General features: G+C 39.9%; 1 protein-coding gene across 4 annotated transcripts; it reads left to right on the forward strand.

Annotated features, from left to right (window-relative positions):
• Positions 1-20,559: 20,559 nt before the first annotated feature.
• On the forward strand, positions 20,560-58,367 carry LOC131236488 (oxysterol-binding protein-related protein 1C-like). Of its 4 annotated transcripts, XM_058233702.1 has the most exons (10): positions 20,572-21,654; positions 21,753-22,109; positions 26,036-26,135; positions 33,688-34,136; positions 37,049-37,204; positions 52,745-52,912; positions 53,003-53,143; positions 55,229-55,459; positions 57,205-57,318; positions 57,973-58,367. In XM_058233702.1, the coding sequence occupies exons 1-10, from the start codon at positions 21,115-21,117 to the stop codon at positions 58,138-58,140; spliced, it is 2,424 nt and encodes an 807-aa protein (XP_058089685.1). In that variant the 5' UTR covers positions 20,572-21,114; the 3' UTR covers positions 58,141-58,367. The 4 variants fall into 4 exon arrangements, with proteins under 4 accessions (XP_058089687.1, XP_058089686.1, XP_058089685.1 ...); XM_058233703.1 differs by lacking the exon at positions 57,205-57,318 and having other exon boundaries at positions 20,563-21,654; XM_058233704.1 differs by lacking the exons at positions 55,229-55,459; positions 57,205-57,318 and having other exon boundaries at positions 20,560-21,654.
• The last annotated feature ends 13,722 nt before the right edge of the window (positions 58,368-72,089 follow it).

Raw genomic sequence — 72,089 nt, forward strand, 5'->3', positions numbered from 1 at the left:
TGGATGCAAATAAATATTACAGTGGGCCCTAGGCCCATGTGACCCTATGACCAGTTTGAATGGAAAAATAAACATCATGTTGGCCCCAGTTTGGATGGACAGTATGTTGGGCCCTAGGATGGGTGGAAAGTAAACATTTTGGTGGGTCTTACTTAAGACCCATTTATGTATGTGTTGTGTCCACAATTGTGGACCTCCATCACGAAATATGTGACTTATCTATACCTTCCATCCCTATGGGACCTACCATGACACATGTGTTTCATCCAACCGTCCAACCATTTTTGAAAAATGATTTTTAGGTTTGGGATGAAAATAAGATAGATTTATTTATCAGGTGGACCATAGTGCACGGTGAGGATCGAACGGCTACCTTCGAAATCCTTGAGATCTTATGATTTGATTGGATGGGAAATAAATGTTATGGCGGGCCTTGGAAATTTTAGTAGTGGAAATCATTATCACCACTTATATTTGAGTGTGGCTCATTTGATACACATGTTGTCACGCCCCGAACTCGGAAACCGGGCTCACAAAATTCCCGATCGCCGAATCCGGCGCCGACAGCCTCCGTAGAACCCCATTTTCGGATCCCGGCACCCATTCACCAGGTTCCGATCCTGGAATACTACAAGGAGGATTTCAAGTCATCAGTCTAATTCATAATGAGCATAACAAAAGCATAACCCACAAACAATAACCACAAGAACACCACCACAAAATCCACTATGATCAAAAACTTTTGAGTACAATGCGGCAGAAAGGGGAAATACAATGCAACAAAAGAAACAAAACTCCAGAAGCTCGGCTGCACGCTCCAACTATGGCCAGACTATGGCTGCGACTGCGTCCTGGCGTCACCTGCACGCATCAATCGTGCATAAGCTTATAGAAAGCTTAGAGGGTGGTGTAAGTGTGTGCGCAATATAAACATACTCAAAATGCAAGGTCAGAGTAATGCGGAAATCATGGTAATGAGCACATGAATGCAATCAGCCGTGCCAAGGCTATGCGGTACAAGGTATGAATGCTATCGGCCATAATATGGCCATGCGATGCGAGATGCAACTCAAGCATGCCAATCCTCATCATGTATCGTACAGTTCTCATTCTGAATAATCACCGGGGTTCAATATACTCCAAATGGCATTGTCGCTCTCCTAGCCGCACAGTCCAAGTGAGCGTAAGAAACCTCACTATCCGCCCGATCAATAGTCTGCCACTACCTATCCGGCACGTCGATAGCGGACCCATTCACGAGCTGGTCAAACTCAGCCTAGTATTGCCCCTACCATCGGGCGAGTAAGGCCACACTCCTTTCCAACCGACCACGACACAGTGGGAGACACGGCCTCCGGTATTCAGCCCTCGTGCGCTCATATATCCACTCGGTCCTCGACATTGGAGTCATCCTCCGGTACCATCGGGTTTAGGGATTTTCACCCGGGGACATCTATGGTGCCCGTATGCTAGAATCAAATATTTCCTGTCTCCAATCCTGTCATCCACGATGTATCTGTGGAGGCCACGGCCCGATGTCGCTAGGGCATATAGTAACTATAATCACACAAATGCAAGTGCATGAGTCACATTATCAGTCATGCAACAGTCTGTATGTACCATGCACTTATATGGGGCAACTCCGCCTATCAGGGAGCCCATAAACAGTCTGCCCAAAGGCATATGCTATGATCGGTTACTCCTCACGTCAGGCATACATATGATGCGAATGATCATGAACCATGGATCTATACTAAACATGCATATAGGGATGGGCTCTGCGTATCACAGAAATGGGCCTAGACGGCCTGCAGAGTATAAGTATGAACCTATCAGTGGCCTTAAGGAATGTGACAATGCGGACATTTAACCAACATTGTCCTTACAATGTGGACGTCAAACCAACATTGTTCTCAAGGCTTAGCCCGCCATAAAGCACCATTACACAAACCATAGGAAATCACACATTGCAATGGACTAATATACATCTCATTGGGCCTCGACCCATAGTGCTCAGATACATCAAATGGGCCATCTCATATGGGCCTTATATAAGTCAAGTGGGCCGCATTAGTGGGCCTTATGTACATTGCAATGGGCCATAACCCATGAGCCTTTGAAAACTTCACAATGGGTCTCGTAACATGGCCCTTATATATATCAGAGTGGGCCTCGACATCGGGCCACCAATACGTCGAATGGGCCTAACCTCATGGGCCTTATATATATATCAAGGTGGGGCCTGCATGAGTGGCCCACCACTCCTTTCCTCTTTTTTTTTTTTTTAAAAAAAAAGCCCATTGTTGCAACGTCCAGCGTCCAGGGACGCTGGACGGTTTGTATATATTCCAAAAAAAATGTGGTGGGTCCCACGTGAATGTGGCCCACCAATATATATATATATACATATACATTTAATGTTTACCTTATATTGTATATATATATAAGTACATATTATATTATATATTATATACATATATTATATAAAATATAACATACATATATATATATATACATATAAAAAGATGCATTGGACCCATCCCAACAGTAGAGGGTGCGGATCATCACCTATAATAGAGTGGGCCACACCGTCTGATGTAGATGGACGGAGGAGATGTAACACCTATCGGTGGGATCCACACCATTACAAAGAAAGAATGAGAGAGAGATAAAGAGAGAGATACACGGTGAGATAGAGGAACCCCGCCACTATGGGCCCTCTTGATTAAATCACATACATCCAAATGGGTCCCACCAACAAGTGGGCCCTAAAATTTAAATTAATGGAAAAACACCCACCTTATCTTCCTTCTCCTAGCTCCCTTGGACTCCTTAGCTCCTTACCTTCACTTTTAATGGAGATTGATGAAGGATGAATGGTTGAGATTGGAGATGAGAGGGTGGGCCACACTTGAAGTTGAGAGGGAGTGTTGGATGAGTGAAATTTCTCATGGGATTTGGAAAAATTGCTAGAGAATGAGAGGGAGAGATAGAAATAATGGATGGAGGGATGGGTGGAGTGATGGTTGTAAGAAAGGAGTGATGAGAGGTATGGTTTAGTTTGAAATTGGTGGAGAAGAGGGATGGTTGAGGTTGAAAATGAGAAAAGAGGAATGGTGAGGTGGAAAGATGGTGGACTTTTGGAAAAAGAGGGAATGGGTGAAGTACTTTGAGGCATGGTTGCATTTATGGTTAATTAGAGGGACTAATTGTGTAGAGATTCCCTCGAAATCCGCAACGCGCGGTGTTTCTTCGGAATAAACGCTGATCGGCATCTTCTTGCCTGGGTATCGGTTCGGTGCGCAAGTCACGGCGTTGGAACCGCGGCGACGACGCGATCGCCAAGACATAAGTTTCGGATCGAGCCGACGTCGGTGCGCGGGACCTGGCTTAGGATCGTGCGCAAATACCGAATACGGTGCGAAGGTTGCCGAAATTTGACCGGAAGGACCGCGGAAGCTAACAGAATGGTACGGATTAGGACACGGGTCTTACACATGTGGCCCATGTGGTGTGGCCCACTCACCATATTTATGGCCCATTGTTAAGGCCCACCTTGTTATGTATTTGAGGCCCGTGTGATGCGGCCCATTAGATGTATTTAGGGCCCACGGGTTGAGGCCCAATATGATGTATATAAGGACCATTTCAATGTGTGATTTCGTCATGATAAATGTATTGTATATCCACACCATTTATCTCGTTGGATTGTGGGACTTTCCCCCGATGTATGTATTTTATATCCGCATTGTCTGCCCATCTTGATGGCGCAGGGCCCGCTTGCTGCATGTGCTGGGCCTGCCTACACTGTACAGGCCCACCATGCTGTGTGTCCTTCACCCATACCGTCCGCTTGTGCGGCCCGCCTAGGTGTACGTATTTTGTATCCACACCGTCCATAATGTTGGGATAGTGCTGGACAATGTTTGATTGGCGCCGATTTATATGGATATGTTTGGACAGTGCTAATCATCATACGTGGGCCATGAGTGGAGTAATACACATGTTATACCTACAACTATTGAAATAATTTTTGGTGCGGCCCATATAATGAGGCCCACCTTGATAAGTATATACGAGACCCACGTATGAGGCCCATTTGATGTACTGGAGGCCCATGGGTCAAGGCCCAATAGGACGTACATAAGGCCCATTGTAGTGTAATTCCACCATGGTATTTATGTTGATTTTATAGTGGACTATACCTTGGGAGCAATGATGGTTTGATGTCCACATTGTAAGGATGATGTTGGTTTAATGTCCGCATGTCACTCTATCCCTAGGGCCCATTAATAGGCCCATACCTGTAGCATATAGTCCGTCTAGGCCCATATTCGTTTTGATCAGAGCCCACCTCATATGTTCCACCCTAACCGTCCAGGTCATAGAGGACTAGCCTCGATGTATGTTTTATTCACACCGTCCGTGGGATGTGTGACCCACTAGATGTATGCATTTTATGTCCTCACTAACCATCTAGTGGGGCCTATCTGCTGCATGTGCAGCGCCTACCTATTGTGCATTTGTGCGACTCATTGATGCGGCCCACTTGTTGGATATGAGGCCCATTAGTGCGGCTCATTGATGCGGCCTACTTGTTGTATATGAGGCCCATTGGTACGGCCCAATGTATCGACCACCATGATGTGTAGGCCCATGTGCTTCATGTGTAAGGCTCACCTGTGATGACTAATTAAGGCCACTTATTAGATATTTGGGCCCCACCTTATGTTTAACTCTATGCGGACCACTGCTTAGGAGCAGTGATGGTTGAATGTCCACATTTTTGGGTAATGATGGTTAAACGCCCACATGGTGACCTTTCCTTAAGCCTAGTTAGACCCATTCTCATCGATACTTATTGTATAGGCCGATTTATTGAGGCCGATTCTGATTGCCAAGGCCGAGTATCGAGGCCGGTTCTGAGTGTCGAATCCGATTATTAAGGCCGATTTCGTTTGTCGAGACCTATATGATGTATATGCGACCCGTAGTTGAGGCCCAATGAGATGTGTATCCGGCCTGCGTAATGTATATGCAGCCCGTGTTTAAGGCCTAATATGAATAGGAGGTCTATGTAATAAGGCCCATTGTGATGTGTATTAGGCCCATGATGCATGACCTATTTGATGTATTCGAGACTCATATGCAGGGCCCATATGTCATGTATTTGAGGCCCATGAGCAAGGCCCACTTATTGGGTATATGTGACCCTTGAGTAATGCTCATTGTGTTGTATATTAGGCCTTTATGTAAGGCTGTGGGCTCATTATATGTTTGGCTTTATGTGGGCCATACCTTGGGGGATAATGTTGGTTAAATGTCCACATTGTTGTGATTGATGGTCGATGCCGGTTATTGATATCGATTATGAGTATGTGACAGCATAGCATCATGATACATGCCCATACGCATCATCTGCATGTTTGTTATGAGATGTGGTTGATCATTGCATATGTCATTGAGCATGTTGTTATGAGACTCCCAGATAGGCGGAGGTTATCTCACATGAGCACGCGGTGTACGCAGGATTGATGCATGACTGGATTGTATGACTCATGCATCTCGCATTATGATTACTGTACGCCCTAGCGACATCAGGGTCGTAGCCTCCACAGGCATATCGTTGATGGCCAAATGGGACACCGAAAATATTTGGTTCTAGTATACAGGTGCCATAGATGTCCCTGGGTGAAAATCCCTAAACCTTCGTGGCCAGGAGATGCCCCAACGTCGAGACCGAGTGGATGCATGAGCGCCCGAGTACCGAATACCAGGAGGCCGCGTCTCCTACTGTGTCGTGGTCGGTTGGGAGGGGGTGTGGCCTTATCCACCCGAGGGTAGGGGGCAATATTAAGCTGAGTTTGACCAGCTCGTGAATGGGTTCGCTATCGACGTGCCGGATAGGTATTGGCAAACTATTAGCTAGGCAGATAGTGAGGTTTCTTACGTTCACTTGGACTGTGCGGCTAGGAGAGCGGCAGTGCCATTTGGAGTGTACTAAACCCCGGTGATGATCCCAGAGAGAGAAACTGTACTGATATGTGGACTTATTGAGTAGGAGTTGCATACTCATACATTCATTTCATTCACTATCTACTCGGGTTGGTGGTGCGCAACTAGTTGTTACGCGTGCCTTCGCAATGGCCAGGATTTCGGTTGGGGCGCGTGACTAACCTGAGATCAGGAGATTACCACATTGAGTCTGACTATCCAAATTTAGGTATGGGACTGGTTTGGATAGAAGTCCCTTGTGATGGACCCCATAGCCTGTGATACTACGTACTATCATCCCGACTTCACACTCCAGTATGGTCATTCCATTCGCACCGCATGTTGCATAACATTCGTGGCATACGACATTTTGGGTTATTGTGTCTCTGCATTTATATGGCCTAGGTACGGCTAACGCTATTTGTGTTACTCATCAGGAATATATATTGCATTGCATCCTCTGCATCTGATATTTGGCTATCTATGACTCCTCATTTGTATAGTTGTTCTATATTGCGTATTCTGACATTGATTGACTTATGGACTTGTCCGTATTTTCGCTTACCCTGTTATCATATGATCTTGTCAATATTTTTGCTTACTCTGATAATTCATGATCTTATCGATGTTTCTGCTTACTCTGATAATTCATGATCTTATCGATATTTCTGCTTACTCTAATAATTCATGATCTTATCAATATTTCTGCTTATTCCGATATTATATGATTTATGGATTACCGGTATTTTCGGTTTTGTATAACCATGGCATTGTATTGAATACTTAGCACTTACCTTGTGCACACACTTACACCACTCTCTAAGCTTTCTATAAGCTTATGCACGATGGATGCTTGCAGATGATGATAGGTTGCAGCAGTGTTGAGCTTGGAGCGTGTAGCAGTCCTCTGGAGCTTGATTTTTATTTTTTTTAATGTATTTTCCTTTCAGTATTGTATTCAAATGTTTATATTAGTGGATATATGATGATGATATTGTCTTTGTAATTTGGGTATACTTGTGATTATGCTTAATACGAGTTAAATGTACATTGGAAAAAAAAAATCCTCCTTATAGGATCCCAGGATCGGAATCTGGCGTATGAACGCTAGGAGCCGAGAATGGGGTACTACGGAGGCTGTCGGCACCAGATTCGGCTATCGGGATTCCTATAAATCTGATTTTCGGGTTTGGGGCGTGACATTAACTCTGTAATAAAATTGCAGTAATCAAATAGACCATAAATGATAATAAAGTTTAGCTATTAATCAAGAGCTTATTTGTCTCTCAATCTCTCGAATGAGTAATCTTTTTAAGGAGGGTGTTGTAACGTAGATATTAACAAAAATGCGCTATATGTACAACTGAGAAAGTGAGAGAGAGGATTTTGGAGAGCTTAGATTCGGTAAGTTTATTGTCATTCTTTCATTATTTTTTGTGCATTTAATATAATTTGACACGATCTATACAATGAACGGTGTGGATCGGCCACACGTTCATTGCATTGATCTGTGGGTAGATAGGATGTAAAGTTGATGAATGTCTAAAATTCAATGCGAAGTTTTTAATTACATAAATTGATTTGTATGTATATTATCAAATCAGATTAGATTTGTACGGATCATACGATCCCTAAGGCTAAAATATATAAGAGCCCTAACTTTCAGATCAATTTGACATCGGATGGGTCACACTAGTCAGATTTGAAAGTGTTTAATAAGGATAGCTCAGATTTTTACGCATGTATTGGTATCATATGGCATAGAAGGTTGACATGGGGAATCACTGTATGTGTTATTAGATCCACACTATTTATCTAATGTGTAGAGGCAAAATATGTCAATACTTCAAGAATCTGGATGATCCAATCATTCGATAGGCCATCCCAATTAATCTTTTATCATTCAATTTCAAAATTTATATGTAAATAAGCATATGAATGGTTCATATTAGCAAAGTCCTTGGTCTTCTCTGGTGTTTGACCGAGTAGGCAATGATGGGTGTAAATATATCTATATTGGCTAAATTCCGTCCAATGATCTGTGTACCTTAAAATGTATTTCTCGATTCAATGACATTAATTAATAGTTGTTTGAATAGAATTAAAAAAAATCTGAATTTTGATAATTAAATTTAATGAACATATTATATATAAAAATTTTAATCATTTGGTCAGATAGGGTTTGGCCACGTAGGATGTTAATTAAAGGTGGACCTGACCGTGTAATATAATTACATAAATAATAATGTCATGGATATAATTGATAAGATTTTATCAATTATCAAAACAGCTTGATTACCTTGTGGATTCAAAACAACCTAATTACCTTGTGGATTCTACACTACTCGACATAGATAAGTAATCCTATCATGTCTCGTGATTCATTGAAATTAAAATATATTATTCATGATTGTTTAATTGATTGATATACTGATTGGAGTGTTTAATTACGATATTGTTGATTTAACTATTGTAAATGTTGCTATAGTAAATCATATGCTAATATCTATCAAATCGCATGAATTATGATAATTGTACGTTAAATTCACGTATGAATATTTTGATTAATACAAGGATAATAGTTATGAAAATGATGTATTCATACATCATCCATTATCCATCATACAAACACATTGCATTGTCGATCTTGGGAGCCCTCTTTGAAAGAAATGTCAATTCTGATAAATTGTTACTAGATGCGAGCTATACCGTAATCTACCAGAAGATAGAAGCCTACCCAATAGGTAAATGTGAATTAACTATCTCCATATATATATATATATATATATATATATATATATATATATATATATATATATATATATATATATATATATGCATGAGTGAGTAATATAAGAGGTTGATGAAGTTTCGTACCCTAAAAATCTTCTTTGACAAATAAAATAGAAATTACAATGAAGTTAGATTACAAAGACAGTAAAAAGAAGAAGCACAAACCTTGCGTTAATTGTCTTTTAACTACCTTTAAAGTAAATTTTTACATTTTTGTTAAATCATGCCTATTTATAAGTAGATTTCAAATTTATTTTATTTTGCTTTTATTACAATCAATCTTGGTCGAAATAGTGTTGCCCAAAAGTCACGTCAGACTATTGATTTAAATCATATTTCTTCTCTGAGACTACTATTTGAAGCCTTGGATGGCTTACTTAGCTGTTAGTTTGTCCAAGTGGGCCAATGATTCGGTGATCTAGGCCATTCTTTTGTCTAAGTGCAGTTTTGAAGTAAATTTTTACATTTTTGTTAAATCATGCCTATTTATAAGTAGATTTCAAATTTATTTTATTTTGCTTTTATTACAATCAATCTTGGTCCAAATAGCGTTGCCCAAAAGTCACGTCAGACCATTGATGTAAATCATATTTATTCTCTGAGACTACTATTTGAAGCCTTGGATGGCATACTTAGCTGTTAGTTTGTCCAAGTAGGCCAATGATTCGGTGATCTAGGCCATTCTTTTGTCTAAGTGCAGTGTGGATGGACCATACATTGAAAATATGCCAAATTCAAAGATCTTCAATGTCGGTATCACTTGGTGGATGTCTTGGGCGTTGTACCTTTCTGCTATCGCGAGGCGTAGAAGGCATGCTTTGTACATGCGTGTGGGCCAAGCTCACCGCTCAAGTCGAGTCAAGGTACGTCGTCCTGACTCACCCAAATAGTGTCCGAGTCAACTCGGTCGAGTCGCACTCAGAGCTTTATTTATCACGAGGGGGGCCCATGGTTCGGTAACCCAGGAAGCAGAATATTGATTAGTTAAATCCCATCATGGATGGTCCATGCCCATAATAATCTCTCCTCAACCTTTTTGAGTTGTGGCATGTCATGAGTCCATGGGAAGATCCGACCGACAGACAAACGGTCCTGATTACTGACCCATTGGCCCACTCCTCAAATCTGAAAACACGCATGGTCCACCAATGGGCACATGAAATCAGTAAACCATGGTCCTTAAAATTTGAAAACCCACTGTTGTTTTTTGTTCTTAACAGTCCATTTGCGGGCCATGGATTTAAGGGGTGGGATCTTCTAGCGAATCCCCCACCAATGATGGGGCTAAGTGACCGACGGACGTTGATTGGGTACTACCCTGCCGGTCCCTGGCTAAGAACGGACAGGGCTTCTAACCGACCACCGTGATGTATAGGTTTTATCCACACTGTCCATCTATTTTACCATATCATTTTAGGCTAAAAGCCCAAAATTGGGGCATTTCCAAAATTGAAGTGGACCACACATCTGGAATTAAACACTTACGTTTGAAAACGTGTTGTGGGTGACATAAGTTTTGGATTAAACTGATATTTATGTTTTCCCTTCATCGAAGTCTATGTGACCTTATGAACAGTTTAGATGGAAATTAACCATCACGATGGGCCCTGGGAAGCTTTCAACTGTGGGTGTCATTATCACTACTGCTTCCTATGGTGTGGTCCACTTGATCATTGGATCTCTGTCATTTTTGGGCTTGTATGATAACACAATGTGGAAAAATGGATGGACGGTGTGGATAAAACCCATCACGATGGGCCCTAGTAAGCTTTCAACGGTGGGTGTCATTATCACTACTGCTTCCTGTGGTGTGGTCCACTTGAGCATTGGATCTGTGTTATTTTTGGGCTTGTATGATAAAACGATATGGAAAAATGGATGGACGGTGTGGATAAAACCCATACATCAAGGTGGCCCCTTAGAGGCCCTGTTTGTTCCTAGCCAGGGACTGTGGAGTAGTACCCAATCCGCGTCCCAGATCAACCGTACCATTGAATATTTCATTTTCAACCGTCCAATAAATATCCACCATCCCATAGTCAGGTCACATCTAAATTGGGATTCATATCGGACCGTTTAATTTGAGTCACTTGCATGCCACGTGCATAATTTCTTAGTGCCTGCGTTTCATCCATCACACTGCCAGAGTACTTAAAAATCAAAATGAGCTAGGATGAATCCACGTGTTCACATATCCCACCCTTTATGTTTGAAAGGAATCTTAACACGCATTTCAAAATGGATTTTGAAAATTCACATTTTAAAATGCCTGCTCTGCATCCATCATCACTTTCACTGAATCGCATGTAGCCGGACAAATTTTATATTGGGAAAGAGTGTGATGGCTGATAAGCCGGTGAAAAGAACTTGGACGTTGCTTGTATCAACTCCAAATAAACGGTCCAAATCATATGATGAACATAGATAGTGTTGTCAGACTTTTAAAAGTCTTCAATTCTTGGGGTTGCTCGACCGGTTAAGAGGTTAGCTTAATTGGTCAAGGGTCCATTCGATCGGTCGAGCACCACTCGACTCAAAGTCTAGCGTGCTACTTATTTGGATATTCGGGGCACTCGACCGGTCGAGGGGATGGCTCGACCGATCGAGGGGGTTCCTCGACCAGTCGAGGTTACTAAATCCAAATCCAAGGGCAAGGGCAAAGGAAAGGTAAAGTGCAGGAATTGTGGGAAGGAAGGATATATAAAAAGGATTATGAAGATCTTAAATCAAAGAGAGAAGATTCTGAGGCTTCGTACGGGGAGGCTAATATTGTCACGTCAGATGGATTGAGTGGATGTGATGGTAATGTTTTGTCTATGTCTACTATCAGGCGGTCATACGATGATTGTAAGGATGAGTGGATGCTAGACATAGGAGCGTCTTTTCACATGACTCCTCATCGGAGTTGGTTCTACAGGGAGTGCGAGGGTGAACAGGTAATTATGAGTAATGACATTGCCTGTAATGTTGTGGCTTTTGGTAGGGTGCTATTAAGATGTTTGATGGGGTGGAGCGTTCCTTGACTGATGTCAGGCACATTTCTGATTTGAAGCAGAATCTAATTTCTCTTGGTGTACTTGAGACAAAATGATGTAAGTACACGGGTATTGATGGTGCTCTTAAGGTATCTAAGGGGGCACGGGTAATCATGAAAGCGTAACGACTCGGTAACTTGTACAGGTTGATCGGGAGCACTTTAAAAGATGAAGTTGCAGTGGATGTAGTGGATTCCACCTCCGCACGTGTGGCATGTTGGGCATGGCCACATGAGCGGGCAGGGTAGGAAGGCTGAGACGTGCAAACAGGGATACAGAGCAGGTGGAGCAACCACTTGTGAGAAGAATCACACGGCATGATCGCAAGATATCGGCGAAGTACATGGATGACTCCAATATCGCAGGGGATTCATCTTCTATTCAGATGGCTCTAGGTGAGCCTGGTGGTGAGAAGTGAATGCTGATCATGGGCGATGTGATGGATTCGTTGTACTAGACCGACATATGGGAGCGGGTGGAGCTTTCAGTGGGCCGGAGAGCGGTTGGATGCAGGTGGATCTTCAGGAGGATACAACGTAGATATAAGGCGAGGTTGGTGGTGAAGAGTTATGCTCAGAGAGAAGAGATCGACTTCTCAGAAATATTCTCGCCGACGATATAGCAGGTGTCTATTAGATCCGTGATTGGCACTGGTTACCCAATGTGATCTTGAGCTGGAATGATGGATGTGAAGTCTGCACTTCTGTAAGGAAACTTGGAAGAGCAAATTTACATGAAGCAACCAGAGTGGTTCGAAATTAAAGGGGCTAAGAAAAAAATTTGCAGGAGGTCATGGTTCGACCTGTCGCCTAGGTAGTAGTTTGATTTATTCATGTGGAGTCAGGAATTGATGACATGAAGATCGCCAATTATGACGTGTCTGAAATCAATGTACTGAAGACTCGGTTAAGTAAGACATTTAGGATGAAGGATCAGGGGACTGCAAAGATGGTTCTCGGCATTGAGACTAGAAGAGGAGTTGGTTTTGGTAATCATGGGCAGAATACCTTGGGTAGGTATTGATCAAGCATGTGATAGCCAGGCAAAATCGGAGAGCATTTTCTATGCATCTCTCCTCAAGTTTTCCTCGAGACATGTCTCAAAACAGATGAAGAAAAGTAAGATATCTCATGAGCCTTATTCAAATGCGATTGACAGTGTATGCCATGGTCTGGATTAGACCGGTTATTTCACAGGCTATTAGTGTTGTGAGCAAGTACCCCGGCAAGTAATATTTGATAGTAGTGAGATGGTGAGAAGACTACGTCTTTCCTTTTGAGGAGACAGGAGCAAAGGTGGTTGGGCACGTGGATTCTGATCCGGCAGACATGCTCACCTAGAACGTTTCTGAAGAGAAGTTCAAGTTCTACACAACTTCTTTGGGTTTGGCGATGGCGGAAAAGAAGGATGGAGTGTACACGAGAAACTATGATGTGATGAAGAGATAAGAGAAGAGGGCAACAAGATACACAATTGAAGATTAAAGACTTGGTGGAGATTGTTGTCAGACTTTTAAAAGTCTTCAATACTTGGGGCTGCTCGACCGGTCGAGAGGCTGACTCGACTGGTCGAGGGTCCACTCGATTGGTCGAGCACCACTCGACTTAATGTCCAGCGTGCTACTTATTTGGGTGTCCGGGGCACTCGACCGATCGAGGGGATGGCTCGACTGGTTGAGGGGGTTCCTCAACTAGTCGAGGTTACGCAGATTCGAGTCCGGATCTTGTGCGGACTGTGGAAATCTGAGGCTGTTTCGCAAGGGTGCGAAAGAGAAGTTTTCTAAACTATAAATAGGGGTCTCTAGGGCTATTCTAAGGCTTCCTAAAGGTATTCTAAAGGGTTCTAGGGTTATCAAAGGGTGTAATAAGGGTAAGATTCGAGGTTGTCCAAATCGGGTAAGTCCTCTCTCTTTGTAATTGATGCTTTCATAGTAGAATTATGTCGCTTTGTGCCGTGATTTTTTCTCAAAAGGGTTTTTACGTTAAATCTATGTGTTCTCTTGTGTTTGCCTGGTACCATTGTATTGCTATCCTAGATCTAGATTTATGTGAGTACACAGGCCAAAATCCCAACAAGTGGTATCAGAGTAATCGTTGGGGCACAGATCTGAATTTGAGGGATTAGTAATAATGGCAAGCACTAGGTATGATATTGAAAAGTACTCAGGAAAAAATAATTTTGAGTTATGAAAGATCAAGATGATGAGTTCCTTAATCAAGTAAGGCGAAGATGGTGCTCTCGAGGAGCGAAAGTCTACTATGACCGATGATGAATGGAATACTCTTGATAAAAAGGTTTTATCATCGATCCGTTTATGTCTTACGGATGAGGTTCTCTACAACGTCATGAGGGAGAAAACTGCGGCTAAGTTATGAGCGAGGTTAGAGGATGTTTATGCGAACAAATCCTCTGAAAATCGCCTACACTTGAAGCGGCAGTGGTATAACTTTAAGATGATAGATGATGGAGATCTGGAGGCTCACATTAGCAATTTTAATAAATTGGTTTGTAAATTGCTGGATATAGAGGAAGTGATGAAAGATGAAGAACAAGCATGCATGTTGCTAAATTCTCTTCTAGCGTCGTATGAGTCATTCAAGGACACTATGTGCAGCACAAATAAAACCCTTAGTGTCGACACCGTTATCTCAGCTCTTCAAGGGAAGGCTAAGAGATAGCTAAATGGCGACATGAGAACATATTGTAATGCACTATTTACAAGGGGTAGGAATTCTGAACAAGGTACGGGTTTTTCAGGTTCTAAATCCAAATCCAAGGGCAAGGGTAAAGAAAAGGTAAAGTGCTGAAACTGTGGGAATGAAGGACATATGAAGAAGGATTGTGAAAATCCTAAATCGAAGAAAGAAGATTCTGAGGCTTCGTACAGGGAGGCCAATGTTGCCACGTCATATGGATCAAGTGGATGTGATGGTAATGTTTTGTTTGTGTCTAATATCAGGCGGCCATATGATGATCGTAAGGATGAGTGGATGCTAGACACAGGAGCGTCTTTTCACATGACTCCTCATCAGAGTTGGTTCACTAGCTACAGGGAGTGCAATGGTGGACAGGTAATTATGGGCAATGACATTGCCTATAATGTTGTGGCTATTGGTACGGTGAGTATTAAAATATTTGATGGGGTGGAGCGTACCTTGACTGATGTCAGGCACGTTCTTGATTTGAAGCAGAATCTGATTTCTCTTGGTATACTTGAGGCAAAAGGATGCAAGTACACAGGTATTGATGGTACTCTTAAGGTATCTAAGGGGGCATGAGTCATATGAAAGCACAACGACTTGGTAACTTGTACAGGTTGATCGGGAGCACTTCAAAAGGTAGAGTTGCAGTGGATGTAGCGGATTTCACCTTTGCACGTGTGTGGCATGTTGGGCATAGCCACATGACGGGCAGGGCAGGAAGGCTGAGACACGCAGACAGGGATACAAAGTAGGTGGAGTGGCCACTTGTGAAAAGAATCACACGGCATGATCACAGGATATTGACGAGGTACATTGATGACTCCAATATCGTAGAGGATTCATCTTCTATTCAGATAACTCTAGGTGAGCGTGATGCTGAGAAGTGAAAGGTGACTATGGGCGATGTGATGGATTCGTTGTACTACACCAACATATGGGAGCGGGTGGAGCTTCCAGTGGGCCGGAGAGCGGTTGGATGCAAGTGGATCTTCAGGAGGATACAACATAGATACAAGGCGAGGTTGGTGGTGAAGAGTTATGCTCAGAGAGAAGGGATCAGCTTCTTAGAGATATTCATGCCGACGGTATATCGGGTGTCTATTAGATCCGTGATTGACACTGGTTGACCAGTGTGATCTTGAGCTGGAAGGATGGATGTGGAGTCTACACTTCTTTAAGAGAAATTGGAAGAGCAGATTTACATAAAGCAACTAGAGCGGTTCGAAATTAAAGGGGCTGAGAAAAAAATTTACAGGAGGTCGTGGTTCGACCTGTCACCTAGGCAGTTGTTTGATTCCTTCATGGTAAGTTAGGAATTGATGACATGAAGATCATCAATTATGACATGTATGAAATCAATGTACTGAAGACTCAGTTAAGTGGGACATTCATGATGAAGGATCGGAGGGCTGCAAAGATGGTTCTTGGCATTGGGACTGGAAGAGGAGTAGGTTTTGATAATCACGGGCAGAATACCTTGGGTAGGTATTGATTAAGCATGTGATGGACCAGGCAAAACCAAAGAGCATTCCCTACGCGTCTCTCCTCAAGTTTTTCTCAGGACATGTCCCAAAATAGATGAGGAAAAGTAGGATATCTTATGAGCCTTATTCGAATGCGGTTGGCAGTGTATGCCATGGTCTGGATTAGACCGTTATTTCACAGGTTATCAGTGTTGTGAGCAAATACCTTGACAAATAATATTGGATAATAGTGAGATGGTGAAAAGACTATGTCTTTCCTTTTGATAAAACAAGAGCAAAGGTGGTTGAGCACGTGGATTCTGATCCGACAGACATGCTCACCTAGAACATTCCTGAAGAGAAGTTCAAATTCTGCGCAACTTCTCTGGGCTTGGCGATGGCGGAAAAGAAGGATGGAGTGTGTACAAGAAGCTATGATGTGATACAGAGATAAGAGAAGAGGGCAGCAAGATACACAATTGAAGATTAAAGACTTAGTGGAGATTGTTGTCAGACTTTTAAAAGTCTTCAATACTTGGGGCTGCTCGACCGGTCGAGAGGCTAACTCGACTGGTCGAGGGAGGCCTCAACTGGTCGAGGAACCCCCTCGACCGGTCGATCCATCCCCTCGACCTGTCGAGTGCCCCAGACACCCAAATAAATAGCACGCTGGACTTTGAGTCGAGTGGTACTCGACCGGTCGAGAGGCTGACTCGACTGTTCGAGGGTCCACTCGACCGATCGAGCACTACTCGACTCAAAGTCCAGCGTGCTATTTATTTGGGTGTTCGGGGCACTCGACCGGTCGAGGGGATGGATCGACCGGTCGAGGGGGTTCCTTGACTAGTTGAGGCCTCGGCTCGACCAGTCGAGGTTATGTAGATTCGAGTCCGGATCTTATGCGGACTGCGGAAATTTGAGGCGGTTTCACAAGGGTGAGAAAGGAAAGTTTTCTAAATTATAAATAGGGGTCCCTATGACTATTCTAAGGTATTCTAAGGCTTCCTAAAGGTATTCTAAAGTGTTCTAAGGTTATCAAAGGGTGTAACAAGGGTGAGATTTGAGGTTGTTCGAATCGGGTAAGTCCCCTCTCTTTGTAATTGATGCTTTCATAGTGGAATTCTGTCGCTTTGTGCCGTGATTTTTTTTCCAAAAGGATTTTTCACGTTAAATCTGTGTGTTCTCTTGTGTTTGCTTGGTGCCATTGTATTTCTATCTTAAATCTAGATCTGTGTGATTCCGCAAGCCAAAATCCCAACAGGTAGGTCATCACCTTCCAAATCAACTAATCAACCCTAAATTTTAGTTCACCGACGTTAATTTGCTGAATTTAGACTATTACGTATTTTTCATTTAAACCACCCATTAATTTTTTTTGGTGATTAGTTGGTTCATAAATAAAATGTAAAATTTGGTTTATGGTTCATTTAAATTAGATCCATGATTTGGATGGCTTAACTTGAGTTACTTCTACGCAGCCTTGGCAATGCCTGTATCAACTGTCACACTCTATCAGAGCATCAAAGCATTTCTCTATCCATGGAGTAATGCTAAATCCACTCATCTCTTGTGGGAAAGCCAAAGACTTTTGTGTAACAACAAAGCCATCAATCATACTATCTCATTATATAGATGTTAAGAGGTTATTTGAATTGCACCTAGGTCCTCCATTGACAGCATGTACTTAGTTTACTAAGCGCCCTCCTATGAAAAAAAAATAAAATAAATAAAAAGAAGAAGAGAAAATGAGTACAACCGAATGTAAATACTCATGAGATGTCTAATATTTTTGAAAAGTATTCAAAAGGTTAGATAAACTATTCATGTAATTTATATATGAATTTAATATTTATGTAAATGGATTGCATGTGCTAAATGTTTTACATCTATGATTTTTGTGTTTACATCCCTATAAATGTTGTTATCAATTTTCCAACATTTAAAATATGCCACGTGTTAATTATGCTGTGTTCAATTATAGGAAGTGAATTAGATGTTACCTGTACATACATTTCTTGGTCGTAGGGGCCTACTTTGATGTATATGTTGTATATTAATGCTATCTGTTGATGACTAAATCCGGATGACTCTCCGCTCAGATCGATGAACTCCGTTCCGCTTCAACATCTTGAACCTGCACAACCACGGGGAGCAAAGGAGACCCTTGTATAGACAAGGGATCCTCCGATGCTTAAGTCAGGTCAATGGAATTTGGGTCTAAGTTCAATTGTACAGGGAGAGTGCCAAATATTGCGTACCTGTTTCCTCATTATGAGGTACTATTTATACCCCCTCACCCGGAAAGGGCATGTCCGCATAACTCGGCGCATTTCGGGGCACTTACCGCCTCTCGCTGGAGACTTGGTTGCCCAACCATCGTGTGGTCATGCGGACGTGGGTGGTTGTGTAACCGTCTGTGGACATGGGACAACTTGAGATCCCACAAGTAGATCCTAGTCTAAGCGGTCTGAGCTTCACACCGACTGCCTCGACCTCGTATTACTCCGAACCAATAACCTCGGAGTAATATCGTAACTATGGCCAAGTCGGGCTCTAGACTTGCTCTTGCGTCTCCGGTCGGATATGAATGGTGTCGGACTTCGGAGTTGAGTAGGCTCGAATCTTCCCATAACACTATCCAATAGTTTTTTCATATTATTTTACAATGTGTTCTATGTATATCCGAATTTCAAGTAGACCATGTCATAGGAAACTGTGGTGATTGAACGCCCACCATTAGAAACTTTATAGGCTCATTGTAATGTTTATTTGACATTCAACTTGTTGATTACGTCACGTAGACATGGATGAAGGAAAAAAACAAATACAATCTTGATCCAAATCTTTTATGGTTCATGAGAAGTTTTTAATAGTCAATCGCTACCTTTTCTTGTGGCGTGGTCCACCTGAGAGTTGGAGGATCATGCACTAAAATGATATGGAAAAACTGCGTGGATATACACGACACATAATCAAGATAGGCTCCGCGCATCAGGGAACACCAACTACAGTGTTGCCAGGGTAACACCTACTCCGCTCTCCCAAATATGATCTGCCTAGATTGTATCATCTATTTTTATTTTCCCTCAATTAGATTAGATGGAATTGCATTGGGTCCAGTGCCAATTTCACTCAATTTTATCAAGTTGTGTAGGTCTCACCATGATGTGTGGGCTATATCCACACCGTCCGCCCATTTCTCGAGATTATTTTAGAGCATGGGCCAAAAAATCAGGTAAATCTAAAGCTCAAGTGGACCCCATTATAGAAAGCAATAGGGATTGAACACTTACCTTTTGAAAACTTCTTTGGGGCCACATAAGTTTTGGATTTACCTCATTTTTAGGCCCATGCCATGAAATGAGGTTACAAAACAAATGAACGGTTTAGATATAACACGTGTGTTATTCTCAGTAATTTCAAATGATAGTAGGTATATCCATTCAATGTACCACTGTATTACCAACAAATCATGAAATTAATCTTATCCCATGGCAACGGGGGACAATTCCTGCCATGGGTAATAATTATGTTTTTTGAATCCCATCCCACCTAATCTCTTCTAATCCCACCGCCCAAACACGCCCTTAATATTGAATCCATCCCAGTGGAGTAATCTGATGATGGATTAGATCTCTCACACACGTCCCCGTATACACGTGGAACAGGGTAAAGTGACATACAAGAGGTCATTTTTAGTCACTATCTTTAAGCTCATCTTGCAACAGTTTCTTCCTAAGCGTACAACTCCCCATATTCGAGAAACGAGTGCCATAAGGGGCGCAGTCCGCATACCCAATTCGGGTCATGTACGTGAAGCATTGAAAAAATATGAAATCTCAGACTTAGAAAATAGTATTTGAGCGTACAACGCACCAGGCGTACTGTGGGATTCCAACTGTAGGATTCCCGTTACCAAGATGTAAAATCAAGACTAGTTACCAACGAACGAGCCACTCGCGCACATGACTTCCATCTGACTCACCCCTCCCTCCACTTGTTTTCTCTGGCCCCACCATATCATCCTAACCTGACTAGGCACGTGCCCCGCACAGGCTCCTCTTGCAGCTATCACGCGAGCCGGATCGCCGGCAGCATCTCCATGTAATCAAGAAAGCGGGCTTTGAGGTTTAAAGAATGGGAAAATGCATTGTAGTCCAACTCTCTACCATTTCAAGCGATACGCCCGATTTGGCTTGGGAAATGAGGTTTTTCTACACGCGCTGGGCGAACTCCAGTTTCTCTGATCGCACGCTCCGGCCTGTTATCTATCCGTTCAGACCGTGACAAGTAGAGCCAGTTTGGTCAGTAGGTGTATGTATTCCACGCGTTCAAAACAGATGCGTTGAAAATTGGGCAACTGTCCCAAACAGTCAAAGCAAATGCACGTGTACGGATGTTCGAGAGGTGGGCCCCACACGGAGGGCGTCACAGTGTAGCTTATCTGTTAGGGGTTGAACCATCCGATTGTTCAGTTCGATGGCTGTGATCATTGGCAAATGGGCTATGAGGCCATCCGACACGTACGTTATATATCAGCCAATCCAATCCATGAAGGGCTCGCATTCGCCTGACCAGCTCCCATCACGCGAGGTACTCGACAGTCCAGCCGTCTCTTTCCACCCGAATGCCACCACCAGAAGAAAGCGACCATCTGAATTGATAGTCCCGTGCACCACCAAAAGATGAGACGTGAACTTTAAAAACGAGAAAAGTCTCTCTTCCGCAACCACGGAGAAGGGAAACTCCGGAAACTCCAACCGCCTTTTAAATCGCTTCCCTTCCCCTTCCCCTTCCCCTTCCCCACTCGTCAGATCTTAGCCATCCATTCCCCGCCGGCGCATTCGTCGCTTCCGTGTCGCAGCGTTCGTCTCGGTATTCCCATCTCCTCCGCACATCTGTATCTGATAAAAATACGTAATACACACGCTGATACGTACACGCAGACCCGTATACATACGCCACTCTCCTCGTCCACCCTTCACTCTCAAAATCCCCGCCGATTTCCCCTCCATCTCTCTAAATGCCACCGTCCTCATTTCTTTCAGTGCTTGTCACCCCTACCGAAATTCCGTGATCCGATCCATCCCCACGGCCATGATCTGATCCGTCCATCACTCCAATTTCATGCATCCCTTCTGCTGTGGATCAACGGTCCCCGTCGGACGGAACCCTGCCTCGTCGTCCCCGCTAAAGGAATTCCTCGAAATGCCCCCGCCACCTCACCCTTCCTCCACCGTCCGATCCAATTCCCTGCGCGCGCCGACAACCCGTCGTGACTCGATCGATCTCACCAACGGTCACTCCCGTTCCCGCCCGCCTAACCTCCTCAGGTCCCGGTCGCTCACCGCGCCTCGTGATCCGTCCCCGGTCCTGCTCGGGGACCACCGCGAAGTCGTGAAGTTGAATGATGTCGTTGGGAACGGGATCTCAGGAATTCTCTATAAGTGGGTGAATTATGGGAAAGGGTGGCGGCCGCGGTGGTTCGTGCTGCAGGACGGCGTCCTCTCGTACTACAAGATTCATGGCCCGGACAAGATCGAGGTTAATCAAGAAACAGAGAAGGGATCGAAGGTGATTGGGGAGGAGTCCCTCAAGCGAATCTGCCGTCGCAAGAACAGGCAATCCCAGTTGCACCGCAAACCCTTTGGCGAGGTCCATCTCAAGGTTGGAGATTGAAAGAAATGTTCCTTTGATTCGTAATGTATTGCATCTTAGTCATGAGATTGGATCCGGATCCAATTCTCTGTTTCCCTTTTATTCAGGTGTCGTCAATCAGGGAGAGCAGATCGGATGACAAGCGGTTCTCAATTTTCACTGGGACCAAGCGGCTCCACCTCCGGGCTGACACGCGGGAAGACCGGGCCGCATGGATGGATGCGCTCCAGGCAGTGAAGGACATGTTCCCACGGATGTCGAACAGTGAACTGATGGCTCCCGTCGATAGCTTTGTGGTATCGACGGAGAAGCTGAGGCAGCGGTTGCTGGAGGAGGGGGTGAGCGAGGCAGCAATCCAGGACAGTGAACAGATCATGAGGAATGAGTTTGCAGCACTGCAGAACCAACTGGTGCTCCTCAAGCAGAAGCAGTCTCTGCTTATTGACACCCTGAGGCAGCTCGAGGTATAATAACCTAATTATGGAAATCAAATTCTTGCAGAAATCGGTGCTTCACGAACTTAATTACGAGTTTTTTGGTGTTGGGTTCGTTGTTCTCTCTCTTTTCTACGTTAGTAGATCTGTTTATGGATTTGTAATCGATTCTTTCTTTCTTCTCCTTTGGTGTTAACACTCATTTTTGAAGGGGGAGCTGGTGCGGACTCTTCTGTGTATGTTTTCGTTTGTAAACATTAATGGAATATAAGATAATTTTTCCAACTATACGTGTTAGGACTTTAATTGATGGAAGCCAGTTTCCATTTGATTTTTTGTTTTGTCTACTACAATATCCTGTTTTATACTGAAATCTTCTGAAATTGTATCTGTTTCAAAAGACAATTTTTCTGACCATAGCATATGGACACTTTAGTTGATGGAAGCTAGTGTCCATTTGAATTTTCTTGTCTATGATATATATCCTTTTTTATGCCAAAATCTTTTGAAATTAATCTGTTTCAAAAGGTTTCCAATGAAGCGGAAGTGGCGTGATGGGGTTGTATTTCTTTGTTTTATACACATCCTGCCGTATTAGGCATCTCTTTTGTCGCTCGCATGCACTTCCTCTCTCAGATTACCCCTGACATCATATTACCTGACTTGAACAAAAGTTTTAATTTGCAACTCATCCTAATTTCAGTTCTCCTCTTTCAAAGTTTTTCAAATGGGAGGATCCTTAGTGGAATTGTCATACACGTCAAGCATATAAGATATCTAACAGGGAATTTGGGCCAGTTTTGATTGGTTGGATCCAAAAGGTAGATTTGGAAAGGAAATCCTCATGCGTGAGGAAATTTGTGGAAATAGAACCTGTTTGTTTTGGGACACGTAATTTCCATGGATAAGTGGAAACGGTCAATGGTCAAAATGTTTGAACTATCTCCCAAAAAACGTGGAAATAACTATTTTATGGGTTTTTTTTTTTTTCCCTAGGAGTAAATGGAAATCACCCTTTTTTGAGGAAAATCATGGAAATGGAAATCGATATCCACAGCTGATTTCATTTTTGCAAATTGTGGAAAATGTCACATATAAGAAAACGATTTCATTTCCTTGCTAGAAAAGAAGATTCCACCAATCGAAATAGGAAAACAACAAAGAAAAAGAAGAAAAAGAAGAAGAAGAAGTCTGTCAAATGCATTGGACACTCGTTCCAACATGCATATGGGTAGATTAAGATTTGAATATACCCTAGAGTGTCATTTAACTGATAAATTATAATGGTTGTTATTTCCATCTAATTTGTATATGATGGTCACATATGGTGTAACTCATATATGTACTGTATCTATGGTGGATGTTCATGCTTCCAAAAATGTACAATAGAGTTGAATTAGTTGGCAAGGCCCAAGTGGACGTGGGTAGAGGTAGTAAGAAAACACTCGATGACCTATAGTCTAATTGAAGCTATGGCCCTTGATAGAGTGGAATGGCAGAATAAGATTCATGTAGCCGATCTCAGTTAATTGGGATAAGCCATATAAGGCTTAGATGATTATGATGATGATAGTTGAATTAGTTATTTTGGTAATAGGAGCCAGGCCTCGTGTGTTGTGGTTTATTGATAGATCACACTAGCCAATGGTGGCACAAGCAATGTTCTAATATATTATGGTTGCTGAAGTCAATTTGTCTGTGGTATTGAATCTGCAGGTAATTGTCTTTAGTTTTTTGTGCATCTGTGCTTGTAGTTTGTGATATGCACCTAGGTTTTAGGGTACATTTTCATATCAAGTAATGTCATCTTGTAGTGTTGGCTAGTCGCTTAAATCAATTGGAAAGTTTCTTGGGAAGTGTTCGCAAGTAGCTTATCAAATCTTTGACAGTTTCTAGGGAAGCTCATGCATCAAAGGATGAAGTGCCAAGCATGTTTTGGAGACATGTAAGATGTAAGGTCTAGTCACTGCAGCGCTTATAGAGTTGTGTTCGTTGCATCAGTGCTTTTCAGGACAAATTAACAAGGCAAGAAATGGCAGTGATGCCCCACTTTGTTGTTTTGCATTAAGGGTTTAAAATGACCTTTTTCTCCCTCTCCTTTTTGGGTTTATCATTGATCATCAGTTCAATGAAGTAAAATGATTATACCAAGCATGATGAAAACACAACTGCAGAATATCCTTAAACTTACTAAGGGTGAGCTGCCCCTGTGATAACCTATAATGTCCAAAGCTAGTTTGCTCTAGAAACCATGGCAGATTCGGCTCTTCTTATGAATTGGGGATCTTAAAAACTATAAATTTTAAGTGCATCGTGAGTTTGAATGGAATTGAGTCTACAAGGACTGCAGTTAGTGTTGGTCCTGTTAATAACATTAAGATTGTATGGTTAGTAATGTCTAAGTGCAAGGTTTTTGTTAAGATTACTGCTGCTGCTGCTGCTCATACCACCACCATGGCCACCACCATCACTACTTGCTTTTGCAAGAATATGATCCTTTACCTAGTGGAGATGGCAGCTGATCGTTCTTCTATTCTCCCTCTATTATCAAGCAATAAACACTAACAATCCTGTTGGAAGATATTTTGCACAATTACCTCTGGATGTTTGGTTAAAACACCTTTATGCATGTAGGCTGTGCTTGTCATGGACCTTTTAGGGTTATGACACTTGGGTCCTTGAAAAAAATGGAGCATCCAAGTTGGATACTTGGATGAGGGTACCGATAAGGGACCTCCTTCTCTGATGCTTGAATTCTAGATATATTTGGGTTTTGGACCATAGACCTTTATTACTTACAATGCCTAGCGAATCATGTCAATTTGGATACAAACCCAATTTTTGATATTGTTAAGGAGATGTTTTGACATGATTATGCTTACAAAATGTAACCAATCCTTGCCGAAGTCATATCCAGGGAGTTTGGGTTCAGAGGATCCATTGTACCTGTACCCATATTCTTGTAACACAGCTTTGAGGTCCTCTGTAACCATTAAGAACTCCCATCCAGTCCAAAGTTGACTACATAGCAGCGAGCATTTTAGAGTTGTGTAATCTACCATATATTTGCAAGAAAATGGAATTGGCCGTTTAGTGTAAGCTTTAAATACAAATATTTTGGTTTGAAACATCCATCAGGATGACAGAGGTACAAATGTGTGATATCATATGCGATATTGATCTTTTTATTATTTTTATTCATTTCCCCTTTCACAGTGATGTAGAAAATGGATTTTGAGCATTAGGGTCATAATATTCTAAATTTGACCCTTCTTTCAACTGCTTATGGTACATATGATCACTTCGTTAAAAATCCTATCACTTTGTTCCTTTGGGATCCCTCAGATAAAATAGAAAGAAAGCCTTTTCCAAGGACATGATAGCCTGTTAAACTTCGTGACTTTCAAGCTCTATACAAAATTAAAAGATGATAGATGTTTCTACTCATATTAAGATGATTGGAGAAGAAGCAAAGGATATATTCCTACCTTATTGATTGGATAAGCTGTAAAATGGAGCAAAAGGAAATACTTTGTGAGTATAAGTGATATTCATAAGCCTTGATATTATGTTTCATTAAATTCAACCTGCACGGGTAACAAGTTCTTTCTTCATGTGAAACATGAGGCCAGTAGTACTTGTATGCATCTGTGTTGTAATGTAGCCAATATTTATGAATCTTATCAGTTGATTGTACGGTGGTGTGTCCCAATGCTATGATGAGAGTCGCAACAAACAAAAATTAGTTTTCTTCTTGAAGAGTTCCAGTTATAGGGATGACTATTGTGTTTAAAGAATTGACAAATTATCTTTGCTGCTGGAATCCTTTGCTTTGGTGGACATATCCATTCACCATGTATATTAATATGACAAGAATTACAGTGTGAGGCATTCTTAGCTCCGATTTTCTTATTTGTCTACTGAAAAACTACTGTTTTCGATACTGTGTTATGTAGACAGAAAAAGTTGATTTGGAGAATACACTTGTTGATGAGAGCCAAAGGCAGACAAAGGAGTATGGAACTGCTTATATTCCAAGAAATGACAAATACAGTGGTACGATGTCCTGTGAAATTCATAGTCCATTTCTGTTGTGCATCACCAGTCTGCTTATCTTTACAAATGCTTGCATTTGATGCAAGAACAAATCCTTTAGAGCTATGGTTTATTTTATCTTCGTTTTTATAGAGTTTGTGAATGTCTTCTGCCTTTCTTCGTTTAGCACTGGGAAAATCTTGAAATATTAATTACTTCGATTTTATTTTACATGAAAACTAAACAAAGAAATGGACTTGGAGAATAATCTGTATGGCAAGTCTAATAGTTTTTGTCAAAGCGTAATGACTAGAAAAGGTGATTTATTCTTTCTTGTAGATTTATGGATTCAACTAGGTGATTACTGACATTCATCCTTTCCTTCAAAATAAAGGTTACAAATTTACATCATGAGCATGCGATGCAGGATTCTATGTTCATATGTTGTTAAGGATGGCATCTTGTGGCGTTTGCCTTGTGTTGCACAAGACTAAATCTAGTGAGAAGTATAATATTAGTGTTAATTGGAAATATAGTTTGTACCAGTTTCTATGAGTATCGGACTCAGATATGTATGGGTGGAATGTGGTTCCAAAATTTATGAATAAAACATGTGAATATAAAGATAAGGGCAAGCAAAACGAATTAAAATAAAAAGATAGTATAGCATCTGTGAGTGATCCAGGGTTCAATCCCTGGTAGTGTTACCTTAAAAAAAAATAAAGATATGGGCAAACAAAATGAAATTAAAAACGAGTAATTTATGCATTCTTTTAATTTACTTTAGTGAATATCGAATTGAATCTAAAGTAATCAATATTTAAAGAAATACTCGTGATTCACTGCCGTCTATGACATTTTCTTTGATAAATTTGGTAGCTGTATATGTGAAGGAACAAGGATTACTTTTTGGATCCAGTGAAGAAGCAGATAGTGGACCCATGCAAGCAGCATCTTTGAAGGCATATTTATGAACTTGTTGCTCACACAATTTTGGTTCTGCACGAAGACATATGGTGACTTATTTGATAATGAAATGTTAATTTGTATAGGTCAATTTGTGCTTCTAGGCGAGCATGTTCTGGTAGCAAAATCTCAAAGATTTGGGGCCTTACCTCAAGAACCATCATCATTTAACCCTTATTCCAACCAATTGGGGTTGGCCTCAAGAATAAGTGCAAATGTTGTCCAAAACATTTTTCTTCCCCTCATGTAGAAAACCACGGTTTAAGGATACCAAGATCCCACATGTGGCTGGTCCATCGACTTGCACAAAAAATCATATTTCATTCCCAAAATGGTCTTACTGCTTCCTTTTGAGTGGTTTAGCAGAAGGACAAATATCTCTAAATATGCAGTTGCATTTTATTTCATAATTCTTCATTAACTGAATTGATCAGTCTGAAGAGAAGACTTTGACAACATCCATCTAAAGCAACCCGAAATTGCTGGGAGAGAGGCTTAAGATGATTATGATGATTTGTTTGGTTTATGTATCTTATGTTTGTTCTTGTCTTCAGTTTTTGGATTTTACTTGTAGGTGTACTTGATTTTTGCTCCTGGATCTTTAGCACATACGCAATACTCAAGAAATAAAACATGCATATTCTTATGTTTTCTCTTTCTCAGATTGATCTTGTTTTCTTTGTAATATAAGGTTCTATATTTACATAGTATTTTATATGAAGGTAGTTTAGACATTTAGTGTATATAATGGTATTGCAGTCATTGTTTTTGTAGTTTGTATTTGTATACAACTTATTGCTCCTTTAATGAAGTTAGGAATGTATTTATTCTCTCAACCTTTCTTTGTAAGTTTTATGGTACTAGAGCCCCATGTTTTAAATATCGTTATAGCGTAATGTATCGCACCCGTGGGATACGGATACATATTGGTTTTTGTATGGGATATTTCGGTTGTATCACGTAATGTATCGCCGTTGTTGGGAAACATGGGAACATCGGGAAACATGGGAACTTATTGCTCCTTTAATGAAGTTAGGAATGAATTTATTCTCTCAACCTTTCTTTGTAAGTTTTATGGTACTAGAGCCCAATGTTTTAAATATCGTTATAGCGTAATGTATCGCACCCGTGGGATACGGATACATATTGGTTATTGTATGGGATATATCGGTTGTATCATGTAATGTATCGCTGTTGTTGGGAAACATGAGAACATTGGGAAATTGGTCGATTTTTTCAATGAAACTCAGGGATTGTTGAAAAAGACATCAATACACACTTAGAAATCAAAACATTACAAAAAAGTGCACATAATAGGGGTTTCCTTTGTATGGGGTCATAATATCTGCACTTTTCATTTGAACTAATGCAAGTATATTCAAAATCTATTCATATAATTTATAAACGTAAGAAGGCATGTACGGAAACCAAGGTGTTCCGTTGCGGTATCGGTGGGCGTAACGGTGCCCACCGTTACCTACACGGATACGCCCCGTATCAGTCGATACGGGGATGTAATGGCCAATACGGGGTGTGTACAAGTGCAATGTGTTTTTTTTTTTTTTTTTTTGGGTCAAAAAATTATGAAAAAACATCTATTAAATTCAGAATATTCTAAATATTTCAAATATGTATTCATTTATAATTTGGAACATGTTTATGGTGGTGTAACAGTCCACTCCTTGGTGAGAAGTTGTATCGGACTGCCTGATGAATTTATGAACCTGACAACCTAGTATTAGCTATAGATCTTTTATATTTAATTATCTAACTATATAATATCAATATGAATTAATTATAATGAATCTAATACCAAAATATCTCATATTTGTAGGTATTGGTGTATTACATACCTTGTGACTTGTGTATATTTTATTTCAACATACAATCTAGGGACTTTTATGTCCAATTATGTAATTCATATATCTAACAAATTAATATAATTTTTCCCAATAAATCTTAAGAAAAAATTTGAAATTATATTCAAGTAAATAGTGTTGTCAATTTAGAGTTGATTTGGTGGACCATTCGATGCCCCGAATCAACGTTAAATTCATGCAATCTATTGGCACTTATCTCATGAATGGATTGGTGGATATTTATCGAACAACGAAGAATGAAAATAATGCAAGGGCATTTTCACACTGGGCTCGAGTGGGGTCGCCTGTGGGATGCAGGGGCACACTCAGGGTGGGTGACTCATGCGATTTGGGGCCCATGGGGGAGGTATCGTGTTAGAGACTCATTACCAAAGGTGATTAATGTGCATTTCACACCGAGCTTGAGTGGGGTAGCCCGTGGGATGCGGGGACATACTCGGGGTGGGCGGCCCATGTGATTTGGGACTTACGAAAGGGGTTCGACCGAGGTCCTAACCCATTAGATGTGAGGCCTGGGCTATGAGATAAAGGGATTAATTCGCCATACTTTAATAGTTCGAGCTTTTAGAGCAAGTGGTTAATTGTCCTGCATCAGAAAAATATCAAATGATCCTATTTCAGAAAAAACTAGTGTTTGCAAATCATTTAAACAATTTAATTTTGGAATCGTGACTTGGCAACAATAGTGCCATAATTTAATTTATTAATTAATATATGCCTCATGGGCAATTTTTACGGCCATGTACGTAGGGCCCACCATGATCTATGTATTGTATATCAATGGCATCCATCCGTTTTATCAAATCGTTTTAAGGCATGGTCCAAAAATGAGGTAGATCCAGATCTAAGGTGGACCACTAGTGGGTGAGGCCTTAAAATTGGGGTCCACCTTGATGTATTTGTATATTTGTGCTGTCAATCAATTTTGCCAGCTCATTTTAAAGCACGATCCAAAAAATCAGGCAGATTTAAACCTTAGGTGGACCACTAGTGAATGATGCCCTGAACATAGGACCCCCCTTGATGCATTTGTTGTATATCCATGCTGTCCATCCTTTTTGCCAACTCATTTTAGGGCATGGTCCAAAAAATGAGGCAAATCCAAATCTTTGGTGGACCACGTAGTAGGGATTGAATTCCCACAATTAAAACTTCTATTATTATTATTATTATTATTATTATTATTATTATTATTATTATTATTTTATTTTTAAGTTGCGACTTGTGTTTTCCTCGATCCAGGTCCATGCAACCTTATCAGTAGTTTCGATGGTAAATAAACATTACAGTGGGCCATAATAAGTTTTTAATAGTGCGCATTCAATCCTACTGTGCGGTCCACTTGAGATCTGGATCTGCTTCATTTTAGGGACCATGCCTTGAAATGATCAGGAAAAACTGATGGGTGGCATGGATATCTAATACAACACATAAATCAAGGTGGGCCACATGCATTAAAACAATGCAAGTGCACAATGGGCTTTCAATCCTACTGTGCGGTCCACTTGAGATCTGGATCTGCTTCATTTTAGGGACCATGCCTTGAAATGATCTAGAAAAACTGATGGGTGGCATGGATATATAATACAACACATAAATCAAGGTGGGCCGCATGGACTAAAACAGTGCAAGCACACTAACCAGCGTGCGCCGCAGATGAATTAACAAAATGAGGTGTGTGGTTGTTTTACAGCCATGACACCTATTCAATTTTTTATTTTTATTTTTATTTTATTATTATTGTTATTAATTTTTTTTTTTTTTTTTGAGACTAGAGAGAGGGAGAGAAATGAGAGGGAAAAAGAAAAAATGAGAGGGAAAGAAAGGGAAAAAGAGAGAGAAGGAGAAAACGAGAGGGAGGGTGGAGAGGGAGCCGCACCAGAGGGGAAAGAAGAAGAAGCAGGAGCAGCAGCGCCACGGGGAGCTGTAGGCATAGCAAGAAGAAGAAAAAGAAGAAGAAGAAGAGGAAGTGGAAGAAGAGGAAGCGAAAGAAGGTTAGTTTTTTTTTTTTTTCTAATTTCTTTTAGGGTTACTGCCCGTACCGGCTGTTACGGGCCCGTAACGGCTGTTATGCCTTATAACAGCTGTTATGGCCCCCCGTAACGGCCGTTTCGGTTCCATTTTCTAGACCTCCCCATTTCAGCCCCATATCGTGTAACGGTAACCGCTGTTACCGTTACGTATCGGCTGTAACCCGTTATGGCTGATACGTAACCGATTTGGGATACCTTGATGGAAACACAAGCAATACATTCAAAAGCAAAAGAAGAATCACTAGATCAAGTCACATACATGTTTAATTTTGTGTTGGATACAAAGATTGCAACTAATTTGTGAGAAATTGAGAAATTTCGATTTTTCTCAATTTTCCGCAACTTGACCCATTTCCCGTAAATCTCGAAATCGAAGTTCCAAATCCATGATTTTTCATAGAAAACATGAAGAATCGTAGATTTGTAACCATTTGACACTAGTTTAACGTGTTCGAAAATCGAAAATGGTCACTGGATCGAATAGGTGGGACATATCGGCACTACCTGTGCATTTCGTATCGCACAGGTGGGATACAAGATATATCGTGGGATGTATTGGTTGATATCATCGATATTTAAAACACTGCTAGAGCCTTCTTCAAATTTGGGCATTTTCCAATGACTTCGGTCTCAAAGAAACTCCTCATGCTTGGTTGGAGAAATTTAGGTCCATTGTGCATGCTGCTGATTTCACTAGCAGTGAGCACGGCTCTGTGATGTTTGTTTCTTCATCCTCTTGTGTGTGGGTTGTGTTGCTCCTCCTCTATGTAATGCCATGCTTATTTTTGGTGAAGATCTTTCTCATGTTCAATTCATCAAGATGCATCTTCAACCGCCACTTGAGATGAAAGACACTGGCTCCCTATGTTACTTTTTGGACCTTGAGGGTACCTCTCCTGTTGGTTATTTCTTCTCTCAAATGAATTATGCTTCACATTTGATTGCCCGAGCACAACTGTTTAATACACAGGCTTTTAAGACACCATGGTGCTTAAGGTTAAACTCTGTTTGACTGATGGAGAGTTGTTACAACATTCAACTTGAATTGTCATTTGTTGCCAGCCTCATTTATTTGACGATTTCTCATCTTGAGTCTTCTGACATCATTATGCTGTACATATTGTCAATCATTTTGTTTCTACTCCTTGCTCTGTTCACTATGCTGTTGTTTTCACATCATTCAGTACCAGTAGATGCTGTTGCCTTATTTCTTCCATCATACCTTGTGCTATGGTCATGTAGATACTGCTTAGGCTAGTCATGTAACCGATTGTTCGCTCCCCCACTAGCTTCTGTATCGATCTTGGGGATTCTCCAATATCTTAGAAGAGCAAGACACAAAATTGTCTCCTTCAAGTGTTGGGCCTAATTGTCGTGCTATGGCTCAAACTGCTTTTGAGGTTGTTTCTCTTCAACGTCTTCTTAAGCTCTCAGTTCCCATGCCTCTTAATCACAGTGCTATCCACATTGTTAGCAACCCTATCTTTCACGAGTGAGCCAAACAGAAGGGCCATTTGGATGCAAGCAAAGATGTGTTCCACATAGGCTATCTAGGGCAAACATCTTGTACATGGGTTGTCGAACTCATTTATGCATAGGAACCTACAAAAGTAAGGACACGTCCCCAAAATTTGATCGCTAGAAAGAATAGCATATTTTTGCTAAAAATGTGGAATAAAGGCGAGGAAAGCAAATCCCTAATTTAGTGCATGCAGGAACACAATATTCCATGCACATGCAACATATGTACCATATTTGCGAGTGTACATGTTGAAGTGCCCCACATGCCACATGTGCCACCATCAATCTTCAAGCACCTTACATGTGCCACATGTATCAATTTGCACATGTGATGTAAATGCTACATGTGCCACCACCAACCATGTTAAGCTCCCCATATGTGCCACATTCTGTCTTTACTATTTGTTCTAGGTGTTTGACAAGTAAGAAATAAAACAAGTAGTCCAAGACAATATGACCTAGATTGCCTACCAAAGATAGCATGAATTAGACAGCATGTGCCAGACACAACTTGCATCCAAATTCCCCAGATTGAGATTAATTGTCATTTTGTGCATCATCTTATCTCGATTCTAGGTCAATTTGTGTTGTAGGTTACTTGATAGGCTTGCTTGATAGCTGCATTCTAGTTCTCACATTCATCTGTTTTTTAATTGTTGTTGCCTGCCCGGTTAGATAGCTGTCTTACAGCAGTTTCTCTTAATTTTCTTTGGCATCACTGTAGAGGTACATCCCCACTTTGTCCACCACCTCTAAGTCCATTGGAAGTGCTTTTTTCCTTTATTTTATTTTATTTTATTTTTATTTTTTATAAGAAGTAATTGCTACTATTGATAAAAAATATTTTTTTCCTTGGAAATTCATGTTTATATGGTCAGATTAACATGAAACTTTCTGATTTTTTAGAGCATTTTCCTTCATCCGTCTTCTTAGTTTACTTTGCTTGTAAGGCATTTCTCAGAAAGCTTCCTTGAATTGGAGGTTGGTTTAAGAATTCTGCCTTGATACACAATTAAGCTTGTCATGGTTCTCTATTAAACATTAACAGATATCAATGCTTGCAGGTTTTGCTTATTTACTGGTTTCTGCAGGACTGTTGCTTTTTCTATCTTCTTCAGTTGTAATTGATGTGTTCTGTGGAGTCTTATTTTTGTGTTTAAATGATTTTTTCAGAAGGAAGTCCAACAGAATCTGATGATGACAACGAAAGAAATGATGCTGCAGAGGAAGAAACAGATGATGATGACAACACATTTTTTGATACACGGGATTTTCTGTCATCAAGTTCTTTCAAAAGCAGTGGATCTGATTTCCGAAGATCATCATTTGATTCAGATGATGAAGAGCTTTATGCTATTGGTTTTGAGAATGGTGGTGATGCTTCTATAAGATCTGTGGGATTTAACTATCCTCATGTTAGGCGGCGTAAAAAGTTGCCTGATCCAATTGAAAAAGAAAAGGGAGTCAGCCTCTGGTCAATGATAAAGGATAACATTGGGAAGGATCTGACCAAAGTTTGTCTTCCTGTTTACTTTAACGAGCCCCTGTCTTCTTTACAGAAATGTTTTGAAGATTTGGAGTACTCCTTCCTTATCGACCGGGCCTATGAATGGGGTAAAAGGGTAAGTTCATGACAGTGTCATTTTTTAATTTCAGGGAATTTAGATTGGACTGCTTGAGAAAATCAGAATAGGATGATTTACTGATTTAATGTTTTTCAAGGTTATGTTCTGTGACTTGAGATGATTTCTATGGTATACCAAGATACTCATACAGCCTGTTTAGAATCCATTTGGATTCACTAGGGCTCTTTCCCCCAAAGCAACATTTTTGTTGACTCGCTGGCCAGTGGGCTTTTTAGTGCCTTTCGTCAGGTGATTTTGAAACTGATCTTTTTGGGTGGGTTTCCAAATAGGCTGCAAGACCCCCTTGTTATAATCCAAAACAAGGTTTTTGTCTCAAACAACCATTTTGACAGTGCGTCCAAACAGGCCCTTAGAGACACCCTTAATCATTATTTTGAATATGCCCGCATGACTGTAGCTGTCTGAAAAACAGCTCTCTTGAATTTTGAACAAAAATGAGTTTGGGAGATGGTTTTCTGCCTGCTCAAGACTGTGGTATCCAAACTGTCCACAAGTTGTTCTGTGACATGAACTTATCATGCCCCCCAAACCACTACCATCACTTGCGTAGGTGGGCCACACAACAGCCACAAACCTGGACGATTCAGCAAGCTACACTGACAGCTACAGTGCTCCTGTGGGTTGAAAAATGAGGATTGGTTTTCTCCTCTTATCCAAACAGGCCCCAAGATGGGTAATGCATGGTGAAGGTCCAAACTATCAGTACCTTGGCTCCGGAACTGATGCATCAGTATGTATTGGACTACAAACTATGTCATGGCCGTGGTGGTGTGACCTTTGACCAATATTATCTCATATCAGCAATATACGCGAGAAAGGCAGCGGGGTGGCTTTCTTGTAATACTAATATGCATCCTCTGATATTTTGAACCATGGAGCCATTCATACTGTTCCATATCTTAATACTTCAATATAAAATCACAAAGACATACAGTATCCATGTACTTTTCAATTATTATTTTTTAAAAATAAAGACAAGTATCCATTTTGTATCCCTCACATATCTGGGTATCCTGGGTTCAATTGTATTAGATTTCATTGACTTCTACTGGCTAAGCAAGTGGATACCTTCCAAGTTCCGATACACGTAGTTGCATGTGGATTCGTCACCTGTCTGTACCATCCATTAAGTCCGGTCCACTCTTCATCCACTACTTAGCAAAAATTGCAGCAATTGGATGGGTCATAAACATCTGTGACTCAACCTATATTCTATGAATGGTCTTGTCCAGTCACCTTTCCTTCCACTGACCTGATGGTTGTGATCATCAATGAATGTTTTTTCATGGCATCCAATGAAGAGTGAGTTGAGTGGAAAGGACGGGTCAGATTGATGATATGGGTTATTAGCATGTCCAAGTGCAACTAAGTGCATGGGAAGGTTTCTATACACTTAGCCCACTAGATCACTTCTCTCTAAACTTGTTTTCCTGCAACTGTTAGCAGCGTTTTAAATAATGGTAGCGTGCTGTGTAGCGTTCAACCCTCTGTATTGTGTAGCGTAAAAAGCGTAGTGTGTAGCTTAAGCTACACAATACTTCTATTTTTTAATTTAAAAATAGAAAATATATGATAAATAGTTTTTTAAAAAAAGAAAAAGATATAAAAATGTCTACCAGATGATTCATTTATTCCCTTTTTTTTTTTTTTCAAGAATAAGCATGTTCAAACAAATTATTAATTATCATTTATCAAAAGCTAATCTTCATATATAAAGTTATAAAACAAATCAAATAATTATTGCATCAACAACTTTCTTAGCAAACCACTTTAATTAATAATGTTTAATTGAAACCACAAGTCACTACTCACAAGCATGAATAGAAATAAAAATCCCATAGGTTCAAAGTATTAAGTACAATACATATGTCATCTATACGAAGAGGGGCTTGTGAAAACCCTCTTTGGAAACCCTTTTTCTTTTTAGTTTTAAAGGTTTTTTAGTGTGTGAGTTTCACACCAACTTTTACTAAGGATCACCACCATCTTAAGTGAAAGTAAACATAAAAAGGTTTGGTTTTAACTTTACATTTAAGGTTTATTTTATTTTATTATTTTATCTTTTTATGATCTAAGTTTTATATAATTAAAAAAAAAACGAAGCTTAAAAAAAAATAAAATACATTGTAACTTATGCTACAAACGATACACGCTATGTAGCTGTAGCGTACGCTATGGCCCCTGTAGTGTACGCTACATGGGATTTACGCTATGTAGCTACGCTACGTAGTGTACGCTACCGCTATGCTACAAACACTATTTGAAACACCGACTGTTAGTTACTTGTTTCAGTTAAGTCTCATTTAGTGTTTAATTGCTTGTACTTCGATATGTTGATATGCATGTATATTTTAATCTGCACCATGTTTGGTGAATGCAGTTTCCTGGACCCAATACAGGCATTGCATTGAGTGCTCAGGATGTCATTTGCAGTTTGGATAAATATAATGAGGATACCATGATTGTGCTTTTTTTTTTTACTTTTCAATATTCCTACTAGTTCATGCGTTCCAACATTGTTAAGTTAGTTTGAGAATGCTCTGAACTTGGTAGCCGAGTTAGTAGTGTACCCGCTTTCCCAAGGTGTTGCCTTTGATTAGGTTTCCTTACCATGGTGTTTATAGAGGCGGTAGCCCAATGGCCTACCAAAAAGAGAAATTATTTTGCAGATATCTGTGCAAAATCTTTTTGAAAAGTGTTCTTGCTGCATTGAATTTGTCATAGAAAAGAATGCTCTAATCAGGACGCTATGTTACTTTTTTTCATCTGGTTTATGCACTCATTGCAATGCCATTCACTCATAATATAAGCCTGAAAAGCCCACTCCCAATAATCTCAACAGTACTTTAAAAGAAAAAATCTAATGCTTGCTTGATGAAAATCTGTAGGGTAATAGCCTTATGAGGATTCTTAATGTTGCTGCATTTGCTGTATCGGGATATGCTTCCACTGAAGGAAGAAACTGCAAGCCATTTAATCCACTTTTGGGGGAGACATATGAGGCTGACTATCCAGACAAAGGCATCCGTTTTTTCTCAGAGAAGGTTTGTCTACAAGAACACTGTTCTCATAATTGATATTTCTTTAGTAGAATCTTCTTCAATGAATTCTTATGTTTTCAACGTGTAGATTTTCTTGAAGCACATAGGAATCTGCTTCGATGAACTACTGCTAAGTTTATAAATCTATGTCTAATCTTGGCTCATAATATTATTTATTCATGCGTGTTTTGTCAGAATTGATATTTATTTGGTTGAATTTTCTGGATTTTTTTTTTTTTTTTTTTTTTTTTAGAGGTTTTCAACGTGTAGATTTTTATGAAGCAGATAGGAATCTGCTGTGATGAACTAACTGCTAAGTTTCTAATTCTATGTGTAATGCTGACCTTCAGGCTACCCCACTCAAGCCCGGTGCAAAAATGCCCCTGTATTAATCACCTCCGGTGAGGAGTCTTGAACATGAGACCTCCCTCTTTGATACCAATTTTGATGCAAGACAATTAACCACTTGCTCTAAAAGCTCGAACCGATAGAAAGTGGCGAATCAATCCCTTTATCTTATAGCCCAAGCCCCACATCGCATGGGTTAGGACCTCGGTTGAACCTCCTCGTGGGCCCCACTTCACATGGGTTCTGCTTCACACGGGCCACCCACCTCGAGTGTGTCCCCGCATCGCATAGGCTACCCCACTCGAGCCCGGTGTGAAAATGCCCCTGCATTAGTACTCCAGAAATATAGGTGGACATAATTCTGATTTTCTTCACTTGTAAACTGATCATTCTGAAAAAAAAAATATATTCTTATTTGTATTAATACAATACCAGCTTCTTTAGAAGCTCTTATGTTTGTTTCATTGAAAGCGTTGTGCTTTGGGAATCCCAATCCCTAGAATCCATGCCTGCCAGGTAGATACTCAAAGACCACCCATAAACCTAATTATTTTAATACAGCATCCCTGATTTCATATGAGATCTTAAATCAACAAATCCTTGTCTTGTGATAAGCAATTTGTCAGAAATGGATACCCTAGCAGCACTCTTCATGGGAGATATGCACAAGATAGTAAATGTGTATAGAAATAGATAGAAGTAAAAAAGACCAATACAAGAAGTAAAATGATTAATAAAATATTGATAATCACGGCCATCTTGGACTTTCTCTCAAAAACTTATGGTTGATTTTTAAGTGATGGATTGGCTAAGTGTAATGATCAGCTACCCGTCAGACCATCAACATATCTCCTTTACTCAGGCTCTGGAATTAGCTGTGACAGAGGCTGACATTGACAACCCTCCCATATGACAACATGGTCCCACCTAATACTAATCCCCAGCCCAAGTTATACACGCACACCCCAAAGGGCGAGCAAGCAAAGCAAGGCAATGAAAGGTAGTTGCTAAAAAATAGAATACATCTGAGCACAAGGGATGCACATAGAATTCTGTTGTATGGTGTAACAAACACAAGCACCCAAGTTGGCGCCGAGGCATACACATTTACCAGCAATGGACAAAAGTTGAAAGGACATGCTTAGGCAGTTTGCTGCAAATAACAGGAGGAATCCCACTGGTACATGGATACAAAACATCCCCTTCATGCCAACTTGATCATGAGTAATACAACACTTTAGCTGAACTATGGCACCCTACCCAGAAATTGGAATTTGTATAGAGTTAAGGTCTAGAACATGCAATGGTATACAGACTATGATTTAAGAACTGTCAAAATTTAAAAATCATTAAAAGATATTCGTTTTTTTTTTTCTTTTTTTTTTTCTTCTTCAAATTATCAATAAACGGATACAATGGGCATTCCTATAGAAACCAGTACCAGTTCTTCTCTCTCTCTCTCTCTCTCTCTCTCCCTCCCTCCCTCCCTCCGAAAACTGACAATTTTATCAGGAGCAAAAACTACAAAGATCTCTTCGCAAGTTTGTATAATTTGTCTTGTCTCTTAACTGTTGTATCTAAAATGTAATAGTGTGTGTTCACAAAAAATGCTTGGAAATATTGTCAAATCAAATAAGTAATAACCACTATGACGCGGCTGATTGATCTAGCATCATAAGAAAATCTAGTGTCTCAGGTGATACTACCAATGAGTGGTATACCCATAGTTATCCTGAATTACCTTTGGTTAGCAGAAAAACATAGAAAATTTGGAAAAATAAAATGTTAAGGGGGTGGATTGAAGCAAAATATAGAGGTTTAAGATCTTTCAGGTGTTTGGGGTTTGATTTCTCTGTTTTTGTTAGACCATGTTTAACAAAATATAGAGGTTTTAAATCTTTCAGGTGTTTCAGTTTGTCTTCTCTGTTTTTGTTCGATTATGTTTATGATTTTATATAATTAACTATACGGTTCTCATCTTAGAGGTGAAATACAACAAGAAAGGCAGTTTTAAACAGAAATTGGAGGCTAAAAACAATAGATGATTAGATCTAGAGGATCATGGCCTCTTTATTTGCTTCGTGTTAGTTATTTTAATATTGACTAATCGGGAACACTCCTTATCCAAGTTTGGCAGGTTTCAGACTAAAAGAAAAACGAAATATGAAAATACCAAGACTTTGCTATATATATATATATATATATATATTTCTCATTTTCCTTTAAAACAGAAAAAAGAAATATGAAAATACCAATACCTTGCCATTTTTTTTTTCTCATTTTCTCATTTTCTGTTAATCAAAATACAGAGGTCATTTTCTCCTTTTGGTTTCAGACTAGTTCAACTAGTTGGAAAGGCAGCCAATAGCTGTCAAAAATTTGGTTAGAGGTTACTCAGCATTCTTGATCTAGTTGAACTAGTTTGTCTGGTCGTAATTGATCTAGTTGAACTAGTTTGTCTGGTCGTAATTTGCACTCTCTTGTGGGATTTGAACATAGGACACCAGTAGGCAGCATTACAGTTGGTGCCCAATATATCATCCTCAGTTCTTCCTTTGATATTAATCATTTCCATACTAGTAATCATAATCTTAAAGCACTAGTAACTAGTAATGGGTTCTTGCAGTGCATGACGAAGAAGGGACTGGAATTCGCTATTCGGACTTCTGAATGAGATTAAAAGGGCCGTGCAAAACATGTTCCACCGCAGTGTGTATGTTAAAAAACTGGGACATTTACCCGAACTATTCTGGATGCCAGCTGGTAAAGAAACTAGTGTAGGAGAATAGGATTCGGCTTATCACATGGAATACATGAACATTGATAGCTAAGAATATGGAGCTAGTCGATACGATGCAACAAAGGAGAGTTAACATAACTTGTGTTAATGAGACAAACTGGAAAGAGGCTAAAATTAAATAAGTTGGTGGATATAAACTTTGGCATATAGGAAAGGACTAATAGAAATGGGGTAGGGATAGCGGCAGGTAACTATTTAAAGGATAAAGTTGTAAATGTTAGGAGAGTAAGTAGTGATAGGATTTTATCATAAAACTTATCTTAAGAGAGGAAATACTTAATGTTATTAATGCAAATGTTCCGGAGGTAGAGTTAGATGATAGAATCAATAGACAATTCTAAGAAGATATGGATGGACTAATGCAAGCAATTCTGAACAAAGAGAGGATATTTGTAGGAGACTTAAATGGTTGTGTAGGAAAAGAAAGTAGAGGATAAGAGAGTGTACATGAAAAATATGGTTTTGGGAGAAGAAATATGATGGGGGATACTATCCTTGATTTTGCTATGGCATACAATCTGGCTCCAACAAACACACACTTTGAAAAGAGAGATGAGTATTTGATAACTTTCAAAAGTGGATCATCTACAAACTAAACGGATATCTTTCTAATTATGAAAACAAAATGGTCAACATGTTTGCAAAGTGATACTAGGAGAGTCTTACTACGCAACATTGGTTGGTTGGAATTTGAAAGGAGAGAACAATTCTATTAATAAATAAATTAATCGAAGATTGAAAGTGAAATATTGAGGAATAAGTAAATGTTATGTGGAATAAGATGGTTGAGTGCATTAAGAAAGTGGGAAAAGATGTTTTAGGAGTATCTAGAGGGAAAAGCCAATCATATAAGGAAACTTGGTGGTGGAATGATGATGTACGGAAGTGATTCACGAGAAAATGTTCATGTTTTAAAATTTGGCAAGGACTAGAAATGATGAAAATTTTGAACAACATAGAAATGTAAAAAATTATTAAGAAAGTAGTAAAGTGAGGCTAAACTTAAGGCTTATGGTGATCATTACACTAGACCAGGGACAAGAGAAGATATGAAAGATATTTTTAAACTTGCAAAAATAAGAGAGAGGAAAAGTAAGGGCTTACATCATGTTCGATGCATTAAGAGCGATAACCAAATAGTGCTAGACTGCTAGTAAATGACAATGGGATTAATAAAAGGTGGAGAAGCTATTTTTAGAACTTAATGAAAACCACTTTTAGAGCATAAGGATAGAAGGGATTATAAACTCAAATAATGCTGGAGACCATAGATACTTTCATAGTATTAGGTATTTGAAGCAAAAAAATCTTTGAGAAAGCTGAAAACAGGAAAGGCCCTCGGGCTAGATGGTATATCAATAGAGGTTTGGAGGTGTATAGGAGATACTGGGTTATTTGGGTTGACAAAGTTGTTCAACAAGATTGTAAAATTAAAGAAAATGCTAGATGATGGAGCAAAAGTACAGTGGTACCTTTTTATGAGAATAAAGTAGACATGCAAAGTTGCACTAACTATTGTGGCTAAGCCATAGTATGAAACTTTGGGAGAGTGATTGAGCAAAAGACTTGAGTGATGAGACGAATGTATCAGAAAATTTGTTTGGTTTCATGCCTTGGAAGGCTACCACTAAAGCTATTTTCCTACTTAAACAATTGATGGAGAAATATAAGGAGAGGAAGTATCTCCACATGGTCTTTGTTGGCTTAGAGAAAGCATACGATAGGGGTCCTTAGAGAGTTAATCTGGTGGATGTTAGGAAAGAAAAGAGTTTTAAGAGGATATATTGACATGATTGAGGATATGTATGGGGGAGAGACAAGTGAGGACCCATTGGTGGAGAGACGTGGGAGAAACAGGTGAGTTCCCAATTTCCATAGGTTTGCACAAGGGTTCGGCATTGAACCCGTACCTGTTTGCATTAGTTATGGACATGTTAATGAGGCATTTGTAGGAAGAGATCCCATGGTGTATGTTGTTTACAGATGACATAAATTTGATTGACAAGACGATGGAGAGCGTACACATAAAGCTAGATTTATGGAGGGGTGCTTTAGAATATAAAGAATTTAAAATTAGTCCTAGAGTGTTTGGAAGTGCAATTTTGGTGACAATAGAAGTGAAAAGAGGAATTAGTTATGATTGTTAACCAAGAAATTCCTAAAATGATCTCTTTTGATACCTTGGGTCAAAATTCATGAGAGTGGAGAGATTGAGAAAGATATTTGTCCACAAAATTCTAGTTGGGTGGAAGAAATGGAGATGTGCTGCCAGAGTTTTATGTGATTGTTTTGTAACACTCAAATTGAAAAGGCAATTTTATAGGATAACTATAAGATCAATCATGTTTTATGGGATGGAATGTTGGGCAGTTAAGGAACAACATATTCATATGCTGAGTGTAGCTTAAATGAAGATATTTAAATGGATGAGTGGCAAGATGAAGAAGGATAGAATTAGAAATTAATGCATTCGAAGGAACATAGGAGTAACACCTTGTGTTTTTTGTATCGTTACCATGTAATGTATCACACCCTTGGGATACCGATATATATCAGTTATGACAAGGGTTATACAAATTGTATCGCGTAATTTATCGTTGTTGTTGGGAAACACTCAGAAATTTGTCGAATTTATCAATGAAACTTTAGGATTCTTAAAAAAGACACCAATACATACTTATAAAAAAATCACAAAAAACAAGTGCACATTAGCGATTTCCTTTGTATGAGGTCCTAATCTATGCGCTATCTGATTGAACTGATGCTGCTATATTCAATGTCAATTCATAAATTTATCCAGCCACGGGTCCAGGCCCCAGCACACGTCTAGCCCCAGCCACGGGTCCAGGCCCCAGCACACGTCCAGCCACAGGTCCAGGCCCCAACACACGTACAACCCCAACCACGGGTCTAGGCCCCAGCACACGTCCAACCCCAGCCACGGGTCCAGGCCCCAGCACACGTCTAGCCCCAGCCACGACAGGCCTTGACAAGGGCAAATATATCGTAGATTAGTCATGTGCAGTTTGAGGCTTACGTTGATGAAGGTCCAATATCGATGAATACATACCTAGTTATTAGTCAGGAGTTGAGACTCTTTGTAAGTTGTAACTACAAGTGTTGCTATTTTTAGCTGACATTTATCACATGCATATGGTAAAATCATTTTCTGATTGTCCAAAAAAAAAAAAAAAAAAAAAATTCATAAATTTATAAGGGCCTGTTTGATTTTCCAAGTCCAATGTAAATGCCCTGCAAATAGGTAATTATTACTCTTCTACCCTGTTTGAAAATGCACTTGTATTTCTGCTTGGAAAACTGGTCCAAAAGGGTGGGTTTAAATTTTTGAGCCCCACTGTGATATATATGATGTATCTGCGCTATCCATCCATTTTAGCGTAACATTTTGAGGCATGAGCCAAAAAAATAGGCAGATCCAACACTCAAGTGGCCCACACCAAAGGAAACAAGGGCCCCAAGAAGTTTTTAAAGGTAGGTGTTTGATTCCCTAAATCCTGTGGTGGGGTCCACTTAAGCCTTGCATGCGCCTCATCTCTTTGGTCATGCCCTAAATTCATCTAGGATTATAGATGGACGGTGTGGATAAGCCACGAACATCAAAGTAGGCCCCACATATATTTGACAGCGTCCTCGGTTTTAGCGCTAAAAAAAGTAAGTGTGAAATCAAGCATTGATATCACTGTCGTAATTACTCAAGGAAATAATTATTACCCCATTTACAATGTATTTACTGGGGTTTGGAAAATCAAACACACCTTAAATGTAAGAAGACATGTATGGAAACGCAAGCATTACATTCAAAATGAAAAGATGTAGAAAACTAGAAATATATCTGTGGATTTTGAAAGAAAAAAGTATTTTTTAACAAATTTTAATTAAAATTTATTTATTTATTTTTTCTAAAAAATCTTCAAAATTCCAAGAATGTATAGATCAAGTTATATACATGTTTGATTTTGTGTTTGGACACTAAAATTGCAACCGATTTAGAAAAAAATGGGAATAAATTGATTTTTTTCCAATTTTCCGCAACTCGGCCCATCTCTGTCAAATCTCGAAATCGAAGCTCCAAAGCCATAATTTTCCATGCAAAACATGAAGAATCATGGATTTCTTACAATATGGCTCTATTTACAACATATAAAAATGAAAAAACGAATCAAAATTTAAAAAATACACGCCTTTTAGAATCTGATTGCAAGAAACTTTCAATCTCAATTTCAGAGAAATTTCGAAGACTTTCTTCCAACAAACAAGAGTGGATTGATTGAAATCACTATAACATGTATTAGGATTATTTACTTATTTATTATTTATTATTTTTTAAAAGGATTTTCTAGGAAAAACAGTGCTGGTTTCCTTTTGTCCCTTAAGATACTGTACTCGGTATCGATATATCACAAGATACATTATGAATTTATAAAGGTAGAGTGTGGATGTATTGTGATATCCACGATATATTGTGATATCATTCGATATATTGCACAATACCATGAATAATGGATATTAAAGCTAGGTTTTGTATTGCTCAATTGGGATAACAGATATATTGTGGTAGATATCGCAAGATACCAAAAACAATGGTAACACCAATAGGTAATAAGATGAGGGAAGGTAGACTTAACATAGTTTGATCACGTGCAACGAAGACCAAGAACCCACCGGTTATGAGTGAGTTGGTACAAGTTGAAGACTCTACAAGGGCGAGGGGTGGGCCCAATATGACGTGGATGGAGTTAGTAAGAAATGACTTGATGACCTTTGGTCTAATTGAAGGTTTGGCCCTTGATAGAGTGCAATGGCGGAACAAGATTCATGTAACCTACCCCAATTAATTGAGTTAAGGCTTACATGATGTTGATGATGATGGTTCACTATGAACATGCCCAGCTGACGCAGGGAAAGACGTGTTGAGGTCGATCATCGTTTTCCTCAGGGGGATAACTACTACGAATCCACCGAGCTCCTCTGGACTCCTCACAGAGATGCCTCGAATCCACGAGGAAAGATAGAAACTAGAAGTAATTCTAGAAAATTTGAAATAAATTGCTTGATGTCTAATGTGTATATGTCTGTTACACCATTAATATAGAAAAAAAAAACCAAAATTCGTAATTACCAAAAATAGCAAAATTCTAACTCTAATAAAAATCCTAATTCTAATAAAACTCTTCTAAAGCCTAATTTCTAAAAAAAAAATAATTCCAAATAAACTTTTGTTAGAAGAGTCCTATCATGATTAAAATTTAATTTCTAAAAAAGAAGAAAATCTAAAACTCTAAAAATAAAAAAATATTAAAAAATCGGAATTACTAAAAATAGTAATTTTTTCCCCTAAATTCAGAGGTGGGCATCGGTCCGGATCGGATCGGATCGGATTGTGGCCAACTCGATCCGATCCGTAATTTCAATGCTTTGAACCGAATTCGATCCGATTCGTAATTTCAATGCTTTGAACCGAATTCGATCCGATCCGTGACCGAATCTGGGTCACCTGACTCGGACTGATCCGACGCATGGTTGGCCTGACCCGAACCGAGTTCGACTCGGTCAGGAAAACCGAGTCGGATCGGGTTGGGTACGATTCAGATTATATGATTTAATCCAATTGATTCATGTGGGGTGATCCACTTCAACCTTTAATATACCGTATTTTTTTGTTCAAGGCCTAAAATGATATTTCAAAATCGATGAACGGCTTAGATAAAACATATACATCAAGGTGGGCCCCACATGGCTCTGAAAGAACATTCCATCTACCGTAACCATGTTTTTACCGAGCCGTTGAGCACAGCTTCACAGCATGACATTTGTATCGATGTTAGCGAGTTCTGTGGGTCTGATCATGGGGTACTTGTTATATCCAAACTGTCCATTCATTTGGCGAGCTTGTCTTAAGGCTTGAGATGAAAAATAAGACAGATATAACTATCAAGTGGACCACACGAATTGTTTAATGGTGAAAATCATTCGCTGTTGCTATCCGTGGTGTGGTCCAAACGATCTTTGGATATTATTCATTTTTTTGGTGATGCTCTATAATGATCTCTAAAAATATATTAACGGTGTAGATATAATAAATACATCATTGTGGGGCCCAGATAACTCTGATCTTCTTTGAACCGCTCGTACAACTCGGAGCTTGAGGAGCGCCCGGAGCTCGAGAAGTGCCAGACGCCAGTACTGGAAACTGGCTACTCCCCCTGCCACCAGCCAATGGCTGGTGGTCGGTGCTCTGTGGGCCCCACCATGATGTATGTGTTTCATCCATGCCCTCCATCTATTTTTATAGATCATTTTATGTTATGCAAAAAAAAAGAGGTATATCAAAATCTTAAGTAGACCACATTTTTGGAAACAGTGTTTAATGAAGGTTGACCATTAAAAATGTTTTGGAGGCCATAAAAGTTTTTTATCAAGCTGATATTTATTGTTTCCCTTAATCTGGTTTGTTATGACCTAATCAACAGATTAGATGTCAAATAAACAGTACATTGGGCCTTAGGAGGATTATAATGGTGGATATCCAATCATTACTGTTTTCTTGTGGTGTGGTCCACCTGAGATTTGTATCCCTATCGTTTTTTCTTTAAAGCCCTAAAATGATCTGTAAAATGGATGAACGGAATGGATGAAACACATACATCATGGTGGGGTCCACAGAGCACCGACCAGGGGGAGTAGCCAATCCGTCTCCGCCAGTCTTCACACACGACATGTACCTACAGCAGCTATATAGTTGGTGTGTGGTACACCAGCAAATCCGCCTCTGCTTGGTACCAAGTAAACTCTGTTGGGCCCACCGTGAAAATGCATGTGTTTATCCACTCTGGACTGGGTCGGATCGGATCGGAACGGATCCAATCGGATTGGATTCCGGATCGGATCGGTCCGGGTAAGCACGGATCTAAATCTGGAAAAACCTTCGGATCTGAACTGTCCTACTCTATCCGCACCGATCCAGGCCGTCGGATCGGTTCGGATCGGGTCGGATCCACCGGATCGGGTCAAGATTGCCCAGTTCTACCTAAATTTTTGTTTTTGAGCTAAAAGCGCGCGTTTTTTGGCGAAACGGACAAGGCCGACCCACTTCGTAGGTCGGTTCACCTCGAATGGCTCGTTACTGTAGAGATTATTAGGTTGTGCGTCCTGTAACGATATCTGGATTAAAAGTTATGATCAATTTACTTTTCACCTTCTTTTGGTCCAACCATGCTAGGAATGTATCGGTGTCACGTCCTATATCGGACCCCTCCACTTGGAAAAAACTTGTCCTTGAGTTATCCAAATGACTTCACACATGATACTCAAACAATTTATGGCACTGATGTTTATCAGATTTTTCCTTGTACTTCGCATTAAGCTCTTGAGCTAATACAATACATGTACTCATGCTCTCCTTGACTTGACTAGTATGTATCAGTTCCTTCACTTGTGTCTACAAGATCTTGCATTCTTTCTAATAATGTGGGTAATTAGGCAGACTTACCCATGAGACAAGATTAATGTGGTTTTGTATATCTCGTATGGGAGGCAATTTATTAGGGAGTTCATTGAGCACAATTGCCTTGAACTCCTGCAACGCTGGTTTCAAATCATCCTTGATGTTCACGGGCTCCATATATTTTTCTTTTTTAACTAATGCATCTATATCTCAGGCTTCCTCATATTTTTTAACAAAATCCTGTTTGGTTATGAGAGATTGTTCTTCCACTTTAGAAGTTTTGGTTTGGTTCTCCGTTCGCATAGGGGCTACATATCCGCCATTGATGAATCCTGTGGCCTGTCACGATTTCGTTTCGATGAGGTCGTCTCTCGCGGACAAATAATGAGATTTTTCTGCATAACCCCTTACTGATCGGCTATCCCGCCAACAATTTTGGTTTCGTTGGAATAATACCTGAAAGTAATCTCGAGGGAAGAATCGCATGCACAATAATCGCTTCATCGGCCACCACGTGCGAATTGGCGTTTTCATCTGTTTCGTTCGCTCGAGTTGAAGTTGTTCCCACCAAGTTGAAGCTCTGCCCTTCAACTTGTAAGCCACAAGTTTAACTTTCTTCTTTTCCACGATGTCCATGTAGTTGAAGAAACGTTTGACTTCAAGCAACCAATCGAGGAAGTCCTTGAAGTGGAGTTGGCCGTTGAAATTAGGAAGATCGACTTTCGTCCTAAATTCTCAATCCGTTTGATCTATTTGATCAATGCCTTGTCCAGGATATTGCGAAATCATGCCGTTAAATCCCACCTTCTCGGGTGCGATTCTGCGATTCACCGCTGGCATTGCCTTACGATCAGCACGATTATGAATTTCAGCGCCTGTTGGGGGCGGATTACCGCCATGAACACGGAGTTGCCCTAGGGTCTCCGCCATGCGATCGATGGAAGCCTGTAGCCTTTGCATGACTTGTTGATAGGGCTGTACACGAGTCGAGCTGGCTCGAAAAGCTTGCTCAGCTCGGCTCGAGTTAGCTCGGATTGACTCGGCTTGAAGGACGACTCGGGGTGAGTTAAGCTCCATACTACCCAACTCGATTTGAAAACGAGCTCGACTTGAATATATATATATATATATATATATATATATATAGAGTAATGGTCTCCTGCGCACCGTACCGCAGGCGAACTTTTGCACACCAAATTACCACCAGTCATGCCAACTTAAACAAGTGTGTTGTAAGTGAGCCTCACAATAATGTTTTCCTGTGATCCATTCCGACAATTCAATCCATGATATCAATTGAACCGTAGGGTGCAAAAAATATGGCTGATTTGTGATTTACTAGGCCACAAAATAGAAAACAGTAAGAGAGGAAAAGCCTTGAATTTTTATAGGGCTCACCATGATGTTTATGTGAAATCCATTCCATCCATTAATTGCCTCGTAGAGGTTAATTCATGGAGACCAAACATTAGACCCATACCTGATTTATGTTGATCACACCAAGTGAAGTGATTTTGATAGTGGGTGTTCCTTACACGGTTTCCACTCATGTGGCCCACTAGAATTATAGATGTGGCTAATGTTGGATCAATACCCTTAAATTATCATATTGACCCATTATGGTTGAAGTGGATTTTACATACATGTCAAGGTGGGCCCACCTCCAGTTGACCCAATATTGGTTAGGACGTTGTCCTAGGTTGTGGATTAGATGCCATGACGGCCATCAGTCACCTAACAGCTGGTTGGTGCTAGTTGGCCCAAAAATGATGTATATGTTTAATCCAAGCCGTCCATTTATTCTTCCAGCTGAATGTATGGCATGTTCCAAAAAAATGAGTCAGATCCAAATATCAAGTGGACCATGCCACAAGAAAGATTGCTGGAAAGCCAACCATTAAAAATTCTTTGGGCCAAAGTAAGCTTTGGGTCAAGCTAATATTTGTGTTTTTCCTTCATCCAAGTCTCTATGACCTAATCAATAGGTTTGATGGCAGATAAACTATACCTAAAATTTTTTAATGTTGGGCGTTTAATCCGTTTAATCACCACTATTTTCATGTGGTGTGGTCCACTTTAAATTTGGATCTTATGCATTTTTGGGATCATACCATAAATTGAGCTAGAAAAATGGATGGACAGCTTGGATTAAATATATACATCATTGTTTGGCCCACTAGCACCAACCGGTAGCAAGGTTGTTAGTTACTGACAGGGTCTCTGACGCATCCCAACCACTACTGAGTCGGCTAGGGGTTGGCCCACCCTGATGTTTATTTGAATCCGCTCCATCCATAATGTGTGTGACAATAATTTAGTCATAGGTATAAAATATCGGCCACATTTATAATGTTGGTGGGCCACATGAGCAAAAACAGTGTAGGGGATGCCAACTATCCAAACGGTTTCACTTGGTGTGACCGATATGAATCACGAATCTACCTAATTTTTAAGATACACTACTAAATTTCTATCACAGACCTAATGATTGGGGTGGATTTCATGAATGCATCATGGTGGGGCCTAATCTCAGCCCATCCTTTTTACTTGTGTCGGTTGGTGCGTAAAATATCTCATGCGGTACGGTTCGCAGGAGACCGGGAGTCTCTCTCTCCCTCTCTCTCTCTCTCTCTATATATATATATATATAAACAAAAAAACTTAAAATTCTAAAACAAAACCCTACCCGTCCTAACCCTTTCCTATCTCTTTTCCCTACCCAGCCCGCGCCCGCCCGAGCAAAATCTCTCTCTTTCCTTCTCTCCTGATCCTCACTCGGCCACTCGTTCGGCATCTGCCCGACTCGTCTCAGCCTGGCTCAGCACTCGGCCACTCGCCTCAGCTTTGTCACACTCTCTCAGCAGTCAACACCCACCACAAAGGTAGGTTACCTTCCTCTATCATGAATGATTTATTTAAATTTTTTATATATCAATGAATATTTGATTTTCTGTTAGATTTAGGTTGGGTCCTGGGTCGGGTTGGGCGTTGGCTTGGGTCGGGTTGGGTGTTGGCTTGAGTCGGGTGCGGGTTGGGCGTTGCGTTGGGTTGGGTTCGGTTGGGTTGGGTTGGGCACTGGGTTGGGTACTGGGTTCGGTTGGGCACTGGGTTGGGTACTGGGTTGAGTCGGGTGTGGGTTGGGCGTTGGGTTGGGTTGACTCGACTCGACTCGATCAATTAGCTTGACTCGAAAGCTTTGGAAAACAAGCCAAGCTCCAATGTTGAGCTCGAGGGTGAGCTCAAGCTCGAGCTCGAACTCGAGTAGAGCACGGACGAGTTAAGCTGAGCTTGGCCCACCTCAACTAGATTCGGCTCTATGTACAACCCTACTTGCTGATTCTATCGCTACAATGTTTCGAAAGCCGTTAAAAGATGATTTCATGGAGCACTGTCCATGTGATTGTCGCCCGACCCGTTGCTAGAAACTATAGATCTGAGGAGAAAGCCTCGCTCTGATACCAAACTGATGCGAGGAAAGACGTGTTGAGGTCGAGCACCGTTTTCCTCGGGGGGGAGTAACTACTCCGAATCCACGAAGCTTCTTTGGACTCCTCATAGAGATGCCTCGTATCCACGAGGAAAGATAGAAACTAGAAGTAATTCTAGAAAATTCGGAGTAAATTGCTTGATGTCTAATGTGTATAATAAAAAAAAAAAAAAAAACCAAAATTCGTAATTACCAAAAATAGCAAAATTCTAACTCTAAAATTCCAAATAAACTTTTGCTAGAAGAGTCCTATCATGATTAAAAGTTAATTTCTCAAAAAGAAGAAAATCTAAAACTTAAAAAAAAAAAAAAATCGGAATTAGTAAAAATAGTAATTTTTTTTTTAATCTAAATTTTCTTTTTTGAGTTGAAAGCGTGCATTTTCTGGCGAAACGGATAGACACGACCCACTTTGTGGGTCAGTTCACCTCGAATGGCCCATTACAGTAAAGATTGATAGGTTGTGCGTCCCGTAATGATACCCGGATCAAAAGTTATGATCAATTTACGGTCCACCCTCTTTTGTTCCAACCATGCTAGGAATGTATCGGTGTCACATCCTACATCACCAGCCCAAAAATGGGCCAGGCAATTCATCAGTTTGAGCATGTGCATGAGACAAATGGATGGTTGAAGGAAAATGAGCAATAGTCTAACTACTGCATTTTATTTATTTATTTATTTATTTTTGTGGTGTTGATATTTTGAGCCATGGGTATATTCTTTGTGGTTAACAAGTACTTTTCAAAAGCATTAAAAAATAAAATTAAAAAATGATGCGCACCACCTGTTAGTGTCTTGGGTCTGGAACTTGCATGAAAAGTGGGAACATGCACTCTGAGGCATGCGAGATGCCTTTAAAAAAGGCATGTGGCGAGAAAATACGAATAAATTTTCTATGATGTTAGAAAAGGATAACTAGGTAATGACCAAAACACTCTCAATGTTTCCTTAAAATTGTGTAGAATTCTATGTATAAACTAACTCATGTGACCACAAGAATTAATGAATGGGTCTAAATACCTTGTTTCATTTTCATATGGTAAGATGAGGTGAGTATTATTTTTTAATCAGTCAAACATTACTGATACTTTGTTGGATGTACTTATCTTGTCTCTGTTTCTTTTCTATTTTTTCTTGTTAAGATATTGTAATGCATTTCTCAGGTAAACATAATTGGTATTTTGATGTATGCACTTCATTTCATCTTGTTTTCTTTCTTCTTCTTGTTTTTTTTTTTTTTGTGCCCTTTCTTTTCTCTTGCTGATATATGTAGTGACTCAGGAAAAATGCAATTGGTATTTTGATGCATTCTTTTAATTTCTTCTTCTTTTCCTCTCTCTCTCTCTCTCTCTCTCTCTCTCTCTCTCTCTCTCTCGCCAACATACGTAATGACTCTGGGTTAAAGTTCTGTAGTTAAAGATTCATTTTACTTTGAGACAGGTCAGTCATCATCCAATGATTGTTGCATGCCACTGTGAAGGTAGAGGATGGAAATTTTGGGGAGACAGTAATCTGAAAAGCAAATTTTGGGGTCGTTCAATCCAGCTTGATCCTGTTGGTCTTCTAACCCTCGAGTTTGATGATGGTGAAGTTTTTCAGTGGAGCAAGGTATGAAAATTATGAATGAAAATAGTAACATTTGTTTCCTCATAGGGTTCAAGCTGAAACGTGTATTTCTTTTTTTATTTTTTCCTTCAGGTCACCACTTCCATTTACAACCTTATTCTGGGAAAGCTCTACTGCGATCACTATGGTACCATGCGAATAGAAGGAAATTCTGAATATTCGTGTAAGCTAAAATTCAAGGAGCAGTCGATCATAGACCGAAATCCTCACCAGGTGATTAATTCATTGCCTCATCAATCTATAACGCTGACAAGTATATCAGTATTTCACTTATTTTGTTCTCGTTCAGACCAATTGATTCTTGAGTTTAGCTCATTATCATAATTGCAGCGACAATATACACGGTGGCAGTGTTTTTTAATTACCTGTTCATTTTGAATTTTGATTATTTTGTGTGGAATGCTGAATAAATTGTATCATACAGCTCTCCTGACTTCAGCGGGTTTGTCTTCTATTGTTGAAGTCGTTCATCATAGCTTGTAAATATATTCTGGTGGTGTTAATTGGAATATAATATGATAAATGTCCTAGATTCACTAATTTGCTAGTTTTCTTTCATCATGGAAACAGAACCCTAAGGAGTCAAAGTACAGCTGCAGTAAGTGCAGTTTGCTCATTTGTGAAAGCTTGGGAGCTACAGCTGTGTCACACCAGATAACGTTTCTATATAGATGGCTAGGGGTCCAGCCATGGTGGACATTTTAAATGGATGAAAGGCATAAAAGACTAATGATAGTTTCACTGTACACTTTGCTCATAAGCCGAAAATTATGGTCAAGAAGAAGGGCAGTTTGGATCACCCTAAAGTAAATTTGCAAGGTATGAAAGACAGCTTTGCTAAGCCCACACACATGTAAAAGTCAGTTAATGCACATGCCACCACATATGCCAGCATAGCAGACATGTAAAATACCCAAGCCATCCATCAGGTGGATCTCACCGTGTAGGTTTTACTGCTCAGTAATAAAGGTGGTCCATTCAGTAGGCATGTCTTGATATTAGAGATAAGTTGACGGGTTAGAAAACTGTCTTTTTTTTTTTTTTTCACGACTGTACATCTGTTCAGTTAATTGTGGCCCACCTGACCAGTGGACTGACCTGATTCTTGGGGGATAAGGATTCTACATGGTGGTACCCTTCTGATGGATGGATTGGATATTGCACCTGTCTGCCACATTGGCATATGTGGTGGTGTGTGCATTAACTGACCTGTTCATGTGTGAGCTTAGCAAATGCTCCTAAAGACATGCTAAAATTTCTAGTTTAATCTGAACTCCATGCTGGTATAAGCATTGAGTAGCTAGATTAGAATTCCTGACGGCGCTCCTGCATCAGAAACATGCATGTCAAATTTCAGCTATACTTTGTATCCCAGTGAAAAGAAAAGAAAAAAAGAAAAAGGAAAATAAAAATAAAAATAAAGAGTAGCCAAAGTTGGATACTCAAATAAGATAAAGGGGTCCCCATTTCTAAAGAGTTGAAAACAAGACCTACTGAGGTTTTGACCTCTAAATTAGTAGTTAGAATTTCTGATGCATTTGAACAACCCCCAAATTGCTGTTTAGATGCAATTTCGATCAGTGAATAGATTTTAGTTTAATCAATTTGGACTATCCATTTTCTTGGCCATTGATCGAATGGTTTAGCATCACCATTTAACTGCTCCCATGTTAGCAGTGTTCTACTCTAGAGTTGAATTGGTTATTGTGCTGGTCATCCTGAGGCCAATTGGTCCTGGATTTGGCATGGTGGTGGCCTTGGAACTCTAAAAGATGCAAGGACCAAAAGGAAAAGGTTGGGTTTGGTGGATCTTGGCATTTTTATCTAATTTTGCTATCAAACAATGCATGTAATAATTTCCTCAATGGGTGCTTTTATGGTGTTCAATGCATTTTCTGTCAGCCTATAAATGTTCCCGACGAGTCAATCACTGAATTAATCACACTTTCTTTGCTATTTTTGAGGATTGCTGCTATTTGTTGCATTGGCAGGGCTGATAATAGAGTCATAATAGGCCTGTATTGCATGCACTTGACATGGGTGCATTCGAGCCTCCTCTATCCTCTTTAGTTTGCCTATGGGGACGATGAAATACTTCTTTTGAGTTTTTCCATTACTGTCAAGACTATGCAAATATGTTTGCGTGCATACTGTAAGATGATAATTATACCGAGGATTGTACTATTTTCTGAAGACTTTGTGATCTTGAGCAAGCCACGATATATCGTTTTGAGGTTTTTTTATTTTTTATTTTTATTTTTTATTATCAGTAATTTATGGGTTTCAGTTTTATTGTAGGTTCAAGGTATAGTACAAGACAGGAGTGGGAAAACGGTGGCCACATTATTTGGGAAATGGGATGAGAGCATGCATTATGTGTTAGGCGACTGTTCTGCAAAGGGCAAAGGATCAGAACCGTTGTCTGAGGCCTGTATGCTGTGGAAAAGGAGCAAGCCATCTTTATTTCCCACTAGATATAACTTGACTCGCTTTGCAATTACCCTGAATGAGCTCACCCTCGGGTTGAAGGTTAGGATGAACTTTTTTCTCCCCCTTTTTCTGAAAGATAATGAATTTTATTAGGAGCAAAAGCCAGAGAGAGACTCTTAAGGCAAAATACAACAGTAAGGGCTAATCCAAAGAGGAGAAATAAAAACTCATGGAGGGACACTTATACAGGAAGCCCAACCCTATCTAACTTAGCCCTTCTAATGACTTCCACCACTGTCCTGCTCCTAAGTTGGAAACACTGATTATTCGTACCACAACAAAGCCCAAATTCCCACCAAAAGGGTAAGCCTCCAGAGCATCCTCCCCATGCCATACTAGGAGAAGGCCTTCAATTGACTCGGTTACTATGTCCCTCTAGCAAAAGAGTAGTGGATTTAAAAAAAAAAAGGTCAATCGATTCTGCATTTTGCATACAAATTGCATAAATGTTGGGGAGCACCATTCTCTTTTGAAGATTATCTATAGTGAGCACATTTTTTCCTCCCGCTAACCAAGTGAAGGCTGCCACCTTAGAGAGGGCAGCATAATGCATGCCATACTTGAGATGTGTGAACACATCGTTCCCCCAGACAATATTCTTGAATTACCTGATAAAAGGACTGAATCGAGAACTAACCCGACCCGCACTTCATTTTTCTACACCAACGCATCTCTCAAGTCTCACCCAAAAAAGGGCGATGATGTTGAGGCAGCACCAAAAGCCAAATATACTCTGCTTCATCATTAGTCAAATTCCTCTGATATGGAGGGGTCCAAACTACTACACCAGATCGCAAAAACCATCAAACAGCAAGGAGATTCTCTTCTGGACTTAATTTAGCAATCCTCGGAAACTCAGCACACAACTCCCTCTCTTTGGCCCAAACGTCTTCTGAGAACTGGATCCTCCTACCATCCCCTTGAGAGATCCCAATACCTTCTTGAACTTGATTGCCAAACCAGCAACTCCTTTCCATACCGCTGAAGCCTGATATAAAGAAGTGTCTTGAGTCCACAATCCCCCCTCAACCTTGTATTTCGAAGCAATCACTTTTCTATGTAACCTACTGTCTTCAGTGCTGAACCTCCATAGCCACTCTCCTAACAAAGCAACATTCATGTGCTCTAACTTCCTAACACCTGCTCCCCCTTCCTAAAAAGATTTACACACCTCATCCCATCATAGCAAATGAAAATTTTGATTTACCTGAAATCCTTGCCACAGAAAGTCCTGTCTCATTCTCATTAACCAACAATGAAAACTTGGCCGAACGAACACATTCTAACATCCACTTCCTCAACTTCTGCCCACACCCCATTCACCCTAACTTGTAATCTAGAAAAAAACCCGGTGTGTGTGATCATAGGCTTTCTCTTTATCGAGCTTGCTACTCCCTTTTTACCTTCCTGGTGCCATGAGTCAATATGCACAGGTGATTATCATGCTATCCAAAATTTGTCTTCCAGCAATAAATACTCCTTGGGCTTTGGAGATTACCTTCACTAGAACCACTCGGAATCTTATTGCTAATATTTTAGCTAGAATTTCATAGTCCCTTCCAATAAGACCGATAGGATGGACTTAATTGTACTTTTTATTTCATCCCAATCTTCTCTTATTACCAACCAAAGGAAAAAGCCCAAGAATTACAAAGGAGAATAATGAGCCAAAAGAAATCCTCCAAGAAAAAAAAAAACCCTAATATTTTTCTCAAGAGAATACTCTTTTTATTTTATTTTATTTGTGAAAGGCCCTTTTAACTTGAATCTTAAATCATGAGCAGGAAAAGTTGCCTCCCACTGATTCAAGGCTGAGACCTGATCAGAGGTGCCTGGAGAATGGGGAGTATGAAATGGCCAATGCAGAGAAGCTGCGGCTAGAGCAGAGGCAACGGCAGGTGAATTGTCATTTTAGCATTTTGAATGTTTATATTATAAATGGGAGTTTGAAATGGTGTAACTCACATGTGTTGGACATCCGGGCAGTTTCATCACTGATCTGGATTGGCCATTGGGCAAGCCCCACTATATAATGTATTTATTGAAAGGGTTGCTTCAAGATTTTAAACAAGCAAATCAAAATGTGTTTGGTCATGCTTTGGTGCATCCATGCAGAACTCTTTCCTAAATCATGCGGAGAAAAGGATTCACTTCTGAATTTGGATTTTGGTTGTGGATGCACCCAAGGGTGGGAAAAAAAATGTCATTTTTTTCTTAGGGAGCAGCCATAGCACTTTCCATGTAAAATGACGAGATACCTTTGCAAATTTTATTTTGGTCTGTTTAGCAAAGGTTCTTTTGCATTTGGAATTTTCTGTGAGTACACCTAGCAGAAACATTTTGATGGATGAAATGCTTGCCTTCAGTAGATACATTGAACATCCAACAAAAGAGGAAGGTTTTTGTTTTTTGGTTTGCTATCTCTATTTTGCTTAAATAAAGGTGTTCGGATCATGTTTTGGTGGTTTGTTACTAAATTGGTTACGGTTGGATAGCTGAATGGCTTTGTTGTTTACATGGAAATCAACTAACACGATGTGGATAATGGGCAGTCACGGAAGATGCAAGAGCGTGGATGGAAGCCGCATTGGTTTGCAAAGGATAAAGGAAGCGATACATACCGGTATGTGGGCGGATATTGGGAGGCCAGGGAACAAGGCAAATGGGACTTATGTCCTGATATATTCGGCCAACTCTCCACTGATCAAATGTTCGACTGAGAGATGAATGATGCACAAAAGCAAGAGTCTGCTCCCAATTTCACCCCTTACATTTTTTTTTTTTTACCCAATTTTCAAATCTTCTTTTCGTTTCTTTTTTCATTTTCGGGATCTTGTGATTCCATTAGCATTGCTCGCCATTTTCGAGCTGTTAAGGTGTGTGCCCAAATGGCATGTAAAACTCAAAAAGGTATCTTAGGCAGGCAATAAAAGTGGTTCTCATCTCATGTGTTCATATTTCTTTTGAAGAACAGATGATGGTACCTCTGGTTGACCCCCAAATTTCCACCATCCACGATTTACTGGTTGGAATTCCTATGCATTCCAACTGCATGTTGATGGGGGCTTTTGCTTGAATTTGCATTTTGGCATTGCTGCTCAACCTCCATTGAAATGAGATAGGGTAGGGCTGAAGGCACACTTATCAAAGGCCCAGATGCTCCAAGTACACTGAAACTCAAGAAGTGCAAAACCCATCCACCATTCATGCGGTGTGCATATTGTTGGCCCCTTCCCATTGTGTTGATGGAACGTAGCCTGAAAATCTTAAACCATGTAATGTCTCTTTAAGTTTGGTTTGCTGATTACATTCTTTTTACTTGTTGGCATCAATTAGGCAGGTGGGATTATCTGACCACTCTAGTTTGGGGTAACGCTCCATCAAATTTGGGGCCCATGATCTATATGCCTGGATTGCATGCAGCACATGAAAATTACATAAATGAGGTGCAGCTCGCTGCAAGTTAGTTAATATTTGAACCCATCTCTTTACCTATTGGAGAAAAAAAGGGTATACCATTGTCCACACACAATACTGGCTACGCATCATGAAAGACTATCCTGTAGGTATCAGAAGGGCACAGTTGGTGTGCCCTAAATGGCTAAACTAGTACGTGAAAGTTGCACCTTGATAGGACAAAAAGGACAAATGTACATTCCAATGACTAAGGTCATGGAGCATCAAATCTTTTGAGGCAAAGGGATAAAAAAGAAAAGAAATAAAGGAACAAGCATGCGCTGGAATATTGCAAATCTGTAATGATGTGTGGTTGGCCCCATGATACAGTCAGTGGAGCATCCTCTAACAACGTCTGAGGTTGCAGAATGTCGATTGCCAAAATAATGGGTTATGACCGTTTTTGAGCATCTTTTCTTTATATTCCATCCTCTGTCTATTCGTAAAGGTGGAGGGTCCCCTGCAATTACCAAAGACGTGGATCATCTGCACTACTAGCAAAGGCAAAGGGAAGGTTTCCTTTGGTGAAGAGGTATGTGAAAGTGACTCCTGCAAAGCCATAGACATCGGCTGGGCGTTCCCATAGCTAAAGATATGGAATGTTTCTTACAATGCTTACAGCCAAGGAGGCATGGGCCTGAGGACGTGGTGTGAACCTCCTGACATGTTTATGCATCATTTTTCATAGTGGTGCAAAGCACACATATATCATCTCGAGCGTCGAAGGACATAATGTGGCCTGCTCTTCATACCAAGGACATGGGGCCTTGTCTGGATTAAACATCGTGCTCGATTTTGGCAAGATTCTGCATGGGGTTGAGCTCAGTTACCATTTCAAGTTGGTCTTGACGGACTCAGTCCATTCCGGCCAGGGGTTTCTATTCTTCCCAAACAGTTTCTACATGCTTGCGCCATGGAAACTGGCACCTTATGCTTTAAACGCATTTGAGTGAAAGTTGTTTTCATGCACATTCCCATGAAATCAAATTGGACCTTGTTATGAAAGTACCATGCCCCAAACGTAAGGCCCAGTCAAAGCATGACGCTCCGCACACTATGCAAGAGAATCCTAACCATTTACTCAATAACCAGCAGTACTGGCTTGAAATGAGTTTAATCATTTTTTGGGTGGCACCCAAACAAGTCCATAGATTTAAATTTACTTGAGGAGATCTTCTGATATTGCCAAAATCTGAGTGAGAGAGATTTGTAGGAAACAGTAGAGGACGTGATTAGAGTTGGGTGAAGGTGACATGGGAGTTGAGATGCCTTGAAGATAAGGGCAAGCCATGGTGGGATCGAACTCTCTTTGGGTGTATGCCATATGCATCATTCTTGCCATGAAATGTCTCATGGACAATGTCTGATTGGGGCCCACCTCCCCTAAAGATTGATAGAGAAAAGCCATGAATCAGTTTCATCCAAGTGTTTCTTTTTTTGTCCTTTTGGAGACTCAAAAGCAATGTTCATCTTTTTGTTCACTAGCACATGAGAGAGAGAGAGAGAGAGAGAGAGAGAGAGAGAGAGAGAGAGAGATTCTCTTGGACTCATTACCCATCTACGAAAGATACCAAGTTTTGAACTTTCAACCAATCAGATGAGATTTTCTTTTAATAAAACATAGTTTAAAACTGGGTATTTCTAACTATGGTTGAAATTAAGAGGCCGTTTGGATGCTTGTATTTAAGTTGCAAACACTATACATCTAAAAAAAAAAAGTTTTAAGCGTAAATTATTAACATGCTATTCTGGATAGCTTTTTTAAGTGATAATCTGTTTATAGGTAAACATTATATTTTTGGCAAACTTATAAAATGTTCACAATGTTTTAAGTAAGCATTCACACTACAAAGTTCGGAGTGGTAAATCCCAAAAAAAAAATTAAAAAAATCAGTAAATCATATAAAAATGACTTGATATTTTTTTAGGCCCTACGAAAGCATCATTGTATGTACGTGTTGGACGGATTGAATGTCCTTCACCCATCAATTCTTCCCTCTCATGTCGTCCAATGATCAACCAAGCTTTTTTAATTTAAGAGGAGAGCATCAATGGAATCACATGATAAACAAATTAGATGTATTGTATACTTTATGAGCCTCACATATCATAAGCATGTATTAACACAATTATTGTCTTTTATAATGTATAATGTTTTTTTAGCTATAAAGGCTTGCATCATGTTTCAAATTGCAGCTAAAAGTTGTAATGTACTTACGGCTTATAAAATTAACTTTTATAGCAAATGCAAGTATCCAAACAACTTTTGAAATTCGGTTACTTATAATCCTTTATGACTTGAGAATTTTACAGGCATCTAACCCACAAGAAAATCAGGCCATGGCACTTCGAAACCAAGACCAGCCTAGTTATTTCAACCCACTTACCTGGTCATGGATCTAATTTTGCTGATACCATGGTTTCAAACCATGGTGTCTGTTTTTGGAGGCTTGCTAGAATATTTAAATAGAAGACGTTGGGAACGTAGTAAAAAAAAAGAAAAAAAAGAAAAAGAAAAAAAAAAGACTCAAAAACTGAACTTTACTCTATATCTAGCTGGGTGGGGTCCACTTGAAGATTTGACTGAAGTCCATATTTATTAAATAAATTAAGATGTATTTAACAGTAATGCCATATTTAAATAAATATAAATATTAAAATTGTAAAATAATCAGGTGCAACAGTTGTTCCATTGCCTGGTAGGTGGATTCAATACACTTCCCTGACGCCGAGTTTCAAATCTGGTCACGAGTTTTAAAATCATAGTGGACTAAGTAGAATGGAATGGCCGCGGATGATGATGACGTGTCCGAACTGTAGCCCTTGGATCAGGTTCTCTTCAATGACCCAAACCATACTTATATGATGAGCATCATCATAGACGGTGGACCCGGAAAATATCTCTCGGATTGGAACATTTTTTAACCATTGGACCATTCAAAGATAATGGAGAAATCTATCTTCAAAGGGAGAAAATCAAATCATCAAAAGTGTTGAAATATTCTAATATGAGAGTTTATTATTTATTCTCCATCCAAGATGAGGCACATCATATAAACGGCTGAGATTAGCAGCATGTTGCAATGTATTCTAGTAAAGAGAATCTGTTTTGATGATTATCCAATTCTCTAGCTCTGGTTAGGCTGTCATATCTAAAATCCTGCTTTTCAAGAGAGAACTTCCAAACTACGAGTCACCATAACATTTCATGCACGAATATAATAAAACATGCTCCTGCATATATTATATCTTTCATTTCTGAGATATGGTCTATGATCAGAGACTATGAAATTGCAGATAATCGGACCACCATCCAACGTTACTATGTATCATCTTCACACTACGCTTTGAGATGGTGGGACCCACACATTCAGGTAGGTAGCATTTCTTGCAAGAATGTGTGAGATGAGAATAGCTGCGTTCCCTTCACGCAGGGGAATGATGGGGTGCTTGGGATTACACAACAACTGCAGTGCAGGGGTGCATCTCTACTGTACACGTGGCATTTACCATAAATCCAAACCGCCCAAATAGTGGGGTCACCGTAGTTGGATTTTAACCCAAAAATTAGCCTTGAAAATTGAAAGTTGGTGAATAATCCAATTTGAACAAACGAAAAAAAAAAAGTCTATCAATACGTGGTCAGTATTTTCTAATCACTCTGATATTGAACATAAGATCAATCTACTGTGGGTCCCACTACTTGGTCGGTTCTAAATTGAATTACATGCCACGTGTAAATTTTGCGAGCCGCGGAAGCACCGCCATTGTGGTGTGGGGCCTAGCACCCTATCATTCCCTATTTCTTTTCTTGAGTTCGTTAAGGTGAACCATTCAAGTATGTATGAGCGATTGAGGGCGTCTATGGCACGTTGATTTTTTATTTTTTATTTTAATTTATAAATATTTTAAGAACGTTTGGTGGACCCAAAAGGGCCAATATGGATTTTTAAGATGGACGGCTGTTATGTCCTTTGTTCTCTATTCAAATCATGAAAACAATAGAGTTGATTTTCCTTGGCCATGGATGTTTGAGGCGTTGGAACCGAAACAAAAAGGTTACTTTTTGTTTTTCTTTAATATAGCGATCTGAGCCGTTGATCTGATGTGGCCCACTACAGATGGACCATGATTAAATGATACTTCTTACAGGACAAACCCAATCCTTCAATCAGCAGCCTACTGTAGACAGTAAAGAAAAATACATCAATGGTCCATGTTCCATTGATGGCTAGGGTCTCGAAATATGAGGATATTTGGGGGCATGGTTTATCTAGACCGTTGATCTGATGTGACCCGAAAAATACATCAATGGTCCAGATTCTGGTATATTGTAGGCCCAGCCCTTCCCTACAAAATCTGCCTATTTTTTAGGCCACCAATCAAAAGGATTTGGCTTGTGAGATTGTGGAGCATGAACATCCATGTCATGGCCCATCAGATCAACGGTCTACATACAGTGGGCCCCACTTGAACAAAACTAAGGATCCGAGGATATTATCTACAATATTCTCGTTTGGGGGATCCAATAATGCCTCAATAAAGAACCCCACATCTTTGAACGTGTAGCTTGAATGAATAAACAGTCCAAATTCACCTCATTTGAGTTTTCTCGTGGTGGGCCCACCATCAATCATGCCATCGACGTGCGGGCCTCATTCAAATGGAGTGGAGACAGATTCTTCCCCATAAACTATAGAAAAATCACGAGTTTTGCTCTGCACTCACACGCGTAGACCGCTTCCCATTACACTGAGGCACACGTGCCAATATGGCACACAAATGAGACATCCAATCTTTCCATCAGGTGGGCCATAGTGGTTAGGTCTTCTTGAAAAAAACAGAAGGTCGTTTCACTCCTCAATTGGGCCACAGTCTACATAGCAAACCAATGGCTGCCGTCCCTTTTCTTTTGTAAACTTTGCTCACGTGATGAGTGAAATCTAAACAATATGGCCCACCTGATGGAAAGATATGATCTCACACATGTATGCTGTTTGGCACGTGTAATTGTGTGTAAATGGGCCTGACGTTACACGCTTGTGGGCTTAGCACACCTGAAAAATGATTTGAGTAGATAGATGATGTTACATTCCATCTATTAAATATTCAGAAATTCCAAGTTATTGGACGCTATCTCAGTTACGCGTGTTAAAACGAGAAGGTCTCAAGGCCAACCGGTGGGACCACAACTTACGGTCCACCAGTGGATAACTTCCAAGTTGTTGAGTCCATGTGAAATCCAAGCCTTCAAATAGGTTGGCCCCACTATCAGGATCATCTACTGCAAAAAATAGCTCTATCCACCCATTAGATAGGCCACACCATGAAAACATTGTGTAATCATTGATAAATAGAAAAATACATGTGTAGTCCACTTGATGAATCCATATGGCAGAGTTTTTCAGAAGCTGATCTTCATGCAAACCTATTGGACGGGTTGGATGGTGCACACACGTGAAAGGCTAGAAGTCATCTATTGGGTGGACCGTAACTGATAGTCCAACCGGTTGGAGTTGCGACCTTCTTTATTAAAACAGCTGATATTTTTAAGGGCCCTGATTCAGTGAGCGGTCACTCATGTGGGGGGCAGAATACGTGTCAAAGATCCATGCTTACAGCATACTTGTTGGAGATCCGGGCCGTTCTTCAGGTAGGGCGCAATGTGAACATCCCATTTACTAAAAATCATGGTCGTTCACTCGTCAAGTGAGCCACACATGTATATTCATTTTTATTGTTGGACTTTTTATCTAACCACCCATTTTTTGTGATATAAGTTTGACCCACCTGATTATCAGACCAACATTATTTTTTATCTATGAAATGTTCACGGGTTACCCTACCTGATGAATGGTCCGGATGACACGTGTGGATGACACGTGTGCTGTACGCAGAGATCTATGATGGGTATATGCCATTCCCAAACCATGAATCATGTATCATTATGCTAAAATCGGTTACCGAACATGGGATGGAAGGTGTAAATAAGATAATCTCCATTAACCACCACCGTCCGATTCCCATCCAACGGACCTCAGCTACCCAAGTCAACGTCTTCCATCTCCTAACATGGGGTGGGCCTCCAACTACTGTCCATGTGCAGGATTTTAAATGGCCAGTTTGCCATTCTAAGTAGGTGGTCCAGCTCTTATTATTATGTGCCCATGTCTTCAAAATCTTCCTTAATTAATACCATGTATGGTACATTTGAGTGATTGAAGAGGGTCACCACAACCATATTCTTTTAAGAGCATTTAAAATGCCAACAAAGCAAGATTGATCTTTATGGATATTGAATTTGGGCCGTTGGGTTGCCACATCATGTTTCTAAGGAGAAATCAATCTACCCATTGTACATAAACAGGTAGACAATTCAATCTATAAGGAAAATACTATGGTGTCCCCACTGATTAAGCTCTTATATATTTTCATCTAAACATGTTCAATGATTTTTAATTCTTGCACTTCCCACCCACCAACCATGGGAAGTACACCATACCTTGTGGCGACAGACCCATCCACGTCGTGATCCGGCCTATGATTTAAGAGATTAGATTAATCAGGAAAAAAACCCATCTGATTTTAATATGATGAACTAAAAGATACTATTCTAGTTTAATGAAATGTGTTTTGTATTTAGAAGCCAAAGTGCCCACTACTAATTCTCTATTAAGCACTTAGAAAACATCATTATCTACAACTAATGATGCTTGGAAAGACTCATGATTAGGCAAGTGCGCCATAGCTTGATTTGTGGCTCCAATTGCCGGGCATTTAGGTTACGACAGGCCCAAGCATTCAGTACACATGGAACCCATCTTTCCACGATTAAGTTCGTTGGCCCCAATGAATTCAATGTGGCATGAGGATGGATAAAAAATACCCTCAATCTAGCAATGTTAGTTGTCTAATGTATTAAATTCACTGTTGAATATGAATCAGTGGCCATATTCTCTCTTTTACAATGCCATTCCACAATTTCTATCTAATTTTAAGTACCCATGCATATCTACCGCATTCTACAAGGGTATCAATGTTTGTCCTGACTCCTGACTAAGGCCTTTTTTAAAAAAAAAAAAAGAAAAAAAAGAAAAAAAAGAAGAAGATATTTTATTTTTAGAAAGTAAGTAAATATATTATAAATGAAAACTTTTTTTTTTTTTAAATGCTCATGTGGAATAGTAGTAAGTAGTAAAAGGAGTACAGTAAACTTGGATTCAAATCTCTATAATAGAGCTGCTTAGGCACTTTATAAAGTGCAATTTGTATTTTGCATCTGCAATTCGTGGCGAAAATTCTAAAAATTCTTATCTTTTAGTACTTGAATTGGACTAATCCAAGTAGGAGTTTGACTCGCTCTCATATAAGATTGCATGTAAAGCTCTGGCTATAATGTTGGTTAGGTGTGACTGAAAAATTGGATATATGCATGACAAATTAATGTTGCCATCTAGATGGCAAGACGTAACTACCATGTAGATCAGTGACATACTGACATTGGTGATACATGTTGTATATGTGGTCATAGTTGGTTTGACTAGGACTTATATGGTCGTTGCATGTCTTGCCAGGTGGAATAGTTTTTATTGTGTAACAGTCCGTCTAGAAGATGGCTATTGTGTATGAAAGGATGTATGGATGTCCTGAATAGGAACATTAAGTGTCTCCAGAAAGGATATCATGCCTCTGTAGGATCTATATATCTTAATCATTACAGATTAGAGACACAACATTGCTTGTTTAAGCCATCCACAGCTTAGTAATCTCATCTCTGCCCTCTTTTACTTGTCAATTTGGAGTGTTCATTATATCCTAAAGGTAATTTACTATATTTATTCTTTTACACTTACTGAAACAAACAATAAATCTATCTTGAGATATTGATTATTCAAGTTAAGGTAGGAACTTCAAAGCTATTATTTCTTTCAGGGTTTTTTAATTTTTCCTTTGTCTACTTCTTTTCAATCATAATCCAATTCTCATAGGCCAATGCACCCAAGGGGTCATTGCAACCTTTCTATACGTGATCCTTGTTCCGTGAAATTTTGTAAGTGCAAGTTCATGATGTGTTTTTGTAGCATACTACATCGATTTGCTATGAATTAAATCAAAGAAATGATGTGGCAAGCAATTGTGAGCTACGCAGCATTTGTTGTTAAATTAAAACTAAAAAAAATTATTTATAACATTTGTTTTGGAACTTTTTTTTTAATCCCACATTGGACTTAGAGTTGAAATGATGGTTTATATAGAACCTTTTCTTTTTATATATCTATTACTTAAGATTTCATTGTGTAAATGGTGGTGTAGTAAGGTGTAAAACACCGAGAGCACATTCACACACATGCGCATGTATGTGGGCATTGAGTTGTAGGGCTACTTGGGTGTATTGTGGCACTTTAGTTATGCACTTGGCATTTGGCACATGCATTTCATGGTGAGGTCTATTGACCTGAAAGTATTCTCCAATTACTACAGTTTGGGACAATGCATTTTATTAACGGCATAGAAACATCCAACAACTATTGCACTATATTAGGATAACATTTTATTTACTGCATAGTTAATATTCTTTTATAAGAGAAAATGAAAATCAGTGCTGGAACTACATATTCAATTCATTTTGTGCATATAGAGCAAAAGTTTAGTATTGTGCCTTCACTGAGTAGTGTAATTTCATTAAAAGACTAAGGGCATGTTTGGTCCATGGAATTGAATGGCATTGAATTGTATTAGATGGGCACAATGATTGCATGTCTGGAAATACCATGGTATTTGTAGCCATCCAATCCCATGTTTAGGATACAATTTTTGCCATGGAAAAACACCGGATTAAGCAAAATCATGTTTGGTGGACCATGGAATTATAATCAACGGGCCAAATTCACAACGGATGTCGTTTACCCGTACGCATATATAACCACAATGTCACATGTAAACGGTGTATATGGATGGACAGCATGGATAAACACATGCATCAATATGGGGCCCCGGATTTCAAAATCTGTGAAAATCCCGCATGGGACCAATTGCAATTCCACGGTACTTAATGTAATTCCATCCCACCTAATCTCAACATTTCCCATCCTCTCCAAATGTTGGATGGAATTGCATAGCACTCACCTAATCCCATCTAATACCCTGTGCCAAACGCCCCTAAATTCAGTAAAACTTAGTTAAAATCTAGAGTAGTGTGGCCAAATCTCGTGTATGTTTTGGAGGCTTTGACTATATTTAAGAACCGTACATTGGTATATTTATAGCAAGGGAGATGGTCTCAATTGGACAGTTAGAATGCCTGAATGGAGGAATTAGATTAGTTAGAATGCCTGAATGCACAATCGGTATAAGACAACTGAGTTTGGTTAAAAAAGGGAGATTGTTACATGCTACTTTGGCCGCACTCTACTAGCCCTTTATAAGGTGACATATACAAGGAACCAAATTAAATCATAGTTGGAAGTCATAAGAGAATGATGATCACGGCCGTTTATCAAAAAGAAAAGAAAGCAAGCAAGGTGATGGTCATGGTCGTTTGGTTTCATGGTCGGTCTGAACGTGGAAGGTGGGCCACTTGAATTCATGGGAACAGATAGCATGCTCTGTGAGGGCAGACAGGATAGGAATATGGTTAAATGGCACAGCATGGGAGAATTTAAACCAAAACCATAAATGTATCTGGAGACATCTGGCATGGTTTGCAAATGCAAGTTGTCTTGAAGTAGAAAGATAGCTTCTCTAATCAAGATACCAACCTTTGCTGCGGAGAACATTATCCATTGTTTGAATTGGTGGGACCCACCTATCAGATACATGTGCATCATCCATCGGTTAAAGAGTGGGCCATTCGCTTCAGCCTTTTCTAATACGTGGAGTGTCAGCTGTGCACCTTCACGTTCTAGACGTGATACATGCGGCGTCTTGGGTTCCAACGGAAGGTGGGCCCCGTTAGCAAAACGGCACACAGCAAAACAAAAAACGGTTACAGGAAATTTTCGTCTTTCCAAAACAGCGAAAATAAAGAGGGGAAAAAAAAAACTGAGACATGAATTGCCTATGGCCACCAACAGGAACTTCTGATTGGAGGAAGCTTTGTGGGCCCACTTTGATGTGGGTAAGAAATCCATTCGCCAGCTTATGTAAGGATATGAACCCAAATATGAGATAGATACAAAACTCAATTGGGCCACATAACAAGAAATGATGGGAATGGAACACCAACTATTGAAATCTTCCCAGGGTGCATCGTATGTTTATTTGCCATCCGAACCCTTCATAAGGTTACTTCTATTGGAATGAACATAGAAAACAAATATTAGACTAATCCAAAACTTCTATGTCCAATGGTACGCAATCAATCCCAACTATTTCTTATAGTGAGTCCCATTCTTCCGCATTTTTTGACTCATGTGCTAATTTGGGGTGGTGAAACTGATGGATGGAATGGATTTCTCATGGACATCACCGCTAGAGGTGGGCACCAGACGACTTAATCCGGCTAACTTGACTCGTTCGACTTGTTCAGATCCAACTCTACCTGAACCGAATGGGTGAGACGTCGGTCCGAACCGAGTAGGCTTCACTTAATCCAAACTCAAATCGAGTCAAGTTTGAGTTACCTAATAACTCGACCCAACTCGACCCGAAACTCGATCCGGTTAGACCCGACTTGATCCAAAACCCAACTCTCTAACCCTAGCCACCGCACCATACTCCAACCCGATCCCAAAATCTCTCTCTCCCTCCCTCATCCTCATCTTCCAAGCTCGGCGTCTCTCTCTCTCTCTCTCTCTCTCTCTCTCTCTCTCTCATCCTCCTCATCTTCCAAGCTCGGCAACCACTCACCACCATCACCCTCCTCTTCTCTCTCCTCTCCACTCTCTCGGTCTCTACCTCCCTCCTCTCTCAATCCGACTAGGTGCCAACTTGACCCGACTTGGTACTTTTGACTGGATCGGACTCGATTCGAATTAGTCCAAGCTAGATCGGACTCGGATTGAGTCAGGCATGCTGGACTCGGTATTGAGTCGAATCGAGTTCGGGTTAAGCCCATTTCAAAACCAAATTGAGTGAGTCAGCCCTAACTCGGTCCGACTCAACTTGATGCCCAGCTCTAATCACAGTCAATCCCACAAAACTTAATTAGCATCCAAATGACCTTACATGTGCCTATACATTATATATAAATAAGGTTAAAATAGAAAATTTTAATTAAGATAATTAAAATTTGTATATCTATAAACAATAACATATGTAGAATTGTAAAACAGTATTCATTCCCTCACTCAATTACTTTCATTTCATGTTGACTAAATCTTTTCTCCTTCTACTCAGATTTATCAATGGGTGGACAACTAATCTCTATTTTTAAAATTCTGCCAAAAAAATTTCTTGAAAAAAATGTGTTTTACTGAAAAAAAAAAATGGTTAATTCAGGTTACCTAAAAAATGAGTTTTACTCCACTCTTTAAAAATATACAAAGTTGAATGTTTAATCAATTATATACGTTAGCTTTTTAAAAACTACCGGTTGAAAATTGAAGCTTTGCTAAGGGTGGGCCTTTGCCGGCATCTAAGTTATTTGAGGTTCGTGAACCTTGCACGCATGAAAAAGATATATCATCTAGACACCACCACATGTGATAGAGTGGTGAACAGGTGCTGTATCCAAACCACCCAACTGGTGGGCCTAAGCATCTAGGATTTCTTGATTTTTTTGAAATTTTTTTTTTTTTTTTTAAAAATCAGGTTGGTCGATTAATGTTTGAAGCAGGTGTCGGTTAGAAAACTTCAGCTAAGTTCCTTTCATTTTCTCACTTTGTCACATAAGCTCTAGTCCACAAAATTAAAACAGGGCCGAGATGATATTTTTAGGAATGGGCATCAATATAGTGGGAACCCCATGATGGATGGATAGGATCTTGTTGTGCCATGATGGCCCAATCGGTGACACGTACATGAGCTGCATTGTACAGATCCTCTTTGAGCATAGGATTTTTATTTATTTTCTTTTCTATTATCCATGCACCCCACTGATTTTAGGGAAGATTTAATATCATAGAAGATGCCAAGGGTTACCCTGTGTGGCCCACTCACATGTGTGACCCACGTGCAAAGGTGGTTAGGCCCTTCACATGGGTTTCGTACCAGTACCATATATAAGGGTACAAAACTTCATTATAGAATGGATATTACACTGTATTTTTGCACTTTACAATAGAAATAAATAAATAAATGAACTGTCCAATAATCTCCTCTCATGCATACATGTCCCGTAACATTACCCATCACATGAATTTCTGTTTTACGGGGGTTAATAACATGGAGTGGACTCCAATACGAGTTGTGGTGGAGTTGAACAAATGAGGGACCCACATGGTTTATATGAGCCATCCAGCCCATCCACAAGGTCTGACTCTAAAAGTTGCTTGAAAAAATTCGAAAATCAATCTCATCCAATCATCAAGTGATCCACACCATAGAAGACCATGGAAACACACCCATAAACCTACACAATGGTTGAATTGGTCTATCTTGGCATGTTCAATCCGTTGGTTGACATGCAAGTGCAACAGTGGGCCCCCGGCCAATCTACGTGCTTTCTACTGTGGAGGCTCCACGTTGTTGCCCAATGGTGTGTCCCACCCCATGCTAGGATCTTGATTTTAGGGCTGTACCAACAACTTTTGGAGGCTCAAATGATGGACGGTCTGGATTCATCTGATCTCACCCCAATCGCAATCGTGTATCTTTATTCAACTTCCGAGTATGCCAATAGCCTAACTCATTGACCAAGGTTAAAAAGATGGGTCTAACAATCAAGGACCGCTTTAATTATTTCTTAACTCACATCTACATCGTGATAAAAGAGAATAGAAGCTTTATTTGGAGATACACACATCCACGTGGGAGTTAGATTTACACAATAATTTAAATGGGCCATGCCATAGAGAACTATCAACAACCACCCAAAATATTTCAAATTCACGCCATGGCCCACATGATGCTCCGACCTGCCTAATTTTAGAGCATCCAATCTTTCATGGGGGGGCAACCCCATTAATAGACACCAAGCCTTGCAGAATAATTGTATCAAGGGTATGTTTGCTTGCCATTCAAAAATGAATTCATCTTATTTTAATTAATAGTAATTATATATTAAAGAATTTTATAATTGTTTATCAGGACTTTTTAAAAAAAATTATATATA

The sequence above is a fragment of the Magnolia sinica genome, chromosome 2 (assembly GCF_029962835.1).
Source record: "Magnolia sinica isolate HGM2019 chromosome 2, MsV1, whole genome shotgun sequence".
Taxonomy (NCBI): domain Eukaryota; kingdom Viridiplantae; phylum Streptophyta; class Magnoliopsida; order Magnoliales; family Magnoliaceae; genus Magnolia; species Magnolia sinica.

Excerpts from the sequence above, each read along its gene's own strand:
- LOC131236488 (XM_058233702.1), top strand. The coding sequence starts at position 21,115 with ATGCATCCCTTCTGCTGTGGATCAACGGTCCCCGTCGGACGGAACCCT. Across the intron at positions 21,655-21,752 it reads TTGGCGAGGTCCATCTCAAG|GTGTCGTCAATCAGGGAGAG; the intron begins GTTGGAGATTGA and ends CCTTTTATTCAG. Across the intron at positions 57,319-57,972 it reads TAGAGCAGAGGCAACGGCAG|TCACGGAAGATGCAAGAGCG; the intron begins GTGAATTGTCAT and ends GATAATGGGCAG.